We start from the raw sequence: 70,949 nt of genomic DNA, 5'->3' as shown, positions 1-70,949 counted from the left end.
AAAGCGAGGATATTCAGACTACGAAGGGAAAAAAAACCTAGGTGGCAGTAACTACATCCCTGTTAAAAAAGGAAAGCTCTTGAGGCAAGTAACTCTGCCCTTCCTTATAAATGTTGAATGATATGAAATGACAAGAGGAATTGTTTATGTTAAAAAATGATAAAGAGAATGATTATAGTGATCATGTTATCTGATCTTATTGATAAACCCTGTTATTAGCCTGATTCTTTTCAGATACGCTTACCTTGTTTCATATTGGTATCTTGTTTCTTTTAAATATCCATATTTCTTATACTCTCTGATGAATCGTTTTCCCAATTAATACATTTGTTGACCTAGATCTCCGCAGTGATAGTACTTACGCTTTATTGAAATTCCTACCTTGAAATAGTCTTGCTTAGTTTACATTGTTAATACCTATGCTTATCCTTGATCGTCTTCTAACTTGCGTTCCTTATGATATACCTTTGTTTACCCCACTTGAATTCTCGAAATGAAACTAAGAATGAGTTTCGACTTGAAAAGTCCAAATAATTTCAAAGGTTGGTAAATATTTTAAAAATGGAGTTATGTTTTAAAAGTACAACGGTTTTTCCAATGTAAAGGTTTTCAATGGAATCCTAAAGATTGGATAATGACGTAAGAGGCTAGCGGGGCTAGTCCAGTCGCGTAAGAGGCTAGTGGGGCTAGTCCATCATTATAGGCTAAAATAATGCCTTAGGTACCTTATGACCGGAATGGAGGTCAGTACGGGATGATCACCCGTATTATGTTTAAAGGATGGATATTCTAATAGAAATGATTGATTTCTTTTAAAATAAAAGTAAAGGTTCTATTCGTGCTTTATCCACAGTTTCTAGAAAGTATTATGAGTTGCATATCTTTTTATGAAAACAAAGTGATTTTAAAGTTTTCTATAGTTTTGATAGAAACCTACTCGTGAAAGATTTATTCTGCTAAGTTTTGATTCATTCATAACCATAACCTTGAACCCCTGAAATCCTAATACAGAGATCTATTTAGAATTGTCCTTTTAGTTACTTGTTGAGCCTATTTGCTCATATTATTTGTTTTGATCTAACCATGACAGTTAAACAAGAAGATAGTTGGACTTAGGCGCACCGCTCGTAAGAGTGTCCCTAGCGGTCCCTTCCGCACGGTTAGGTTCCAGGTGTCAGATCAGGTAGAATTTTGGTGTGAGGATCGTCGAAAGACTTTTGAAAATGTAAATATTTTGTGTTCAGATACAATTGGGTTATCTGGAAATTTCAATTCGAAATTGAAATCTTTAAATTTACAAGGGTTGTAATAATATTTATATTTCTGGTTGATAGTTGTAATCTTGTCTCATACTTCATCTTGTACCGGTCCTTGAAATTATTGGGGTTTTATATATTGTTATTATTGCATAACTTATATATTTTATTGGAGTCGTGAGTTCTCAAACCTAATCCCGAGTTTGAGAGCGTCACACAAACCCACCTCCTGTGTTGTTTTGCAGGCACCCAACGACATCTACACCACAACCGCAAGAAGGATCCAGGCGCGGCGTCGGAAGGACCAGCCCGCGGACATGAGTTGTCGGAAGGGGAAGTGGGTTATTGGTGAAATAAAAAATGATAAAGGAAAGGGAATTATAATACCTAGGGGGTAGGATAGAATGAAAGGGATTTTGGATAAATCAAAAACTAAAAAGAGGGAAAAAAATAGAAATTTTACAAAATAAATAGTAACAAAGGGAATCAAGCTATTTATTTCTCATTCACTTTCCTTAATACCCCCAACCAGACACCCCCTAAATAGTTTTATGCGTTTTTTTTAATAACTTACCATTATTTTTATTGTTGTTGGGAGTTAGGTAAAGTAACATGTAATTGTCTATAAAATCAAAAATGGTAGAGCAACACAACAAGATTTTATACTACTTTAAAACAATTACGTTTAAAAAAATATGAAGTTTTTTGGTGTCCTTTTCATTTTCATTATACTTTTTACAGTAGGTATTTTGAGATTTTAAGTTTAAGTATTTTAGGATTATGTGCTTATCTATTATTATTATTAATAGCTAACAATTGATTTTTTATTGTCATTTGTTTGTACTTTGTACTAGTTTTCAGGCTTTATTTCGGCAAGAAAAGAACAAAAAGATTATTGGAAAGAAACCTATCTATCTATCTATCTATCTATATTATTATATTAAAGAATAAATAATGAAAATTTTGTTGATAGTCGGTCTGGTCATCGTAATAATAGTAATATTTAAAATAAAATACCCTCATAGATACATATCTGTACTATTATACTAAAACGAAATAATGAAAGCTTGGTTGGTGGTCGGTCTGTTCACCGTAATAATAATAATATTTAAAATAATACACTCTCATAGATACATATACTATAATATTAAAGACGAAATAATAAAAAGTTTGATTGGTAGTCGAGCTGCTCACCGTAATAATAGTAATATTTAAAATAAAAAACACTCTCATAAATACATAAATATTCACAACATAAGTATAATATGTCTAATAATTTTGGTTTATACAAAATAATATATAGAATTCACTCGGGTCGGGCTAAACGAAATAAAATTATAACCTTGATCCAATCTTAAATAAAAAAATAAAAATAAAATAGATAAAGTTAATTGGATTTGCAAGCTCGGGCTAAAACTAGAAAAATAAAGATTGTTGATCCCGCTAGAAATATCAAATTATTGGAGTGGGCTAAAATAAAATAAAATTTGAAAGAAAATCCTTTTTGGTCGATCTTAGACAAAATTATAAATATAATTTATTAGGTCTGAAATAAAATAATATTCAACCCGGGCTAAAATAAAATTAAACAAAAAACTAAGTATAATCAGTCGAACTTTGTTGATATAACGACTTGAAGCTAAAACAAATATTTAATGTCTGAAGCTAAAAAAAATTAATACTACCGATCTGACTAAAAAATATAAAGTATTGAATCTGGTTTAAACAAAATTAAAATTTGAAAGGTAATTCGTTGATCGATATAATGTCATTATGCTAAAACAAAATAAAATATACGATTTATTCTATTTAAATAAAATAATATTCACCTAGAGTTAAAATAGAACTAAAAACAAACAGAACATAATAAGCTGGATCTGGTAACGAGATTGGGCTAAAAAAGATAATATATTTATAAATCTACGCTAAAATCAAAATTAAATTCAAACTAAAGATAATTTTATATTATTGATCCGAGTTAAATTATAAGGTGTTCTACATGTAATATATATATATATCATATTTTTAAAGTTTCGAGTCAAGTAATTTCAATTTCAATTTTTATTATATGGTGTTAAGTTCAAAAAATTATAATTTCACTAAAATTAATTTTTAATATATATTTAAATCTTAATTTTATTTGTATATTAAATTTTAGTATTAAATTCGTTGTATCACTTTTTAATGGATTTTGAGGTGGTAGTGTTGGGAGCGACCATGGAGGCGATTGACACGGTGTCGTTTGGACGTATTCTTTGAATACTTTGGTGTTGGCGTGTACAACGATGACTCCTTGCTTGCAGGCGTATCGGATCTAAACTTCAGCATTATCTTTTGTGTAATTATTATATGAAGCTAGCAAGTGCACATGATACTTTAGTAACACAAGCATATTAATCTCCTTTTGGATTTCATTGTGGCGTAGCTATCAATATACTACTCGGAGAAAACAAGCCGACAACCCAGTTTCTTGGTGTCAATTGCGTGTCTAGTAGGTAATTAGGGCACCATTTAGCGCCCGGGTGTATTTGAGTAGCAATCACGTTAAAAATGAGTAAAATTGTTTTTTACCCAATCTTGTGATTTATTTATTATTTTGCAAGACATGCGTGTACTTAATAAGACTGAGTCATATTAACAACCCTAAGGATAAGTTGTATGATAATCTAAATTTGTATGTTTTAATTATATTACTTGAGTCTGTAAAAATGTTAAATAGATTATACTGGAATATTTTTCTGTGAATAGCCTTCAAACTAAGAAATAAACTTTGGAAGAATATCAAATCTTGATCATGCCTCTGATAGAAGTGTAGCAGCTTGGATTTGAATAATACTATTCTAGGAAAAATGTTGTAAGTCAAATATCGACAAGTCACTGATCAAGAGATATCGAGAAGTCTGTCGAGAAGTTTAAAATGGATTGTAGAAAAGTCCCAAGAGATATTGACAAGTCAATATACATGTAGAGATCTCAGATATCGACAAGTCAAAATGTCTATGTAGTCGACAAGTCATTTCTGCATGTAGAGATCTAGAGTTATCGACAAGTCAAATCTTCATGTAAAGAACTAGAGATATCGATAAGTTAAAAGCCTGTGTAGAGAACTGGAAGAATCGACAAGTCATTCTACATGTAGAGAACTGGGAACCTCGACAAGTCAAAGACACATGTAGAGAACTCAAGATATCGATAAGTCATTATACTTATCGATATGTGACATCTCTACATAACAAAAAAGATCTCGACAAACTATCTCAAAATTCAGAATGCAGACAAATTCAATATTCAAGATTATCATTCAACACATAATTCTATCACTGAATTGGAAAGACTACAAATGCAGCTTGAAGAATTCAAGATGAAGGGCCAAGATTCACTGGATAAAGGAGGGTCACAGACCTACAAGATTCTACACAGATTTGTTAACACTGGAAATAGAAATAGACAAGATAGCTTTAGAAAATGTGTTAGTAAATTTTAGTACAAGTTTTGTAAATCCGTGATGTTGGCCTATAAAGCATGCACGGGTCCTTAGTTAGATGGTATCAAACAGATCTAGAAAATTATCTTGAATTATCTCTCAAGATTTGTAACTGAGTTTTTATTTCTAAGAACACGGATTTGTAGCAAAACAAATTTGATTAACACAAACAAGTGAGTTTTTATAATTTTTTATGTGCATGTAGTTAAATATTTAATCACTGCAAGTTCATATTTGTTTCGTTCAGTTATAAGCCAAACACTTTCAAAGTTAAATAAAATTAAAGAAAACACATTCAACCCCCTCTGTGTAATATTCCACTGCACTCAATATCTAATATTAACTATATTAAAGTTAGGCTTTAATAAATTTTTTAACCTAATTTTAACATATATACGACCATATCGTAAGAAAACGTATATTTTATATGATAATAATCCGCACTAATAAGAAAGTTTTTATAGTGGTTATTAGAAGTCCAAACTCTAAAATTAAGAATATTTTCAAATCTCATTTTCAGATTATCTTACAAAAGTTTAAATAATAAGTACTCCACAATAAAATACTAGTTTTTTAACAGTCGCGCAAAAAACTAGTTCATTTAATTTTTTTTCACTCGCTAACATGGATAAAAAACAGTTTCATATCTATTTTTCAAATTCTTTTCTGAATATAATGAAAATATAATTTCACTATGAAAGGTTTCTGAAAAATAAGGTGTAAACTTACTTTTTCTACTTATCTGAGAAAAAAATATAGTGACATGTATTTTGGATAGTAGAGAATAGTGATGGTTGATATAAAAAGAAACTTTTGTCTTTCCATAGAAAAGAAAAAAAATTCAAAAGGCCAAGTTTTAGGCCCTTTTTATCCGATATAGATTCACTATACACGAAATGAAAGTATACGAAATATATAAATATTTTAAAAATATGTAATATTTATAATTTATAATGTTAAACCATACAAATAAATATTTATAATGCTATTAACATATTTTATGTTTCATATTAAACAAAAAAAATATAATTATCTTGACTTAAACTTTTAAATAATACATATTTTAACACTAAGTATACCCCTTAATCCACTACCACAACACTATGTTACTAATACATATGCTTGAACATAAAAAATACATGAAACATGAAAAATATAGATATAAATCGAGGTCTCGGCTTTATATTTGACAGAAAACGCCCAAAATATGACACAACGTGATGCTTCCAATTTTCAGGCTTAATCATATATAATATTTAATTAGTATATTATAAATGCTAATAATTAAAGATATTTTAAAATTAAATAATGAATCTTGCATTTAATAGATATGTGAGACCTTAAATAGTTTCATAGGTTATTTGTCACTAACTTATTATTACTTTTATGGTTGTTGGGAACTTATTGCCTGTAAAATCAAAACTTGTAGAGTGACACAATATCAAAATATGTATTGCCTTTAAACAATTCATTATAGAGCAATGAAGTTTTTCAATTTTCTTTTCGTTTTCATTGTACTTTTTGCAGTAAGTATTTTAAGATTTAAAGTTTAAACTTACTCCCTTTCATCAAAGAATTCAAAGACTTCCATTGAAAATGAGATCCAGAAAAAATTCAATACAGACCCTCAATTTTTTAATTGTGAACCTGTAATGAAAACTTAAATTTGTATCGATGTCTTACTTTTACGATTGTGGTGTGTTCGAATTTTATATGTAATATATAAAAAATATTTATTGAAAGAAAATTTTATATGTCATTATTATGCATTGTTTTTCTACCTTAATTGTTTTGCTAGTATGGATAAAAAAAGATAGTTTCATATCTATTTTTTCAAAATCTTTTCTGAATAAAATATAAGTATAATTTCATTACGAAAGTTTTTTGAAAAATAAGATGTCACTAGGGGTGTATTTCTTCAAATTTTAAATGATTGATAATAAGTTATGAATTTTAAAAGATTCTTCATCAAAGATAAATATTTTTGAAGGCTGTAGATCGATTCTTCATCAAATAAATGATTTGAAGGTTCAACATGTTCAATAACAAGCTAATAAATTCTTCATTTATAACCCTTGTTCCCAAATGTCCCAATCCCACTACTGTGAAGGACTATCGTCCTATCAGCCTTATCAACTCTAGTATGAAGTTGTTGATGAAGATTTTGGCTGAAAGATGTTAGGAGTTGTCCCACATCGTATGTGGGAGGGGCAGTTTGCTAGAATATTAACAGCCAGACAACTCCAATTTGTATGAGGCCTTTTGGGAGGTGCCTGAAAACAAACCCGTGCGGGCTCGGCCCAAAGCGGACAATATCATACTAATATGGAGTTAGGCCTGCTCAGCAAGCCCAACAAGTGGTATCAGAGCTTCAGGTTGTAACGGTCCAAAATAATCTCATATGGGCTCCAGAAGTGACCTAGGAAGAGGCAGATGGAATATCATACTAATGTGGAGATAGGCCTGCTCAGCAAGCCCAACAAGTGGTATCAGAGCTTCAGGTTGTAACGGTCCAAAATAATCTCATATGGGCTCCAGAAGTGACCTAGGAAGAGGCAGATGGGCTTGCCCCATAATGGGCTCAAGGAAAAAGGCAGACGAGCCTTCCAGTATGGGCCTAGGGGGAGCAGATAACCAAATGGACTTTCAGTATGGGTCGAGGGGGAGCCAGATCACACAATCAGATGGCAGAATCGACAGGTGTCGGGCCCGATGTGTGAAGGGGGAGATTGTTAGGAGTTGTCCCACATCATTTGTGGGAGGGGCAATTTGCTAGAATATTAGCAGCCAGACAACTCCAATTAGTATGAGGCCTTTTGGGACGTGCCCAAAAACAAACCCGTGCGGGCTCGGCCCAAAGCGGATAATATCATACTAATGTGGAGTTAGGTTTGCTCAGCCAGCCCAACAAGTGGTATCAGAGCTATGGTTGAAACGGTCCATAACAATCTCAGATGGGCTCCAGAAGTGACCTAGGAAGAGGCAGATGGGCTTGTCCCAGAATGGGCTCAAGGAAAAGGCAGACGAGCCTTCCAGTATGGGCCTAGGGGGAGCAGATAGTCAGATGGACTTTCAGTATGGGTCGAGGGGGAGCCTGGTCACACTGAAGGAGGCAAAATCGACAGGTGTCGGGCCCGATGTGTGAAGGGGGAGATTTTTAGGAGTTGTCCCACATCATTTATGGGAGGGGCAGTTTGCTAGAATATTAGCAGCCAAACAACTCCAATTAGTATGAGGCCTTTTGGGAGGTGCCCAAAAATAAACCCATGCGGGCTCGGCCCAAAGCGGACAATATCATACTAATGTAGAGTTAGGTTTTCTCAGCAAGCCCAACAAAAGACTCAAAAGAGTGTTACCCAAGCTGGTTACGAGGAGCAAATAGGTTTTATACATGGTAGACACATTTCAGATGGAATTTTGATTGCTAGTGAAGTTGTGGGAAGGTTAAAGGCTAAACAAAGTCGAATAAGATCAATAAAAAGCTGGCAACTTGGAAGGCGAGATGCATAAATTAAGCAGGGAGAGCAATTCTTTTAAAGGCTGCCCTAGATAGTACTCCGGTCTATTGGTTCAATTCGTACCTTATGTCAAAGGTAATCGAAAATAAAATTGACAGGCTTTGACGTAAATTTTTCTGGGGTACCACAAGTGCTGGTGACACAGAGAGAATTAAGCTGCATCTGTTTAGTTGGAATTAGACCTGGAAACATTCCGTGTCGTGTGCAAATGTTTCGTGTACTTTCGTGTTTTCGTGTACCAAACCTTAAACCTGAATCCGACCCAGATTTGTATTCGTGTACCAATTTGGTGACACTAACCCGAAACTAATATATTCATGTTTACCCGCTTTAGTACACTAAAGTACACGGATTATATACAAAAAATATTAATTGTTAAAAAATGTAATAGATAATTAAATGGTGAAGTGCTCACTCACGTATTCAAGTAACAATAAAATATATTTTAGTATTTACAATTATATATATGTTATTTAGAATAGGTAAAATTCACATTTAGTATTTAGTATATATATGTATATTATATATTTTTAAAAATTTAATTATTTATTTATTCCATGTACTTTCGTTCCATGTCGTGTACCTATTTTGGAAACCCAAACTCCACATTAATTATATTCGTGTTTTTTCGTGTTCGAGTACTTTCGTGTTTTGTGTACCAAATTTTCGATAATATGGCACAATGACCACCCTGTCAACCTTATATTATTAGTATTTTCATTTGACAGGGTGGATTAGGTAGAAGTTGAAGCAACTGCTGCAGTTGCTGAGGAGATAAAACAACTGGTTGTTGTGAAGAGGCTGGTTATGAGAAGTCAACAGAGACATTGGCAGCAGATGGACCTCTATGTGGCACATAAGGCTTGGGATTAGGCCATCGAGATGAAGCAGATGCCAAAGGTTTAGATGAAGGTTTTGACATTGTTGGTTTATACTTATAGTGCCACTTGGGGTAGCCAATAATGTTCCAACATTTCTGATTAGAATGACCTTTTCCTCCGCATATTGTGCAAGAAAAAGGCCTATCAATGCTAGCCTCTTTGTGAACATAGCTAACATTTCATTCTCTTAAGGAAAGGAAGACTTTAAAACATCCCTTTGAGATTCTTCTTGTTGAATAGCTGCACAAGCCATCTCAACACTAGGTAATGGGACAGTCATTAACAATTGACTGCGTTGGGGGCCATACACATCATCTAATCCATTGAGAAATTGAAATAATTTACTTTCTTCCTTTTGAGTGTGAATAGCTTTCAACAATTTTGAGACATCATCACCAGCAGTAGTAATAGCAGGCAATAAATTCATGGAATCTAGTTCGACCCACAAGCTACTCAAGGAAGTAAAATAATCATTAACAGGACTCCCATTTTATTTCAAAGTATACACTTCTTTACTCAATTTATACTTTCTAGATCCATGAGTTAAATGAAAACGAGTCTCTAACAGTTTCCATACTTCAGATGCAGACGTAATAAATAGCACAGATTGTTTAATAGAGTCTGAAATATTGTTTTGAATCCAAGAGGTTACCATACTATTACAGGTGTCCCACTACAAGGCTTCAGTTGCATCAGTCACACTTCGGACCTCTGAACCTGTGACGAAACCAGTTTTCGCTTTGAAGACAGCTGAATCTCCATAGAGCGCTTCCATGTGCGATAATCACCAGCTCCTTGAAGTTTGGTGACACTAATCGACAATGGATTATCAGACGGGTGCAGAAACAACGGGTTCTGCATATCACTAAACGAGAACTTACTCCCAGAAGCCATTACAGTACAGCTCTTAAAGAACACTGCAACACAGCAACACAAAGATACAAAACAATGAGCTTCCAGAAAAGGGAGACACACACACACACAAAATACGAACCAAAAAGAGAAACTCTATTTATTTCACTCTTTAAATCTTCATCAGTAACTCTGATACCATAATACCTTTTCAGATTGATGCTAAATGAAGAAAATAGAGCACAAAAACATAGAGCGAATACTAGGTTCAATAATTCAAGAAAAGTAGATCTGAAAAACTGTCCTAATCCCCTCTCATCCACCAGCCTTATAACACCCCAAAATAGTACTGCTCCAATAACAGAAAATATTCCTTAGTTACAAAGACAGAAATGCCCATCTAAGAATATTACAGCTAATAAGTCTGAGAAATGAAAATACTAATAATATAAGGTTGACAGGGTGGTTATTGTGCCATATTAGCCAGCTGATTTTCATTTGACATGGATCTACTTGCTTCAGCATAAATCTGAGTACCTTAAGACTATAGAGATGTTTCATCTGTTTGTTCAAAATAGTTTGGAGGAGTCATTCGTGTTGTGAGATCGGATAATGCTCGTGAATTTGATGATGTGGCCTACAATAAGTTCTTTCATATGCAAGGAATTATACATCAAACATCGTGTGTATACAGGCCACAACAAAATGCTCGTGTGGAACGTAAGCACAAACATGTTCTAGAAGTGGCTCGAGCACTAATGTTCCAGTCAGGTCTGCAGCTATCTTATTGGGGTGAGGCAGTGCTCACAATAGCATACATCATAAACAGGTTACCCTCTACTGTTCTTCAAAATAAATGCCCTTATGAAGTATTGTATGAAAAGCCTGTTGATTATAATGCTTTAAAATGCTTTGGTTGTTTGGCTTTTGCTGTGAACCCCACACACATATCTGATAAATTTGCGCCTCGAGGTATACCCTCTGTGTTTGTTGGATATCCACCAACTCAAAAAGGATATCGTTTACTAGATCTCAGCACTATGTAGATGTTTGTATCAAGAGATGTCACTTTCAATGAATCTGTATACCCCTTGAATGTGACTACTCCTAAACCTTACATGTAACCTCTACCCACTGTGATGCCCTCTAATGAACAGAACACGTACTTTGATTGTGAATTTTGTGAAGAGTCATTATCTGAAAACACTTATACAGACTTAACCAACAACATCCCCACTATACAAAACCATGTGCCTCAAACTAAGGAGCCAACAGTTGAGTCTGAAACCTCTATTGAAAGCTCACCTGTTCAAAGACCTCAATTACAACCTAGACGCTCATCTCGAACCCATAAAAATCCTGTCTGGATGGACTCATATGTCACAAAACCTTTTCCACAAACCTCTGCCAACCTTGTGACTGTTACTGAGCAACATATTCCCACATTGTTTAACTGCTTCCTCACTTCCTTAACCACACATAAGGATCATGTTCTGTTTAAACATGTTGTCCAAGATAGTAATTGGGTGGACACTATGAATCTTGAGTTATCAGCTCTAGAAACTAATGAAATATGGGAAATTACCACCTTGCCTCCTAACAAAAAGACAATCGGTTGTAAGTGGTTATACAAGACCAATTTTACCCCTCAAGGCACTGTTGAACGCTACAAAGCAAGTTTGGTTATTCTGGGTTGTCGACAGACATATGGTGTTGATTATGAGCATAGCTTTGCTCCCGTTGCCAAAATGACGACTGTGCGAGCCTTGCTTGCTGTGGCTGCTCTTCAGGAATGGCACGTGATGCAAATGGACATAACGAATGCCTTCTTGCATGGGGAACTATATGAGACTGTCTATATGAAGCTTCCTCAAGGCTGTTCTCACATTGGGAGTCGAATTCAACTGAACCAGGGGGAGTGCTCTGCTGTTAAACAGAACTTGGTGTGCAAATTGAAGAAGTCGTTATATGGTCTTCGTCAAGCACCTCGAATTTGGTTTGAAAAACTATCTTCTACACTTAAAGATCTCAAATTTGTTCAGTCATTGTCTGATTATAGCATGTTCATCCTAAACAATTCTTCTTCCATAACCATAGTTTTGGTTTATGTCGATGATTTGCTGCTGGCTGGAAATGACATTGGAGCAATTAATCAGCTCAAATTCATGCTCTCTACCACATTCAACATGAAAGACTTAGGTAATGTACATTATTTCTTGGGTCTGGAAATCAGTAGGTCAACATCTGGGTTTTTTGTATCACATAAAAAGTATGCAATGGATCTCCTTGAAGAATTCAAGCTCACTTCAGTCACTCCTTTAAAGCTTCCCATGGATGTACACCTACGACTCACAGCTGAGACTGGTATATTTCTACGAGATCCTCACCCCTATCAACGGTTGTTTGGCAAGATGATATATTTGACAATCACACGGCCTGACATCTGTTACTCTGTCAACATACTGACACAGTTTATGCAGCATCCAACTTCTGCTCACATGGAGGCTGCTATCAAACTCTTAAGATATGTTAAAAATAATCCAGGATAAGGTATTCTTCTTGAATCTAAATCTGCAGTTGTGCTCACAGGATACTGTGATAGTGATTAGGCAACATGCCCAATGTCACGACGCTTCACAACTGGGTATTGTATACTGCTTGGATGCTCTCCTATATCGTGGAAAACGAAAAAACAACCAGTGGAAGCCCGTTCAACTGCAGAGGCGGAAAATCGTTCAATGGCGGTGGCCACATGTGAAATAACTTGGTTGTCTTCTCTACTTAAGGACATGGGTTTGCAGGAACTACCTCCAACTGCGTTACACTGTGATAATCAAGCTGCACTTGCCATGACAGCCAATCCTGTGCTACATGAACGAACAAAGCACGTGGAAGTCGACTGCCATTTCATTCGTGACAAAATCAACTCTGGTACTATCGTCCCCAGACACATTCCTTCTCATTCCCAACTTGCAGATGTCTTCACAAAAGCTTTGTCAACTAAACAGCATTACAAACTTCTAGGCAAGCTTGGGATCGCAGCAGAGCTCCCCTCCCAGCTTGAGGGGGAGTAATATGGCACAATGACCACCCTGTCAACCTTATATTATTAGTATTTTCATTTCTCAGACTTATTAGCTGTAATATTCTTAGAAGGGCATTTCTGTCTTTGTAACTAAGGAATATTTTCTGTTATTGGAGCAGTATTATTTTGGGGTGTTATAAGGCTGGTGGATGAGAGGGGATTAGGACAGTTTTTCCAATCTACTTTTCTTGAATTATTGAACCTAGTATTTGCTCAATGTTTCTGTGCTCTATTTTCTTCATTTAGCTGTTCTTCTATTCATCTTTCTCTTATTTTTTTTATGGATAATCAGTGGTTCACTCTTAATAATGAACAATGGACCAAAATGTCATTTCTGAGTGTTAAATAGTCCAAACTGTCGTTTTTGAAAATAATGGCCCAAAATGTCACTTCATAACGGTACTTCATGTTACGTTTTGTTATTTTGATGCAAAACGGTACATAGTGTGCCGTTTTGGTACTTTATTTTTTTTAAAAATAAATAAATTATAATGTGCAAAACGTTAGTTGAAGTAGCGTTTTGGCTCAAAACGGTACATTATATAGCATTTTGTACCAAAACGGTACTTTATCTACCGTTTTGTGCATAAAAAAAATCAAAATGCCAAAACTTTACACGAAGTTCCGTTTTAGGTCTTTTGTATAAACGTTACACGATGTACCATTTTGAAGTGACATTTAGGATCATTTTTAACCCCAAGTGATATTTAGGCCACAACCCGTAACAATGTTGTAAATATCAATGTGTGTCCCATCAGGGATTCTAATCTTAATAGTGTTGGTATCATTGCTAGGGACAGTAATGGTAGATTCCAATGGGGTGTGATGGGGCCGATCAAAGAAGCAGATGTCATGGAGTCACAACTATGGGCTATACACCTTGCAATGAAAATTGCTTTTGTCAAGAATACTCCCCGGGTTTATATTGAATGTGATAACATTTTTGATTTTAGAATGCTGGTTAAGCAGGATATGGATGCTTTAGAGGAGGAAGGCCTTCTACTTGTAGCAAGGTAAGTAGTACTCCCACTGTTCCACTTGATTGTTTACGTTACTTTTCGGCACATTTTTCAGTACTCGTTTAACGTATACTTTCATAATATTTTTTTTAAAAAAACAAGTCTGAAAAAAAGTTTCATGTTTAAACTTTGATTCAAAAAAGAAAATTAAAGCAAAAATATTATGAAACTATACTTTATTGAAATCTCGAAATACGTGCAAACAGTTTATGTAAACTATCCGGCAAGACGGAGGGAGTAGTATTTATTATGTTGTCCTGCAACTTCTAGTTTCAATGATATCATATGTTTGTCGTTCCTGCTTATCTAAAAAAACAAGCTAATAAGGTAGCTCATGATATAGACAAGTCTTCCTTGTAAGTCGGGAACTGTGAACTTTTTTACTTATGCTTCTCCCTGTTTGTTGGAGTCTATATTGTTGGATTATTCCTTCGATTAATGGTATTTTAGTTAAAAAAAATTATGATTTTTTTTAAAAAATCTTGATTTTAATTGTTGGCAAATTTTGATGAAATTTGAGAAAAAATCTTGCACGGAGTCTTGATGATTTTTTGAATTCTTTTAGGAACCTACAAAATTTAAGAGATTTCAAAATAATAAAAATTGTACTAGAAAATCCATCAAAATTCATCACTTTTCAAATAAAAAAATCCATAAACTTTTGAATATATTCAGATTTTGATGAACTTTTTTAAATTCTAAATAAAATACCACTAAAATTTAATTTGAATACATCCAGATTCTAAAAAACTTTTCACAATTCTTATTAAATGCCATCAGATTTTAAATAATTTTTTAGAATCCAAATATCCCGAAATTTTGAAAATCCATTTTTTAAAAAAAAATTCAATTAGATAAATCCCGCAAACTTTTTTTTTTTTAATTTACCTCATAAAAAAACTAAAGTGACAAAGCCTTTTGGACAGGGGAGAATAGAGAAATTATCCACTTGCGTTTTTTAAGAGGGCCATGTTTTGGGCCCTGTTGGGCTTTTGATCTAATGTCTTAAACCCTAGACCCGGCCTGCTTAAACCTCCAAACACAAATTTTCAAATCCCTAAAACATACATACATAATCTGTATCTATATCTCTGCTACATCTTTTTCAAATTCAACAAAGACATCGACTCTGTGCTTGTGTATCTATCTATTTATCAGTTTATGCATTTTAATTTTGTTGAAATTTTTGTGTGTGTATTTTACAGATGAGGCTAAAGAGGCAAAAACGACACCGCAGGACTGTGAGATTTTTCACAGCTTGTTTTGGATTTAGAGACCCTTTTAAGGTTCTTTGTGATGGGACTTTTATTCATCATTGTGTAGCTCATGATATTAGTCCTTTTGATACTGTTCTCGCTAATCTTCTTGGTGCTGAAGTTAAGATTTTTACTACTAGGTTTGTTTTTTTACTGTTTTGAGATGATGGGGTGGTTTAAATTTGATTCTTAGAGATACCCTTTTGGTGGTTTTTGATTTTGATTGTTTATTGTTTTTGGGTTGGTAAGATGTGTTCTTGCAGAATTGGGGAGGCTTGGTGGTGCTTATAGTGGTACTCTTAGCGTAGCTCGGAATATTATGCCTGCGAGGTTAGAGCTGTTATTTTTTTATATTGGGAAAATGTTAAGATTTTGTATAAATGTTTTTTGTTGGTTTTATGATTTGATGATGAGGTTTGTTTTAGGTGTGACCATGATAAGAGAAAGAGTGCAGTGGATTGCATTACGGAACTTATTGGCGAAAACAATGCAGAGCACTTCTTTGTTGCTACGCAGGATGCTGATTTTCGGAAGAACTTACAGGAGGTCTGTGCATTTTTATTTATCTAAATGAAATGTAAAGCGATAATGTGACATGTGAAACATGGATAGAATCTTGGAAAATTGATGATTGAAGCCTGTGATGGTTTTTTTGAAAAGGTTTTCTTGTTAATTGGTATCTCAGTTCACACTTTTTAGACTTTTATAATTTTTTCTTTAAGCGGACGACGCCATAAATCTAATTGCAGAAGTGTCTTTCTTTAGAGTAGGATTAGCTTTTGCAAGTTAAGAGTACAAGGGCAGTCAAGCCTTTTGGTTTTGGCAACTGTTTTGGTCTGCCTAATATTTTCTTTTATTTAAAAAAATATATAAAACATTTTTAATGTCCAGTAATATAGCTGCAATTTTGTTTATATAATCATGTTAAATGATCATTGGCTTCATGTTGTGTTTTCCTATTGGTTAATGGTATGACTCTTGGGTCTTTACTTGAATGCAAGGGAGTATTCAGGGTAGCAGTACCCACCCGTATTTCTTCTCTTTCCTGGTGTTCCTCTATCCCATTCAGTCATACCAATTATACTAAGCATTCATATCACCTCTTGCGGAAACAATAATCTTTACCTTCCAAGAACATGACAATGCTACAAACTTGTTATTTTGCTGTGGTTCCTTTGTAGTACAATGTACCTTACAGTTTTCTATATTATTATCTCTCTGAAGGGTAATATAGTGCTTAACTATTATCTGTTATCTTGTTCAGTCTGCATACCGTGTCAAATTAATTTGAATGTTTTCTGATTGCAGATACCTGGTGTGCCACTAATTTTTGGCCTGCGAAATGCCCTACTCCTTGATCCGTTGTCAAAATCTCAACGCGATTTTGCAAAATCTGCTGAAGAGGAACGGTTGCATTTAACTGACTTGGAGTTGAAAATGTTAAACATGAAAAAGTATAGCGGACCAGTTATTAAAGCAGCAGATTCCCCTGATATGCCGGAAGGCGTGGAACAGAAATTTCTGGGGTCCAAAACCCTTAAGTTACCTGGCGAGAAAAAGAAAACAGATTTAAAGGATAAAGTCCAGTTTAAGAGAAAAAAAGCTAAGGTTACGTCCTGCTACCAAATCTTGCCTCACTCTGATTTTACTCCTTTATTCTTTGTCCTGAAGTTCGGTTGTTGCTTACTCTGGTCATAGTCCTTTTTCATATATATGAAAAACCCACTATTATCTAAAATTTGGAATAACCTCCTAATGTGACACTTCACTTGTGTTATACCTCGAGCTGTCTGGTGTGTTGACAGACACACCAAAAGAGTGAACATACTTGGTGATCAGTATTCTTGGGGATTTACATCTGTGTAGCTAGCTTTGCGGAGTGCTAGCTAATAGCTCCACAATTTGATTTTTTTTTTCTTTTGTGTCCTTTTCTTCTCTATGATGACTTTTCTGATTATTCCTTCCTTGTACTTGCCAGGGTCCCAACCCACTATCATGTAAGAAAAAGAAGACTCAAGGGAACCAGAATAATGCTCCAAAAAAGGTGAGTGTTTATGTATTAATGAAGCACATGTATCATAAATTTCGCTGCTCGTTAGTGATTATATAGAGACTAAATGATAGTTCAACCTTTATTGTACATACTGTATTACGATTCGAAAGATTACTTGTAAATTTCTGTATCACTGCGGACATGCAGGAAAGTAAGGATGCTGAACAAACAGTGAGAAGCAGGAGTCGGAAAAGAAAAAGATCCCGTAAGAGCAAAACTGCGGAGTCAACTGTTAGTCAATAGGCATAGGTTAATGGCACAGAATCGATGAAGACTGTTATTGGCATGAGGGCCCAAGTCAAATTTTTGTAAGGCACCACAGCACAATTGTATCATTAGTGAACGGAAGGAAGTTACCTTTGAAACGGGGTCCCAACTTTTGGTAGCGGGGGGACCGGATGTTTTAATGGCTGAGCTACTTAATTCCTGTAAGATGCAAAAAAGTTTAATCTGCTTAGATAAGGAGCCACGGCCATATTTACGAGATAGTAGCCAAAAGTGTGGTTTTAATTTGTTTTCATTGCAGTTTTTGTAATGGCACGACCTATTAGTTCAGTGGTGAATACTGAACAATTTGCCAATTATCTTGATTTGAATTTATTTGCAACCTATATTTTCTTTTGACACATTATTTGCAACTTAGATCCTGTGCAGAATTGTCAATTTGACCTGTAAAGCTGCTTACTGCATGATCTCTGGGTGCTTCTATGTAATTCTGTCACTAATTCTACTTGTGTGAGCCTAGGCGATGAGGTGAGGCGCACTGAGGTACTAGGGTTCCTCGGAGCCTAAGCGATGAGGTGAGGCGCGCACCTCATCAAAGTGGAGCGCATTTATCAAAAAACTTGGTTATATATTATAGAACTATGCAAAGTCCAAAGACTACAAACAACTATATGAAACTTTTAAAAAAACATAATTTAAACTTTAGTTTTATAAGGAAAGTGGTTACTAATAATCAGATAAGACGGAAACCCGATTCAAAATCTGAAATTTTGAAATTTTGGATTTACTGAATCGGTTATTTTAAACTTGAATTTGGGTATGGACTTGGTATTAGACCCAAAATTTTTTTGGATTTGCATTTTTTAAGAGGTCATGATCTTTGTGAAAACAACTTTTATAATCTAGAAACTCAATCTCTCCATATCCTACCAGAAAAGTTTAGTTTGATTTACTTCAATATAATGTTTTTGTTACAGGGGAGTATGCCCATTTTTTATCTTTGGAAAATAATAAAAAAAAAATGAGCCTTCCTCTGTCTATAAATAGCACTTGTTATGATCATAATACTTCGATGCAACTTAGAGGCTCTTGTAAGATATTCAGAATTTTTATTCAGGTGTATTCAGATAGAAATGCACTCACAATTAGTTTCATTTGCTCTTCTTGCTATCCTCTTTGTAAGTAGAAAGAATTCCCTAGCTTCCTAATCTTAAATTTCGAATACTCCCTCCGTCCTTTTCATTTGTTATCGTTTGCGAGGGAGTGTTCGGCACACATTTTAAGATGAATATGAAGTATAGTTTTATAATTTTTTTAAAAAAAATCTTTTTCTGAATAAAAATTGAAGGTTTAAATCTTTTATACATAAAAAGAATTTTTTTAAATACACTTGAGAACTATACTTTCCATATCTTAAAATGCATGTTGAACACTCTCACAAAAACAAAAACGTTAACAAATGAAAAGGACGGAGAGAGTAGTTTTTATCAAATTGGGAGTTATTTGTTTCTTTCTCATAAACCTTCTTATTTTAATTCCTATGCAGATTGCAAGCACTGCATATGCAATGCCTGCTCCAGAACAGTATGATCATGTCACGAAAGGCGAGACGTGGAAGAATCAAAACCTTACCGACGCAAGAAATTCTGGTTCCGACAAGAAAATGAAGAGTGGTACAAAGGATGAACTTGTTGAGGATGATCTGCATCTTCCTGTAGATTTTGACGATCCTCTTTTATAGGGAAAGAAGACAGTAACTAGTGAGGAATTCGAGACATTCCCGGATTTTCCCATCTATGATGAGCCTCTTCTGAAGGGTAAGAAGACAGTTGGTGATGAACCTAAACCATAAACAGATATTACTAATCATCGGTAAGAAGATAGTAGCTCTTGAGATGCTATAGAATGTTCATAATTAGCTGTTAATCACTTAATAACGACATTGCGCAGGAGTAACATATAGCAGGTGATATGATGAGTTGATCTCAAGAACTTGATAAGTAAACAACAGAACACAAGTTTACTCGTGCAACAACATGAAGGATATTGTGACTTGAACAGAAACTCCACAAAGATGACTAGCTGAAACACACCACAAAAACATTACAGATTTAAAGAAATTGCGATTACTGGATTTCGCAGTTCAAGGAATCTCACTGTATCATTATGGACTAGTCGGTGTATTCTGGATTATAGTAGTTTCAGCGGTTTAGATTGTGCAAGTTGATGGAAGAGTGCCACACACTATTAAATTCAATTTTTTTGACACGATCATTCCCCAAATACGGGGACGATGATGGGAAAATATATTCAGCATGAGATACATGTTACCTTTTGCAATCAAAGATAACATCTCAGCTTTTGGTGCATTGTACAAATTATACAATTAAGTCTACGGGTTTCCCCACTAAATGATCTCCATATGATTTCAAAGACATACACATACAGATGAAGCAGTATAAACCCGCCAAAATACTCCTGGCCAAACTGATACAGATTACACAAACTGATAAAGAATCATAAGCAAACTTGTCTGTAGTTCTTTGACAGATTTTCGATTGCCAAAAAGTGTATCAGCACTCGCATCCAGTAGATCTCTGCTGACTGCTGCTTCCAACATCGATGGTATCTGGCAAGTATCTAAAAGTCGAAAGGAAATAAAAAATGTCACGCCATGTCCGTAACCCTATGTTAACAATACAGAATAGCAAGTCTAATGTAACAACTATGTCAGGGAATCAAATCAAAGTGAGTAAGGAGAGGATATTTTCAAAAATAACTACGTGCACAAGCACTTTAAAAAATTCATTCTTCAGTGAACTTGTCAATGGAACTCCCTCCATACTTTCATACTTGACATTTAACTATTCGCCATACCTTTATAGATAACATAATATTTAACTACTGTTTAACACAAGGTACAACAAGATATCATCAAGATGATACATGGAATACGGAAGATGGGCGTTAACACAACTTACATTTCCTCTTCTTCTCCGCTCTTCAGTGCATTCTTTGCTATACACTGGAATGCTTCTTCCACGTTGATGCCCTCCTTAGCAGAGGTCTCGAAGTATGGAATATTACCCTTCAAGGCACACCACGCCCTCGCTTTTTTCTCAGAAACCTGGAACAGACCAGGACAAGTGAAAACAGAAGAAAATACATTCAATAATCAATCAATTTATTTTGTGGAAAAAAATAGAATTCAAGACACCCATACCACTCTGCTATTTCCGCCATCTACATCTGTCTTGTTGCCCAGAACAACAAATGGAAAATTTTCTGGATCAGAAGGACTTGCCTGCAAGAAAAAAAAACTGGACCATCATGTCATATCCTATATACTTCATTTGACATATAGTTAATGGGTGTTTATTAATTTAATGATAACGTTATTCCAATTTCCAAAGAAATGGATTAAGGTTTTTTAGGAAATACAAAGGGTAAGAGAAATGTGCCTGAATAAGAAATTCTTCCCTCCAATTATTTAAATTGTCAAATGACTTCATCACGTTAACATCATATACAAGAACGCAACAATCAGCACCACGATAGAAAGCAACACCAAGACTCTGAAAGCGTTCCTGTCCAGCAGTATCCCAAATCTGCCAAATAAGAAAATAGCTCAAGCATTCAATCTTACTTCACAATAAAAACGCCCCGTAAGGCCATAACAGAACACAAACTAAGATCAGATTGCCTACATAGATAGTTTAACGCAACCTTCAGGAAAATGGCAAACTAAAAAAAATCACTCCGTTTTATTGCACGAAACTATCGCGATTTTAGAATATAGCTTCTAGGCAAATATTCTTTTTCCAAAAAAAATTTATGTTTATTTGTTTGGGTATGATTATAAAAAATGAGTGGGACAACAATTTGGCAACACAAATGGAGCCAACTGTTTGCAAACTTTATTCCTCCAATGCTACCATTTCCCGCTCCAAGATACGACTTGAATTAGCAGAAAGACAGAGCAGAGAAAATGAGTGAATCTGTTTTGTATGTGAGAGTAAGAGAGACGGAGAAAGTGACAGACGATGCAGGTTTCCGGCAAGGGGCTGTGGTATCGGCAAGGGATTGTGAATTGTCTTAGGAACGAAAAGTAGGAAAACCGGTGGGCAGCATTGATGGCTTCCGGCAAGGAAGCAATGCCAGTGGAATTGAGTACTGAGACAGCTTACTGAATGATGAACAGGGATTGTTAAAATGAAAGAAGAGGATTGGGAGTCTAAAAGTTTTGTATCGTTTTGACGATTTGAAAGAAAATTTATTGTCCCTTGTATCATAACATTCTCAAAATATTTTTTCTTAAACCAAACAAACATCAGAAAATTGAGAAAATATTCAGCAAGAAAATGAAGCCAGTGTAGAAAATTAAGTAATAGAAGAAATGTTGAACAAGATAATCTGTCCTCCCAGTCATATGCATTAATGTAAAAAAGCAGCATCCAATTCCAATACCTATCACAAATATTTTTTGAAATAGCCAAAACTTACAGTAATCAATTGTGAAAGGATAACAGATGAACAAAATATTGATCTAGCAGTGGTTTCTATTTAAACTGTTAATGTTCAAACAAACTCTCAATCAACTGAAACTGTCTAGGGGCATACCTATGATTAAACTACATGGTTGACAAATTCATAGTCAGAGCTACATTCTCTGTCAGAGTATGTGCTCTTCTCTCACAACGCCACACTCGGACTGCTAAAAAAACTTAATCTCAAAGACTAGTAAAAGAAAAACAATTCAAGGTCTTGTCAACAAAACTAGACTCTTAATAATCAGTTCTCTCACCAATATTTAAACAATTCGATATCTAAAATAATAGTACAATTAAGAGTTCTTTCCGGAGAACTTTGGCTGTAAACGAACCGAGTCGACTCAATAAGCTTAACGAACATATTTTTTGTTCGAACTCGAGCTCGATTTTTTAACGAGTCGAGTCAAGTCGAGTTAAACAAGTTGAGTCAAGTCGAGTCTGACGACCAACTCGGTTCGTTTACATCCCTACGGAGAAGTAACAAACTCAAGAATTAATACAATAACCCAAATGACAAACCTGAAGAGTGAAGAGCCTATCCTCAAACTGAATCTCCTTGGTCAAGAAATCAGCTCCAATAGTAGCCTTATACTGAGTACTAAACTTCTTATTTACATATCTAAAATAAAAATTGTTCAAGGCAAGCTTCATAACTATAAGACAGTATTGCATATTAATTTCATCCTAAATATCACACACTCCCCGTAATAATTAAACAAGCTCAAGATGAGATAACTTCAATATATTAACGATAAAATTAAAGGCAGACTAAAAAATGACAGCACCTAATTCATGTCATCATAAATACATCACAATCACATATTCAAACCTAACCACCAAACAAATCCCAATTTCGTATTACTAACATATTTAAATGAATAAATGATAAGATTGAGACAAAAATATAAAGTTGAAGTTGCAGGTAAGGATACTGATTCATCAACGAGGTCTTCCCAACCCTGCAATTACATTGAAAAATCACACAAATTCAATTGAATTAAAGAGATGATCATCAGTTGCTCTAAATAGATCAATTTAAACTATTAAGTAAACAACCAGCTACTGTATTCAGTGTGCGTGAGAGAGGGGGGGTAGAGAGAGATGGGAGGGGGAGAGAGAGATAGAGAAAGAGAGATGGAAGGTGGAGAGAGAGAGTGACGGATGGGAGAGGGATAGAAAGGGGAGGAGAGAGAGAGAGATGGGAGAGGGAGGGAGAGAGAGAGAGAGGGAGAGAGAGAGAGATGAGAGAGAGAGAGATGGGAGAGAGGAGAGAGAGATGGGCGAGAGAGAGAGAGATGGGAGGGAGGGAGGGAGGAAGAGAGAGAGAGAGAGAGAGAGAGAGAGAGAGAGGATCGTTACCCGCTATCGCCGAGAATGATGACCTTCAGAAGCGTACGTCTACGGGAAGGCATGATGATGATGATTGTGTAAATTAACACAGAGTATCTGGATGGATCTACAAGCTTTTTCACCTCAATTCAATTGCCCACAGTTCTTTATTTTGGGTCTATGTATGTATGTAATGGTTATATCAACAGCGTTAACTGGACCGGATGTATATGATTTTAAGACGGAATAAAGACGGACATTTTTTTTTATTTTTTTTATTTTTGGTTTTGGAATTTGTGTTTGTCTACATTTATTTTCGCTTTTCAGTGCAAGGATCTCTCTGGAACACTGGTTTGTACAAGTCAATTAACGATTGACTTTCGATTTCCTTTTGCACACATTCCGCGTAATAAAAATTATTATTTTTACTTTTTTAAAAATGAAAGTTTAAGTTATATATTTTTATTCAGAAAAAAAATTAAAAATTACTCCCTCCGTCCTTTCCAATTATTATTGTTTCTAAGAAAGTGTTCAACACGTATTTTAAGATGAATAAATATTATAGTTCAATAAACTTTTTTTATAAAAATTCTTTTTATGAGTCAAAGTTTAAACATTCTAGTTTTATACAGAATTTTTTAAAAAAAAGTTATAGTACCGTACTTTTTATTTACCTTAACATGTGTGTCGCACAAAACTTTTTTGAAAACGATAACAAATTGGAGGGACTGATATAGAATTATTTTAACTATGCGGTCAAAATATTTCGAAATGTGTGCAGAAAAGTCCATTTGATAATAACTTGCCACTTTTTAAAAAATTGCGTATATTAAGAATTTTAATATTAGTGATAAAATTATATCAGTCTTCATATTTATTGTCGTGACTACAATAAATACACATTATTTATGATACAATAAAGTTAGTTTTGAAAATATAAACTATTAATACAATAATTGTATTTGGTCTTGGAAATATAAACTGAATTTTATAATTTGAATATAAACATTGGAATTATAAGTGGACAATTATCTTGAAACATTTTTTTTTCAAAAGTGGACAGTTATTTTAAATCGGAGAGAGTATTTTTGTGAAAATTAATTAAAAATAATATATTAATAAAATTTAGTTAAATTTTTTAGAGTCTTACTCTTATTTATTATTTATTGTATTACTTTTATTTATACGTGCAGTAAAACAACATTAAAAATAGGGATCGTAACATGTCGAGTTTAGAGTATTATAAAATCTAAATTCAAATGTTTTTCACGTTATCCAAATTCAAATCCGTCAATTTTCGAATCATTTTTTTCGGATATCCAAGTTTATAACAAATGTAATTAAGTTTAATATCAATAGTATATGCAAACATAATTAATTACATTTTTACGATAACTAAAATTAGAAATTTTAAATAAATAAGTATTTAAACGTAAATATTGCATGAAATGAGGTGGTGATAAAAATCTAAGATACGCTAATAAAATAATATTTAGTAATCATCCACAAATAAAATTTGTTGGTAAATATAAAAGAATTTATATTTTAAATAATAAAATTTGAGATCGAGAAAGAGAAAGAGAGTTATAATTCAGTAGATAAGTATTGATTATTAATCTAGTACTACTCAAATAATAAAATTAAATATGTAAATTATATGTCTATCTAAATAATTATATATATTGAAATATGTAAACATTTATCAAATTTTTGTCTGGATTGAATTTCGAGTTTCTAATCATTATCGGTTTGTTACCATTGAAATCCAAATTTTGGGTTCGGTAAATTCAAAAATATGAATTTTTGATCCGTGGAACTGGATTAGTTTGCCATTAATTTACCATCTCTGGTTGAGAATGATAAAATTAAAAGAAAGTATACCTGAAAATTTGTTCATTAAATTGCATTGTTCCTGAAGAGTGAAGAAGGACAACTTTTATACCATGCTAATGCATTATGATTTTTACTTCTGGCTGTTCAAAGAAGAGCACCATGTGATCTGACTGCCTACTAGACTACTACCATTTGACTCGAGATTGTTTGTAGCAAACTTTATACTCAATTCAAATACTGATGCTCCCTACATCTACTACCATTTGACTAGAGATTGTTTGTAGCAAACTTTAAACTCGAATTCAAATGCAGATGATCCCTACATGTACTACCATTTGACTCGAGATTGTTTGTAGCAAACTTTAAACTCGAATTCAAATGCAGATGCTCCCTAGATGAACCATCTAAAATAATGTTGCCTATGTATAGCAGAAAGACCATAAAGGTCTTGTGAATTCAGCATCCAAAAAACAGACTTCTTGGATTTCCATTACATGCTCAGCCCTTTGGTAAATTTCCAGGACCCAATATTTCTGTTTGTAATGAAGAATAGTTCCCTAGTAAAAACTAGATAATTTAGGTCTATGCAGTTGGTGTTCTCCTGATATTTAGGTCTGCACTTCTGTATTTCTGGCATTTTTACATGCAAAATGACTCTAATGCAGATTTAAGGAAATACGACAGCTTACTGACTCTAATGCAGACCATTTAATCGATTGGATTACTCGAAGGCAAATATTCTTAAGATTGTTCTCTGCATTTCATTCTATTAGTGATGATTAGTAATTGTTATCGACAAGAGATGAAATTAGTCACACTCTGTCTGGCGATTTAGGAACTAAATCTGTTATTCTGTTATATCCGACCATTAATCAGCAAGGCCAGTTCTGCAAACAGCACAAGTCTGGGGGAAAAGAGAGAGTGGGGTGAGTATTGTTGAAGAGTATAAGATCATGTTGGAGCCTTTCTCTACTACCTTAAGGTTTTCGATGAGTTGGTTACTTACGATTGAGGGGAAGTGTTGAAGAGTATAAGATCGTGTTGGGGTCTTCCTCTACTACCTTAAGGTTTTAGTGTGACCGGTTACTTAACAAGTATAAATTAAAATGCATTCACAATAATGTCAAGAGACTCTTAAGAAATCCGATTTGCTAAAAATATGAATAGAAGGTTGAGACATGCATTGGTTTACTAAAATTGGAATTTACAAAAATTGAGTCGCTTAATTGTAGCTTTCGGTTTCTGTGTGAGAAATTATTACAATGCATCATTTTTTTTCTCTCCTTTCTTTGAGAGTATTCCCTGCCCTTCTCCTACAGGTACCCCCTCAACATTTCTCATTGTCTCTCTCTGTCCTATTTTATTCTCTCTTCCTACCTGACATAGACATCACGTTGCTTCGATGTTAGTTAAATTTGACCATCGGAAAATATGAGGGAAGATGATGATTGAAGCTAACATATTTAATACATGCTGAAGGACATGGCTAGATTGATAAAATGTGATGTGTGCCTGTTTTGTTTGAAAATAATTTGTTTTTTGATCAGTTGATTTTGTGTTATGAATTAGCAGCAGCAGGGGTCATTATTTGGAGGAGTGGCAGGGTCTGCTGAAACGTTTCACATAGATCATAGTCTCGTTTTACTTGGATCATAGTCAGGAAATTTGCCAACAAAAATGGCCTCAGATTCTGACTCGTCGTCTTCCAACAAAAATAATAACAATGGAGGCAATGATAATAGCAACAACAACGGAAGCAGCAGCAGCAACAACAACAATAGCAACAACAACAATAATAACAATAATGGCGGGAACAATAACAGTGGAAATAACAACAATGGGGGCAATAATAAGTCACCTCCTCCACCGCCACCTCCACCCCCACCACCTTCTCCGTCTGGCAGAAAAACATACAATCCACCGCCACCACATTCAAAAGAGAACCATTCAAAAGAGTCCCATTCAAAAGCTCTTTCACCCCCACATCATCATAAGTCAAAAGCATCAGGTGGAATGGACAATAATACTACTAGGAAAGCAATCATGGGAGGAGTTGTTGGAGGGGCAGCATTGTTGCTTCTATTTACCATAGCATGCATCTGTTGTTGTTGCAGAAAGAAGAAGAGACGGGCTCATGATATTGATTACTTCCCAGAACCTCGAAGAAACAAAAGTAATACTTATGAGATCCTGATGCATTTCAATTCTCTTCATCTCATTGACAGACAGAATAGTTAATTTAAAATTTTAGTAATTATCTTGATAGTAACTCTACATATCCAGAGTATACCATGATGCTCCTTCAATATGGTTCTTCAATCTTTTTACTTAATCAAATGTTACGACATCATTCTAGTGCTTTTCTTCTTCTGATGTTGTCATATGTTCGATGTCTATTGGTTCATCTTTATATGATAGTCTTTGAAATGTTTACTGCAACATGTTGCCGAACACATGATCTTATACTCTTTAACAAGTTGATCCCCACTTTTTGATTTCTGGGGTCTTGTTTACTCTGTGCAACTTATAGTTTATTTGTTGAATTGCCTGTTAGGGTTTTTCTTATCGTTAAGAAACGTTTATCACTGAATCCAAGCCACTTTCTAAGACAGGCTTTTTCGAGTAGTGGTTGTGCATTATGCTTGTTGCCTTTCATTTTATCCATCTAATTACATTTTCACTAATATATGCATAGGTAATGCCTACTACAACAGTGGACCAACTTCATATGGGATAAATCCTCAATCTTCTGAACATCATCTTAAGATGCCTCAGAGTAGTGTAGTTAGTTCTGAATACGGATGGGCAGTTCCACCACCGCCACCACCTATGGGACACAGTAGTGACATGAGCTCCTCTGCTTTCTCTGGTCCACAGCATCCTCCCATGCCACCTCCCCACCCAGCATTAGCCCTTGGATTCAACAAGAGCACGTTCACGTACGATGAATTAGCTGCTGCTACCGGAGGATTTGCACAGTCTAAGATGTTGGGACAGGGTGGTTTTGGATTTGTTCATAAAGGAGTATTACCAAATGGCAAGGAGATTGCTGTGAAAAGTCTCAAACTAAATAGTGGCCAAGGGGAACGTGAATTCCAAGCTGAGGTGGAGATTATTAGTCGTGTCCATCATCGACACCTTGTATCTTTGGTTGGTTATTGTATTGCAGGCTCTCAGAGGTTGCTGGTTTATGAATTTGTTCCCAATCAAACCCTTGAGCACCACCTGCATGGTACACTTTTTCTGTCAAACTTAAATCATAATCTGATACATAGATCTAGATACTAGTATTCCATTTTGTTGTAATGTATTGATTATATAAAAATTTAATCATGAGAACTTTGTCAAATATGCAGGTAAAGATGTTCCAGTCATGGCCTGGTCTACAAGAATGCGAATTGCTATGGGATCAGCCAAAGGCTTCGCATACCTTCACGAAGATTGTTAGTGATAAATATTCCACTATACATTTAGAGAAGATGGTGCTAATCTTTTCGTTATTAATGGTTAATTGTTTGTCATTTACAGGCCATCCTCGCATTATTCATAGAGACATTAAAACTGCAAATATTCTACTTGATGAACATTACGAAGCCAAGGTATTCTGTTGTACAAAAATCCTAATTTGATCATCATACTCTTTAAGTAGTTGATGAGGCTAAAATGCACCTTTTACAGGTAGCAGATTTTGGCCTGGCTAAGCTTTCCAATGAAAACTATACTCATGTGTCTACGCGTATCATGGGAACATTTGGGTAAGTATGTGCCACAATTGTGATCTTTTTACATGATCTGCAAGTACAAGCTTGCGCTTTCTACCTAGATAGAAGTATCGATAAAAAAAATTATGTAATGATGCAGATACCTGGCGCCTGAGTATGCATCAAGTGGCAAGCTAACTGAGAAATCTGATGTTTATTCATATGGTGTTATGCTCTTGGAACTGATAAGTGGAAAGCGCCCTGTGGATATGGACGATGATGAGAATGATACCTTGATTGACTGGGTAAGAATCACCTTAGTGACCAGTAATTGTTTCAGATGATGAAGGAGATACCGCTAGACCAAGAGATCACTGATAATTATTGAATAGTTGACATTTAAGTATAAAGATGTGTTTTGTCTCAAACATGTTCAAACAAACTACAAAATAAGAAGCCTTAAATTGGAATATGAATGACTGTGCCATCTAAACTTGTCGTGTCTGTACATGTATTGGTAATTGTTTGATGAATGCTGTTATGGATGTACAGGCTAGGCCTATTCTAATGCGTGCAGTGGAAGGTGGAGATTATAATGACCTCGTGGATCCTCGCCTTCTGGACAACTATGATGCTGATGAGATGCTACGCATGGTGGCGTGTGCTGCTGCATGCATCAGACATTCTGCCAGAAGACGTCCAAAGATGAGCCAGGTATGAAATTTCAAGGACAGTTCTGTTTGATTCTTGAAAGCGATTCTTTAAGGTGGTAGAGGAAGGCCCGAACAGGATCTTATACTCTTTAACAATTAGTTTCAGATTTTTTTCTATTGTCTAATAGTTTGAATAAATGAAACAGATTGTTCGTGCATTAGAAGGCGACGTGTCGTTGGAGGACCTGCATGAAGGAGTGAGAATTGGCGGTCCACTGACAGGTTCAAACGCCAGCTCTGATTACGAGGGCTCATACAGCGTTGACATGAAGAAATTCAGAAAGGCAGGAGGAAGCCATGAATACTCTAGCAGTGACTATGGACCTTCTAGTGGCGAGTCACAAGAGATGCGTCCAAACCGGACCAGGATGGGCCTCTGAGTCACTTCAGAAATCCTAAAATAGTGCAGCTGGCGAAAGATTGGCCTTTTGAAGAAGTGTTCTTCACCTGATATACACATGAGGAGTACTAGTGCAGCAAAGATCATACGATCGTCCCAACGAGCACACTCTCATCCGTACACTTAGTATAGATGTGCTCGAGCTAAACAGACGAAGGTGAAGGCATCTATGATCTATCTGCGCTGGTGAATTTGGAACATTGATCACAAGTGGACTCAAAATTCGTTGGAATTTATGCTAATCTATGTGAATTTGTATAATGATTCTTTAATATTAACTATTTTATGTGTTCTTTTAAGTAGCTAATATGTTTTGGAGTAATGTTTTGCAATCTGAACCTGCAGAAAGATAGAGAGAATTAGGATGACTTTATGTTATTATGATATAGTTTCTTCTTCTAGTCAGTGATCTAAGTTCATGTTGCATTTCACAACCCAGAATTACTTTTAATGCTCTTATGTATTCAATCAAACTTGCGATGAAGTGTTCAACGCGACACATACTACAAAAAATTGGAGTCTAGTGATCGGACTCCCCTGATTAGTAGTCTCTGTTAACAACTAGAAAAACGTCTAGTTAACATCGGTTTCAGTATAACCTATCGGGTTTTTTTGGAACTGCTGTAAAAGGGGTGATGTCTATTCCTGTTTTTCTCGTTGTGGTTCTCGAGTGTATGCTTCAACTGTCAGATCATTAAACTTTGCAGGGAAGACTACAGAGTACTGCAGAGTACGTCTTTCTTTAGACAAAAATCACGTTACTCATAATCATCAAAGCGCATGTCAGAGCCATACACTAACTCTAACCTACCTGCAATTTTCTCCTTCACATCCAGCAAGACCTCGTCTTCCATATTCCCATTGTGATAGAAGGGAAAACACCTGTTGTCACCAAATTGAGGGAATGCTGTCACTCTGACAACCGACCCGTCAGCATCAAATGCAAGAAGTCCACTTTCATTACCAAAAACAGAACACATAAATTTGTCTGCAAACGTGTTCTTGTCAAAAGGAGGATGCATCAACCATGGCACGGGTGCTTTGATGTGCGTAGAAAACTTCTCATCACAGAGGATGTGGATCACTTCAAACTCGTCATCAGTACCCTTCATCTCTAAATACCTTGCTTTCAGCTCCCTCAATGTATTAGTGGTTACCCATTTGTCAGTCTCATAAGTCTCATATAAGACTATGATTTTCCTTCCAACAAAGTGGGAAAATCGAATCTGGGACCCAATACTTCGTGTGAATACTGCGTCTAGTTCCCATAACATCTCCGGCTTCACTTTCTTTGCCCTTTCAAGCTCTAAATTGACAGCACTGAGTAAGGTGAATGGGTACGCTGGAGAACCATACGTCGACAATATGTGAGTGCCCAGCGGTTCAAAAAATTCTCCATGAGGACCGATGATCACCAGCCTTGCATCTGGCCTCGGCCAGTCCAGACCTTGGGGATATTGAAAGAGTCTCTGCAACTTCTTAATACAATTTGTGTCTTCAAATGGAAGCGCCAGCCAAGGCATTGTCTTAAGTTCATGCAAGAAGGAATCTTCATCTATAAGGGAACAAGTTTCCTCATGCTCACACCATCCATGTGCATAAATGAGAACAATCTCAAACTTTTCCATTTTTTGGGACAACTCGTAATAAACCATCTCCAGCTTCCTAGTGGTTCTTAGTCCATCTAGACATGGACAAAAATATAAACCTACCACCTTATCATCAAGATTATGAAGAGGTACCTGCGGAATGAAGTACAACAATAACGGAAAGCATATATAAGAAAGTGCAAACAAAAAGGAAGATTATGTTGGGTTTTGCTAAGCAGACCTAACTCCACATTAGTACGATATTATCCGCTTTGGGCCGATCCCGCACGGATTTGGTTTTGGGCACATCCCAAAAGACCTCATACTCATAGAGTTATCTGACTGGTTATATTCTAGCAAACTGCCCCTCTCACAAACGATGTGGGACAACTCCTAATAAGATTAATTAATGCAAAATGTTGTTGAAATTTACAACATGGTGTCATAGAATTGTATACCTGATTTCCTTTGTTGTTGATGAGATAATCACGGTCAGGAGAGGACAAGAGTTTTTCAACAGAACGAGGCTGAGTTCGTAATAGACTATCTTCAGACTCGAGGAATTTTATTCTTTCATTGGTAAAAGGATAGGCAGCAGCTCCGTAGCTAATAAGCAAAGGGGTGGCATGAGACTGCAAAACCACACCTGAGGGGTCAATGATAAATGAGAGAGGGCCGATATGCCTGGCATCGCGGATACCAAACATTCTTTCAAGGCGTCGAATGGACTTTTGATCTGACAAGGGGATGGCAGGGCATGGCGGCATCAAAGAAAATATATGTCCAAGAATTTGACGAGTTTCAGAAGGAATGGCAAGATTATTTCTAAGTGCAACAAAGACTATCTGAAAATCGCCTTTGGGGTGTAGCTTAATGTACATATCCTTGAGGGTTGCTACTGGTGCCTTCCAACTCCAAGTAAAATCATAATTGTCTAAATGCATAAAATGTAGAAGAATAAACTTACCTGCAAGATCCTTGGCCTTGACCTTGACCTAAAAAAGAGAGAAAAATATAGGTAAGGCATAGACCAAAATTTAATAAATAGTTATAGAACTATGAATTGCAAAAGATGACTCGATAATATTACATAGGCATAACCCGACATGATATATGTAGATTAAGAATAGTACATATTTAGTTTGGGACGATATATGCTTATTCTGCAATGAGTTTCAGGAAGAACAAATTTCTGCAGAATTTGCCAATTTTTTTGACTAGAATTCAAAATTTACAAGTTGAAAAAAGCATAGATCAAGTTAATTAGTTTATATGCATATGGTATTTTTTTAGTTTGGTAAGGACTGCACATCAGTAGATGTAGTAAAAAAACGCAGACAGGTTTTATGATAAGAGATACAGACATACCAGTTTGTTAGTATTTTGGCTGTTGCAAGTGATGAGATAATCCCTGTATTCGGTGAAAAGAAGGTGTAATAAATTAACCGTATCACCGATTCCAATAACAGTTTCCTTTCCCTCAATTTCCTCTCGGAAACACTTACCCGCCTTGTTTGTTAATGATTTAACCTCCTGATCATCAAAAAGAAGGTGTGATAAATTATCGGTATAACCAATTTGAATATTGGTTTTCTTTGCATCCGTACACTCAGACAGGTTTTATGATAAGAGATACAGACATACCAGTTTGTTAGTATTTTGGCTGTTGCAAGTGATGAGATAATCCCTGTATTCGGTGAAAAGAAGGTGTAATAAATTAACCGTATCACCGATTCCAATAACAGTTTCCTTTCCCTCAATTTCCTCTCGGAAACACTTACCCGCCTTGTTTGTTAATGATTTAACCTCCTGATCATCAAAAAGAAGGTGTGATAAATTATCGGTATAACCAATTTGAATATTGGTTTTCTTTGCATCCGTACACTCACCCTCGTCGTTCTTTAATAATTTATCCTCGTCGTCGTCAAAAAGGTGCGATAAATTAGTTTTCTTTGCATCCGTACACTCACCCACATCGTTCTTTAATAATTTATCCTTGTCGTCGTCAAAAAGAAGGTGCGATAAATTAACCGTATCACTAGTTTGGATAATGCTCTCCTTTGCCTCTTCATGGTTTCTCTTCCTCTTGTTTGATAATTTATCCTCCTCCTCCAAATCGTTCTTCCTCTTCCTTTTCAATGATAATTTATTTTCCTCAACATAAACATAATTTATATTCTTCCTGTTCTTCTTCTTATTCGATAGGATCCTGTCCGCGAAATCGTTCCTCTTCCTCTTTAATGATTTATTAGGTGTCCAGTTAATCTTCCTCTTGTTAAACAATGATTGGATCACCCGACCCAATTCGTTCTTCCTCTTTGATAACTCTCGTTTACGCATCCAAGTTCTTGCTAGCATCTCCCTCTTGCCCATCGTCTCGTGATTTTGAATTAAATAGTTAGATAATAGGGTTGGGCTTGAATTACTTAAGTTGGGCCAGTAAAGTTATTTTTATATTTGTTAACGAGCAGCTCGGTTACGCCTCAATCTCGGCTCGGCCTCGTATTAATTCGCAAATAAATTCGAGTTTGGCTCGTGGTTAACGAGCTTGAGTTCGAACATAGGTTTCTGTTCAATAAAGAAGCTCGGCTAAACTCGGTTTGTTAGAGAAAAAATAAAACTCGGCTCGGTTCGATCAAAAATCAGCTCGACTCGGTTCGTGAACAGCCCTAGCTGTGTGAATAAGTGAAACAACTCTGCAGATGGAGATGAAGAAGCAGATTGTTTTGATAGTGATTGAGAAACTTAGGCTAACATCAATTGACAATTATGACATGTAGGTAATTAATATTTGACCGAGTCACTTGGTAGTGAGAGCGAGTGAGCAGACCAGTACACCTGATTATAACAATCAACAATACCACAAGTAGCGTGTTATTTAAACTGTTCTGATACACAATACTGAGTCTAAATTACGAAATTTGAATCAAATAAAGTTTTAAAACTCAAAATTTTGATTCACATAATCCATACCGCAACCGAATATCTGATTTTACAACCCTAAATTAAATATTCTCTGTAGCTTCTCCTCAAATAATGTACACAGGGGAGATGGAGAGATCAAAGTCTTTGTCAAGATGCAGTAGGATTTTACCCAGTAAATTCAGGGTCGATTATTATCAACCCTGAATTTTTGGAAGCTCAGCACCTCCGGTCCCATAAAAACGTACCCTCTGTACTTATGATCACTTCAAGAACAGACGAGGAAGAACGAGAAGGAGAAGAAGGAAGATTTTACGGACATCGGGCTGCCACTATTGTGTACCCTAATTATCCTGAGTATTTAGTGAATCTCCCTATCATGCAACCTTTTGATAATGTGGATTTCGTAAGCTCATGTTATGGCATTGTGTGTGCTTCTGAGAGTTTTCACTGTCGTAGTTATTTACTTTTGATTTTGTGTACTGTGGTGCTGTATGACTACAAGAAGAAAGAGACTGAACATATCAGACTTCCATCCCAAAGCTTCCCTGTAAAAGTTCTCAAGCACACAGAGAGCTTAATTTGCGTAGAAGATTGAAGATTTGAGAGCTGAATTCGATACCAATTGCTATCAGTAACACTTGTTTATTTATGCTTGCTTGACTGCTTCCAAGTATTTGTTTTAGTTCCTTTTCGAATTGTAACATGGTCTCCTTTTATTTATCTAGTACTGCTTTTGTTTGTTTATAAATGTGATTATACTTGTTTTAATGTGATTCATTCATTTGTTCTCTTGCAGGTAACTATTACCTCTCTCTCTCTCTCTCTCTCTCTCTCTCTCTCTCTCCCTCTCCCTCGCTCCCTCCCTCTCTCGCTCCGTCTCTCGCTCTCTCCCTCCCTCTCTCTCTCTCGCTCTCTCCCCCTCTCTCCCTCTCTCTCGCCCTCTCTCCCTCTCTCCCTCTCTCTCTCGCCCTCTCTCCCTCTCTCCCTCCCTCTCTCTCTCTCTCTCTCTCTCTCTCTCTCTCAATCAATCAATCAATCAACACTTGTTACATTTGAATTGTGTCTGTAATTTGTTAACTACATCTGGATAGCAGATATTTTTCATAAAATGCAAGACTGTTTGACTTTGACATGCTACATTCGAGTTACCACTTGTAATTTTACAATACAACTCTCTCTCGCTCTCGCTCTCTCAAGTTACCACTTATTCGAGTTACCACTTGTAATTTTACAATACAAAGTTTACTTATAAGTTCAACTAATCTTCTTTTACAGATCGAGAAATATGCATTTCACATTCAAAAGACTTTGTGATCGATGAGGATGACATAATTTATAGAGATTATACTGATATCCGGATAGCTGTTGGTACACCAATGGTCAGTTACTGATGGAAGTAAATCTAGTTGTTATGTAGATGGTGATGGATCAAGGAAAGCGTAAATGATGGTGCCTTCCTTCGGTATATACTAACTGCAATATGCCGGATAATGTAGCAGTTTAAAAGTCATGTTTTGTTTTTCTTGTTGTATACTACTTCCCATGTTTTCTTTTATGCGTCGTTTGACTTTCTTTTATACGTCATTTGACTTTCTTGCACACAATTCTAAGTCCTTTAAACGCATAGATAAAATAATATTTTTTAAAATTTTCTTTTTCTAAATTAAAGTTTTAGTTATATATTTTTATTCATAAAAAGAAAAAATTAAAAAATATTATTCTAACTATGCGGTCAAAGTATTTAGAAGTGTGTGCACAAAAGTCAAACGTCATATAATAAAAAACAGAGGGTGTAAAATCTTTTGGATTGATTTGGTAATGATAATTAATGTTTTTATATTGGTTTTGTTATAATAATTAATGTTTTAGTTATTTAAGTATGATAGACTTGTTAATTTTTGTTTTTAGCATTTTTTGGTATATATATTCTTAGATCAGGTAAATATATAATGACATTAGTTTGTATAACCGTATATAATGTCTAAAATGCCTATTTACATCAAAAACCTTTTATAAAATCGATGTAAAAAGCCTATTCTCTACACCCACAAATACATCAGTTTTAAAAGTAACCAAACATCAGTTTATAGCTGATGTTTATAAAAGAGACATCGTTTAAAACCGATGTCTATGTACATATTAGACATTGGTGTTTTTAAGCAACTGATGTCTGAATTGACTTTTGACGGCAGTATTGGATGGACGTGAATACCAAAGAACTGATGTCTGGGGTGACATTTCACATCGGTTTTAGACCGATATCAAAAAAAATATGTTTTTCTCTAATATTGGACGGCAGTATTGACACCTGTGTTGCCAATCAGCTTGTTATGAGTACTGGGTACTGGCCAATTTCTAAACTTTCAAAGAAAGTTGTTACTTCAGGTTAAACATACGTTTGATTCTTCAATATCAACCTCAACTTAACTTTTAACTCAGTTTGGGAAAAAAACATACCAATTATTTACAATTTTTTGAATTAAAATTTAATATTAAAAAAATCTGATTGAGAAACGGATTCGAATATCAAGATTTTATCCGTTGAACTCGGATTCCAATTTAAACTAAGATATTTTTGTTTAAATATATTTGAATTTGAAAGCGGATTATGATAAAGATTAATATTTCTGGATTGTGATTAGAAAAATATCAGCTTGAAAACCCTATATAAGGATATAATTTTTATCATAATTTGTATCCTGCAAACTTCTATATCATAATTTTTATACAAGTACATTCAATAGCTAATATGTATAATGATTCTTTAATATTAACTATTGTATGTGTTCTTTTTAAGTAGCTAATATGTTTTGGAGTAATGTTCTGCAATCTGAACCAACAGAAAGATATAGAGAATTAGGATGACTTTATGTTATTATGATATAGTTTCTAAGTGCATGTTTCATTTCATAACCCAGAATTACTTTTAATGCTCATATATATTAAATCAAACTTGCAATGAAGTTCTGGAAAAAACACTTTCTGTTTGGACATTATAACGTCAAGGAACATAATACAAATATGATAATAACGTCAAGAAATAATAAAAGAAAGAATATAATATAAGTATGATAATAACGTCAACGAATAGTATGATATGATTAAAGAACTATGACAATAAAGTTTTGTTAATTATCATACTATTCATTGACGTTATTATCATACTTGTATTGTATTCTTTCTCTTATTAAGCTAAAAAATACTTTAGTTTTTGGACATATCTTATAAGTTACAGTAATATCTGAAGTAAACGAAAATCGAATTTAATACATGGAACAACATAATATAAAGCCTTAAACACTCAGTTTTATAATTTTATGCTTTCAGAATCTACAGTTATATGTTGCTTACTCCTTAGATAAACAACGACGGGCCAATGATCTTGTACTCGATAAATTAAATAAAATTGAAGAGCACCTGTGAGTTGTAAACTTCTGCTACCGCACTAGCTTCATTTTCATTCAATCATATGTATAAGCCGGGGTTCAATGGTAAGCTTGCAAGCTTATGCTAGGGAGCTTATTTCTGATCAAAATAAATATTTTTTATATTTCCATAAATAAATTGTTGGCATTGCAAACAGTGTCTACTATAGCTTTCTCAACCAAAATTACAAATTACATTTACCGGGAATACAAGGAATGCACAATGAAGCCCTTTCTACACTGGCTTAGAGTGAGGGACTCGAATATAGCTGATGCTCATGTCACTTTTCTATGCCCTCCAAATGCCCAAATCTGTGATTGCAAAGGAGTTGTAGGATGTCATATTAGGATCGATTTCTTCATATAATCACATATTAAATAAAACAACAATGTAGCATATGCAATCATTACTGAGTACAATTTATATGTGGTAGAACTGAAACTAATTATCTCGATGTAAGATTTCTGCATGTTTCAAAGGGGAAACCAAGCTAAATTGAATCCATCCTCTATACATGATATTTAAATTTGTTGAAACTATTTTTCCGTCTTAATCAACCATTATTTGCTTCAAGGAAATTTTGATTTTTGACTGATAGTTTCGTTCTATAGTAGAAATTTAGAATTCAAGTGCAGACGCTACTCATATTATAATATTTGATTCATGAATTTATCATAGAATTTTTAAAAAATGTTGCATGAGCCTAAATAATCGAGTCTGCTCACAAATTGTTCACGAGCCTATAAACAAGCTTGCTTGCAGGCTTTTGAGTGGAGCTTTGACGTCCTCAAGCTCAGCACGTTAGTAAATTGTGTTGCTTGGATAGTTTTTGAAGAACCGAAGCGGGCCAAACTTTTATCGAGCTCATGCCGAACCACATGAGTGACAGGCGTCATTTACAGCCTTAGATGTGAGGTACATATTTTTTCGGACTTCTTTTAATTTGTACTCTTTATCTAACAAAACTCAGTATTATCCTCACATGCAAATTTAAGTATGTACCATTGCTTTGCTTTTGATGATTTATAAGTTACAAATTATCCGTTTTGACATGCAACTGAACTAACAAAATAGAAATAATTCATTCTAAAGAAAAAACTACTTGTAAGATATAAGCCAAGCAAGTCTTTGGAAACGCACAAAAACTTCTAATTCTAATATTTTAGCCAAGGAAGCCCTATGAGTTTTAACTAACCTTTAGGTTCGAATCCCAACTTCCGGTGCATAAAGCGCTCCCATCAGCAGACAAGCCCAAACAGCTGATCCGGCCCTCGTGCGAGTTGTGGAGAGAGCCTAAGTTCAAAACCACCTACCATACAAAAACTGAATAAGATAGCAGCCTACCACAATCATCAGACCATAAAAACTGGGCATACATAGACACACACGAATATTTACAACAAAAAAAAAAGGAAACAGCAGTGAGAAGGTGCGATTCCAAATTATCAATCCACAGCATTTTGTTTTTAATTTTACATATTTCAACTGCAATCCAGCTACCATGTTCTTAATATTAACTTTTCTGCTTAGACTTCATCTACTTATATACCTGTGCCAACAAAGTATCCCATACGTAACAATCGCCATTGGCGTAACCCGCAAAGAGAAGTCGGCCTGATACGGAGAAAGCAATTGAAGTTACTTGTGCAAAATCGGAATCTGAATTTGGCTGATTATATACTTGGAGTTGATGACCCGTTCTAATGTCAAATAATCTGCAAGTTCCATCTTCTGAACCGGTTCCAAACCTGTTGCCATCTGGAAAATACTTTACAGAACTAACATCACCCTCGTGCCCATAAAATGTACGGACTGCTCGACTTGCAACACGAGTATCCCACAGGCGCGCAGTTGCGTCACAAGAACCAGAAACGAACAATCTTGAGTTTGACCCGTTGATAGAAACGCTGAGGAACATAATACATTAGTAAGAAAGTCAAAGGATTTAAGATGTGTCATACACAGTCCCGATGCTTTTACAAAATGCATCTATACATCTAAAAGAGCTATTAATTTTGAATAGACATCTGACTGCATAGACTAAAATTAACACTTTTGTAACATGACACAAGAGGTGAAGTCCTGGTATAATGCCTATCACCATTATTACCAAAAAGAGGTTAGACCTACTGGCTATTTGAGCAAATTTCATTTCAACTAAGCCAGCACCTTCAACTAGATTGGACAGTGAGCAATGGATGAAACTGTTACAAATGTCAATATCTGACTTTATCTCACTATAAAGTTCAGTGATATATTATTATTACCTAGGATAAAATAGTATTGAACTAACACCTATGAAGATCCTTGAACTTGCCACATGCAAACCTCTTTGGTATATGCCATTTCTGGTCTAGGGAACTAAGATACGATCACCTAGTTTATTACTAAGATAATATTAAACTAACAATTTAAACGCGAGGAGTGAGAATAACATTATAGACTGTAATAGGAATGCCATCATTGGAGCCAAAATTTGGCCCGGATACGACTGAGATTTGAAAGAACCTCTTGGAAATAATAAGATTATACCTAACATGGACAAGTTCAAAATATTTCAATGAATGAATAACTAACAGAAATTGCTTTCCATACTACTCATTACATATGATACTATAAGCAAAAAAAGGGTTTTACTACTATCTCTGTCGTTATGAACAAATTGAAAAACCAGAGTTGAAAGCTTTAGCTAGCACGTTGAAATACAGGGAACGCACCTCAATACATCAGCAGTGTGCCCAGATTGAAATTCACCACCAAAAACTGAAGTTCTCAGGCCTGTGGTAATGTCCCATAAAATGCATGTATGATCCCCTGAACTTGTTATTAGGTGAGTATCTTCATCTGGAACATACTGACATGAAGATACATATCCCTTATGACCACTTAGCATTCTTGATACCGGCACATTCCCATCCTTGTCCATGGAAGAATTTAGGTTAAAGATGGAGCAAATGCTATCAAGGCCACCACATGCAACAGATTGCCCACTAGGAGAGAAGGCACACGTCATGACCCACGGACAGGGCAACTTAATGGCATGAGTTTTCTGGCTGGTGAGAGCATTCCAAACTATCAACCTCCCATCTTGAGAGGCACTGACGATACGATTCTTTTCGGGTGTCCAGTCTAATGAGTACACCTGAATAATCATTCATTTATAAAACCTTATTCCTTACACAAATTCAAACCTTGTCTTTTTTAGAGAAAAAAAGTATGAATTCCAAATTTACTTGAAAATAGTAAATAAAAAAAACAGCCTAATCAATAATGTTCTACTTTGTTGTAAAGGTATAAAATCGGGTGGAAATTGAACACTTTTTGAAATACAGTACGGAAAATATACATAATTTCCATTCCGTACACATTCCCTCATATAAACGTAAACTAGAATTCAATCATACTACCAGATTTGAGAATGAATGATCACTCTTACTCTCAAACCATTTAACTCAAAAACTCCATCCTACTATGCACTCGTGTGTGCAAAGCATTTTAATAGCAATTAACTATTAGATAGGAAAAAATTACACAACATCACGACAATTATTCAATTCAACGTCAAAAATAGAACTGCATCAGCGCGAATTAATAAAATCACACACAACACAACAATTACAAACTATAGGAGATAACCTTTACGATTCAATTATACTAGCAATCGAAACTACATGTACAAAAACATACATAAACAGCCTAAAATTAAAGAACAGATATATCGAAATCGAGGCAGGAATAAAAATAACCTTGCCAGAGTGTCCTTGCAGAGTCCTGCAACAAACTAGATCCGTCGGTGTAAATGTAACAGGGAGCTTGTTTTGTGCCCTGGAATATCCTGCAACTGAAATTGAACAAGTAGATATCTAATTAAGCACCGCAAATAACAAAAACAATTTAAATTGTTAACTAAACTGAAAGAGAGAGAGAGAGAGAGAGAGAGAGAGAGAGAGAGAGCGAGAGAGAGAGAGAGAGAGAGAGAGAGAGAGAGAGAGATGAGACCATCAGTGTCGAGGAGGAGTAAGCGCTTCTGGTTTAATTGTTGACGGAGTGAATTGACGGTTTGTGTAGCTGCTAAGTGTCGTTCTTTCAGCTCCGTTACTGACATTTCTTATACTTTTTTATTTTTATTAGGACTTGTGTGTGTGTTGAGAGTGTTTCGAAGATTATTGGAGACTTTAATTGATAATCGGAGAGACACGAGAGAGAGAGAGAGAGAGATGACTTTGGGAAAGAGTGTTCAGAGATTAGAGAGAGAGAGAGAGATGACTTTGGGAAAGAGTGTTCAGAGATTAGAGAGAGAGAGACGGTGACGTGTGTTGACATTTAAAAATGTAGGAGAAGTATTATTATAATTACTGTTGTAATATCCTAGCTATAAAAGAACAACCGGAGAGCTACTAAATTTAACAGAAGGAGGTAAGAAGCTGAGCATAGAAAGAAAGCTCGGGTGCATCTTTCTTCATTACCGAGTGTGGCTATTTATAGCCAATGTGAATTTGCAAGAAGCCGAGAACATTAAATGCATACACAAATTCTACTCCTATAAATCATAGCCCTACTATTTGATTCATTGACCACATGCATGGCAATCACTATATTATAACACTCCCCTTTGATTGTCATGATAGTGTGGATCATCAATTGTCTCGTTAAAACCTTGTCAAAGAAAAACCCAGTGGGATAAAAACTTTAACGAAGGAAAAAGAGTACAATCTCCCCTTGGAAGAAAAAAACATCAATCACTGGAGTTTTGTTGCAGCATATTCTTGAGTCGACGCATTCCAATGTTATGTCGCAGCTTTGCAAAGGTTGAATTTGGTAATGATTTTGTGAATAAATCTGCAAGGTTGTCACATGATTGAATTTGTTGTACATCAATTTCTCCATTCTTTTGAAGCTCATGAGTATAGAAGAATTTTGGTGAAATGTGCTTCGTCCTGTCTCCTTTGATGTATCCCTCTTTGAGTTGATCAATGCATGCAGTGTTATCCTCAAACATAACAGTAGGACTTCTCGTGATGTCCGGCAATCCACATGATTCTTGAATGTTCTTGATAATAGATCGCAACCAAACACATTCTCTACTGGCTTCGTGAATTGCAATTAGCTCTGAGTGATTTGTTGAGGTTGCCACTGTAGTTTGCTTCGTGGATTTCCATGAAATGGTTGTACCGCAATATGTGAATACATATCCAGTTTGTGATTTTCCAAAATGAGGATCTGACAGATATCCAGCGTCTGCATATCCAATCAACTGAGATGTCGAGTTCTCTGGAAAGAATAACCCAAAATCAACGGTTCCACGAAGATAACGAAATATATGCTTGATCCCATTCCAATGTCTGGCCATCGGAGCAGAGCTAAATCTAGCCAATAAATTGACAGCAAAAGCAATATCTGGCCTTGTATTATTCGCAAGATACATAAGTGCACCAATTGCTCCAAGATATGGGATTTCAGGACCAAGAACTTTTTCATCATCTTCTCGTGGTCGAAATGGATCTTTATCTGGTTCTAAAGATCTAACCACCATTGGAGTAGTCAACGGATGAGATTTATCCATGTAAAATCTGCTCAAAACCTTTTCTGTATATGTAGATTGGTGGAGGAAAATTCCTGATGACAAGTGCTCGACTTGTATACCAAGACAATATTTTGTCTTCCCAAGATCTTTCATTTCAAACTCTGTCTTTAGATATATGACAGCTTCATCAACCTCTGTAGCTGTTCCTACAAGGTTTAAATCATCCACATATACAGCAATAATCACAAAACCAAATTGTGATTTTTTGATAAAAACACATGGACAAATTTGATTACTAATATACTCATTCTTTTGTAAATAACGACTAAGTCTGTTATACCACATACGACCAGATTGTTTCAATCCATACAATGATCGTTGAAGTTTAATGGAGTATATATGACGAGGTTTCTTGAACTCATCCATTTTTAATCCTTCTGGGATTTTCATAAAAATATCACTATCAAGTGATCCATATAGGTATGCAGTAACAACGTCCATAAGACGTGTTTCTAATTTTTCTTTAGATGCCATACCTAATATAAAACGAAAAGTAATTCCATCCATTACTGGCGAGTATGTCTCATGATAATCAATGCCAGGCCTTTGAGAAAACCCTTGTGCTACAAGTCGGGCTTTATATCTCACAATTTCATTCTTTTCATTTCTTTTTCTTATGAATACCCATTTATTCCCAACAGGGTTCACACCGATTGGTGTTTGGACAACAGGTCCAAATACTTCTCTTTTGCGCAATGAATTTAATTCTGTTTGAATTGCGTCTTTCCATTTTAGCCAGTCTTTTCTTTGACGGCATTCATCCACACTTTGTGGTTCAGGATCAGAATTTATGTCGACATCCAATGCCGCTGAATACACAAATACATCATCGATTATGGCTTTACTTCGATCCCATAATTTCATATCATGCACATAATTTATTGAAATTTCATGATTGTTTAATCCCGAATCTTCAGGGACGGGAATCTCTTCAGGAGATAATACCACTTCGGGGGTATTTGCTTCTTCTGGAGCATGTGCCACTTCAGGGGCAATTTTCTTTGTCTTTCTTTTTCTTGGTGCAACATCTTTCGCACTGACCGGTCTACCACGCTTCAGGCGTGGCTTTGAATCTGTAACCAATTCATTTGTACTTGATTTTTGAATTGGTATATCTACTCTAGCTGGAGTATTTACTGCAGGTATATGAGATTTAATTACATTTCTAGAATCGTTAAATGCGTCAGGCATTTGGTTTGCGATATTTTGCATATGTATGATTCTTTTAACTTCAAGTTCGCATTTACCGGTACGTGGATCTAGAAAATGTAACCCCGATGCATTCCATGTTATGTCAGGATTAACCTTATTCACATGTTTATCTCCCCCTAAGGGAGGAAACAAAGATTCGTCAAAATGACAATCTGTGTATCGTGCAGTAAATAAGTCTCCAGTTAGTGGTTCAAGATATCTAATTATAGATGTTGAATCAAAACCAACATAGATACCTATTCTTCTTTGAGCTCCCATCTTCGATCTCTGTGGTGGAGCAATCGGTACATATATAGCACTTCCGAAGATTTTGAAATGAGAAATATTAGGGATTTGACCAAGTACCATCTATAGTGGAGAATGTTGATTATAGGCAGTTGGTCTAATCCTTATAAGATTAGCAGCATGAAGTATTGCATGACCCCAAATAGATGTAGGTAATTTGACTTTCAATAACAACGGTCTTGCAATAAGTTGAAGTCTTTTGATAAAGGACTCGGCTAACCCATTTTGTGTATGTACATGAGGAACTGGGTGCTCAACTGAAATTCCTACAGACATGCAATAGTCAACAAAGGTTGCAGATGTGAACTCACCGGCATTATCTAAACGAATTGACTTAATACAATGGTCTGGGAATTGAGCTCGCAACTTGATTATCTGGGCAAGTAATTTTGCAAAAGCATCATTACGAGTTGAGAGAAGACAAACATGAGACCATCTAGTTGAGGCATCTATTAGTACCATGAAGTACCTAAATGGACCAGATGATGGGTGGATCGGTCCACATATGTCACCCTGTATCCTTTCTAGAAAACTTGGACTTTCAAGCTTAACTTTAGTAGGAGATGGCCGAGTAATCAATTTTCCTAAAGAACATGCCGAACATGGAAGGTCATTTTTAGAAAGAACTTTAAGATCTCTAAGAGGATGTCCGGTAGAATTCTCTATAATACGACGCATCATAGAGACTCCAGGATGACCTAATCTTTCATGCCAAAGGGTAAATGATTTTGGATCTATGAGTTTGGAAGCAATGACATTGTGTGACTCAATGGTTCTGATTTTCATCATATATAATCCTGAGGAAAGTGACTGAAACTTTTCTAAGATTTTCTTGTTGCTAGAATTAGCAGAAGTAATAAGGAGATATTCTTTACCAGCCTCAGAAGTGGTTTCGATGTGAAAATTGTTAAATCTGATATCCTTAAAACTAAGAAGATTTCTAGTGGACTTACTAGAAAATAATGCATTTGGAATATGTATGTGTGTATAATTAGGTAAGACGAAACTAGCTTTTCCAAAACCTTCGATTATATTAGATACGCCAGAAATCGTTCCAACTTGAGCTTCAGTTTTGGTTATATGGGTAAAGTATTTTTTATTTTGTAGAATCGTATGAGTTGTACCACAATCAGCAATGCATATATCTTCAGAATCCATTCTGTATATAATTAAGAAACATGATTTATTTGATAAGAACATAACACATTACATAGATAAAATAAAGCACACAGTACGCACTAGTAACTATAGTAATTCAGACCATTAATGCTCATTCCTCCGGTTACTAATAATTTTATGAAAACTAATCCTCAGCCTCCCACATGGGAGTTTCGTTAGTCTCATTAGGACCATTAACGCTTATTCCCCCGGTTGATATTATAAGAGAATCATCTAAGTTGTTGGCGAAATTGGTTTCCACCATTTTCCCTTTTGATCTTTTAGATGACTGATATAAATCAACAAGATGTTGTGGGATATAACAATTACGTGACCAATGCCCTTCCATTCCACACTTGTGACATAAATTGTTAGTTTTCCCTCCTTGTGGTGCCTTTCTTTTGCTCTGTGTTTCAGGTTGCCACTTCTGGTGACCAAAGCTATAATAAGGACGAAAATGCCCACGACCACGGCCTCGTCCACGGTAGCGACCATGGCCTCGTCCACCTCTATGCCCTTTTCCACGTACATTCTGCTGGAATGTCGTGTTATTTACTTCTGGTAAAGGGGCAGATCCCGTTGGACGGGATTGATGATTCTTAATCACCAATTCATGATTCTGCTCGGCAACAAGGAGGGTTGAAAGGAGATCCCCAAACTTGGTAAACTTGCGCTCCCTGTACATCTCGGCTAAGTTGATATTATTGGGATGAAAAGTGGATAATGTTTTGTCGATCTTTCTTTTCTCAGTAACAATCTCACCACACATAATGAGCCTAGAACTTATTTTGAATAGTGCTGAGCTATATGCCCGAACACTCTTAAAATCTTGAACCCTTAGATTAGCCCAATCATTTTCAGCTGCAGGTAGATAAACTAGTTTCTGATGATCGAACCTATCCTTTAGATTTTCCCATAAAATAAAGGGATCCTCGACTTCTAGGTACTCAGATTTTAGATCTTCATGCATGTGGTGTCGAAGGAAAATAATAGAGGTAAAATTTTCTTCAATTGTGGATGTGTTTTCTGCCTTTATTGTGTTGCCTAATTTCTTTGAACCCAAATGCAACTTTACATCTTGTACCCACGATAGATAATTCTCCCCAGAAATGTCCAATGCAACGAACGACAAGTTTGTAAGATTTGTCATTTTAATCTGAATTTAACACCAAAATTATTAACTTAAATTTTCAATATAAATATTACATACAATCCTACTGAATCTGGTGCGTTAACAAGTAAGCAATAATAAATGTGTACATCATTATTATCATCGATATTATAAATAGATCTATATATAAAATGACAAATGGATTTTCACCCGCCATACGGACGTCTGCGTATACAGGTTATCTCCAACCAATAATATATTTAAGTGGAAAATCCTGCATAAGTTAGTTAGGCACAAAAGAATTATTATCCGATAGGCAGGCAATTTATAAATCAAGGTTCCCACTATATTTCGGTATTACCCAAAATTATATGGTACCGTAAATAGGCGGTGCTTCGGCCATATGTAGTTAAAATATTAGTAGAGGGTGTAACCACGTCTACTCATATATATGTATATTTAAATAAAATTATACCTTCTCAGTTCCGGCAGGGCTTCGTGCTGATAACGTGTTGTAATATCCTAGCTATAAAAGAACAACCGGAGAACAACTAAATTTAACAGAAGGAGGTAAGAAGCTGAGCATAGAAAGAAAGCTCGGGTGCATCTTTCTTCATTACCGAGTGTGGCTATTTATAGCCAATGTGAATTTGCAAGAAGCCAAGAACATTAAATGCATACACAAATTCTACTCCTATAAATCATAGCCCTACTATTTGATTCATTGACCACATGCATGGCAATCACTATATTATAACAATTACTAAATATTTTTTAAAAAAGTTTATATCTCTGCCATTAAAAATTACATGTAAATGTAGGAGAATTATTATTATAAGTACATAATTTATTTAAAAAAATTATATCTCTGCCATTAAAAATTATAAGTTCCCTAAATAAGTATTTAGGAGCATTTTTTCTCGAACTTTAAATATCATTTTATATTTTATCCATTTATTGCAATAACTAATACGGAAAAAATAAAATAAGTCTAATTTCAGAAATTGCTAGTAGTTTTAACTTTATCAAAAACTAAATAACTATTAAGATCAAATATTTTCCAAAAAACTTTCATTTGAAACGTAAAAACTAAGATACAAAAAACCATTATATTCATTAACTTTACGACATTGGTTTATCGAATGGTTGCAAATTTATATGTAAAAGGATAATAGAATAACAAGTACTCGAAAAGATAATCAGTTAGTTTTTTTAAATGAGATGAATATACCCTCCTCTTCTCTCCTCTCCTAGGGTTTGTTTATTTTCAAGTAAATCAAGGGGCTTCCACTGGTTTTTTCCGGTGGAAAGCCCCAACCCTTCATTCTCTTTTGTCCTTATTAATTTCCCTTCAATAAAACCCAATTTTTTGGGTGTTTGTGTGTCTCTCCTTTTGGAGTGTGTGTTTTGTCTCTCCTTTTGGAGTGTTTTGTTATGTTTTTGTTTAATTATAATTGGGTTTATTTCGTATTGAATCGGTTGAGAACGAGTTTATTGATATTCTTGGTGGTCTGCAAAGCCTGCGTCGAATCTGGAGCGGTGTTAATTATTGCAAGAGCTCACCTTTCACAACCAAAGATTGTTCATCTTTCACGTGTCTACACTTTCGGCATGTCTATAGCTGGTATCCGACATGTAGATAGCTGGGGTGTTTTCGGCATGTCTATAGCCGGTGTCCGGCAAGTAGATAGCTGTGGTGTCGTTTTTCCAATCTCAGTGATTGGTGTTTTTGAACATTGGGCTAACAATGGTTTTTATGTGATATGGTCAATTGCGATGTTGCTATTTTCAGAGATGTTGGCACAATTTGGATTGCTCGGGATGTCTTTTATTTCGTTTTTAATTTCAAGAATTTTTAAATTCTATGTGTTAAACGATCAGGAAACAAATCATCTAATTGTTTTTAGTATGATATTTGTTTTACCACCTGGTTGTATCGACAGTTGGGGGTTTGTCCCGACTGTATTATATTGAAGTTAATGAAAGTTTTCTGCATTTGTCAAAAAAAAAGAATAACAAGTACTCCATGCGTCGTTTTGATTTCTTATCAAAAGGATTGGATACGGAATTTATAAAAAATATGTATAAAGTGGTGAAAAAGAGAAAGAAAAGTGTGTGAAGTGGTGGGGCCTATTAATTTTTAATGTATAAAGGGAGATAGTGGGGTAAAAGTAGTGTGAAAAGAGAAGAAAAATAGGAAAATGGTAGGACGTATTGACTATTTTTGATAAGTTTTAAAATGTAAAGAAATGAATAGGATATCTCTAAAAGGAAAATGTAAAAAATTAAAAAGGACGGTGGGAGTAGAAATTTTGAACGACAATGTCAATGATAGAATAAATTATCAATGTTTATTACGAGCATCTACCTCTTAAGAATTTAGCAAATAAGATTTATGAATTATAAAATATTTATATTCAGAATTGGTGATAAATCGAAAAGCATTCACACTATTTTCATACATATGGCAAGAAAACTTGGTGATAATGTCTTATAATATCAAGCTATCAACAGTTCAACATTAGTAGTCAGATAATGATCGCAATAGTTTATCAAAGCCGCCGGAGACGACAGCAGGAGTCAAAAGGATATATAAAACTTCGATGATTATTCTAATGGATGCTTCCTTATTTTATATCAAACAAACATATCATAATAGTAATTCAACATAAACAGGTAGCAATAGGTGCAAATTTCAATATATGCAAGTGTTCGTCCGAAAAGGAATCAACTCCAAAATTTCTGATCACGATCATCGCAACAAACCGTAACTGATTCAACCCAAACTTCCGACCACATTCCAAAGACAATCTATGCTAACATCATGTAGATTCTTATAACAATTTTGTAAAACATGACAATCAAATCAACACAATCGTTATTCATTCAACATGACAAGGGGGGTAAATAGGCGACAGGAAAACCATATTCGACCATTTCAAGCAAATCCAAAGGGGAAAGGAAAAAATGAAAGAATAAAAATGGAAGATGGAAGATGGAAAAGGCCACCCACATTAACCGCCAGAGTGCGATACAGGAGTCGTTACAAACTGGCCATCCTTATATGCATGGACAAACTGCTGCGGTAAAGCATGCTCCCCCTGTAACAAATGCACGGTTTAAATACCAAACAAATTTCACAAGTAATTGTCGAAGAGCAACAACCAGATTTCGCCTAAAGGAAATAAGATACATGGTGAACTCAAATTTAAAGCAGGAATATTGCCATATAGGCATAGGAGGCGTCTGGAGAACTATTAACCACTATAATAAAGCTTGCAGATGTGCTTTCTCGGGGCCATTTTGCAGGAATGGAGCAATGTTGGTAGCAATTCAGCACTGTACTATTAATGAAGAAAGAAAAGAAAAGACCTGCCAAGTGGTTAGCTTTTGCCTCCCATTACTACTTACTAGTGCCCATCTCAAACAGTCAAGTTTTCTATTTTGAAATAATTTCAGTGTCCTGATGTTCTACCAACTCGAACCAGTGTTTCAAATTCCATAATTCGTTTTATCAAACTTTCTGGTTCACAAACTACCTATCAAAGTTTCCCTTAGCTAACAATATTTTTTTAGATCCTCTCTGCAAGTCGAGGTTGCTTTATTACAAAACAAAGGGTCTTGGGCGTATAATAGTACGATTAGGCATCTGATTTCAGAATTAGCGATTGTGATTTTCATAATACAAGAATGAAATAGGAAGATATGCAATCAACCCCAGAGTCCCAGACATTCTTAACCAACATCTAAATATTTTGGTTTTAGCAACTGGGACCTTTCCCTTTGTCAACAACAAAAGCATGAATGCAAAGACCCTACTGCCAGAGATCAAGACAGGCTCGACCAAAAATCTACTTTTAATAACATTTACAGTCATGAAACACTAAAAATAACACTCTTTCTTATACAGCTTACAACTAGATCATTAGTACGAAAGCATCTCACTGTTTTACACTTTTACTAGATTTCACTCGTGTTTTGTACTTCGTAATACCAAGTAATTTGAACAATTTTAAAATAATAACTGAAAAGATATAAAATATGTTAACAGGAACCTTAACTGAGAGTTGAGACCCTTGTAACCTTACACAACATATTTTATATATTCCTCATTGTGGCTCTTAAGCCCATCACTAAATGTTTGTCATAGCATTCTCTTTGTCGAGGAGATACTTGGCTAAGATGCCAATACTGTAACATGATTAATAATAGAAAGACAAAAAAGGACAAGAAAAAATACCCAGTCATCTCCAGCGTCAACACCAGGAACCAATACATTAATCTCACTTGACTTGGCTGTCGTTATAGAAGCACCCAAAGAATCTTTGCTCAGATATAATTGGCATCCTCCTGTATTGTCTACTGAAATTGTAGGTGCTGAACCCTAAATTTCGACCAACAATTGAAGAAAGGTTTTAGTACATAATGCTGCGGCTAATCCAATATACTCTGACTACTTGAACTTTTAAAGCATCATGTGACCGTATATCAATTGAAAAAGTCTGCATTACAATGCAATACAAAATTTCGGCAACCAACATTCATCATTCCACATGCAGCAAATAATAGTAACACTAGCAAGAGGAGATACCTGGCATTGCACCTCAACACCACTGCAGTTAACAATCTCACAAGCAGCCACTACATCCTGTTACAAAATTGTCACAAAAAGTGAGCCTTTATATTAACAATAAAGCTACAAATTTTCAGAGATAAACTGCACTGACCTTGAATACAACCCCCATCTTAGTGCACTTGTCTATGGTTATGTTGTTTACTTTTCCTGCATTTTGTCACCAGTAAAGGTAAGCTCATCAAGATACCTTAAAACAGCAACTAAGCGGACAATTTGAGAACAGAATTTTTTCATGTGATAAGATAACTAGACCTTGTATCTGAAGAACAGAGTCTTTACATCCAAATATATATACGGTTTGCTTTGCGTCACAGTCATCAATTACTAAATTCTTCTTACCAATCTGGTACTCAACAACCCACCTGCAAATTATGCAGCGTGAATCACCACACCATGAACCTTCATATAATTTACAAGCCAAATTCTAACATTGATACAGTACTCACTTACGACCCATTTGGAGCTCTAACTTTGGAGGTGCAGTTTTGGAGAACGACGACGACGTAGTTCCACGGCTGCTTTTTTCACTAGCAGCAACAACACCAGCTCTATCTGCACGGTTCTTTGTCTTCATATCATCTGTTACCTTCCTTAATCCTGAAAAGCAAAAAATTAGATTTTTAAAATATTAAAAAAAAAGTGTACTAGCAAATAGTAACTATTAATACAACAGAAAGAGGAGTACCAGAAGTAACAGGCGTCCCAGAACTGATTTCTTGAAAAACAGCTGACATCCCCACCTTTGGTCGAGATGAAGAAGGCTGGGGAGTTTCGGAAGTGAAGAGAGAAGCTGGGGGAGGAGGCGGAGGAGCAGGAGCTTTAGATGTAGGAGCTTTTGGTGGAGCACTAGCAACTATCTTTCCTGTGGCACTCCAAACAGGACCTAAAGGATAGTGTGCCTTCACATAATCCCTCAAACCCGGTACATAGAGCTCCTTCAAAGCTTTCGCCCATTCCACATGGTTTGGGTCTTTATTTCTGTACTCAACAAGAACCTTAAACAATGCAATACAGAAATACTGGCATTAACCACCTGATTAACTTGTAAAATGAGCATTGTTAAGTATTAACTATATATGACCATACAGTTGGGAGATATACTATAGTAAAAATCACTTGCTTGTTAATTCCACAAAAAGATGAAGTGCGGAAGGTAAAAAATAAGGTCGCTGATTGCTTGTTGTTTCCAAAACAACAAGCTGTATTTAATTGAGATTCTAATTTGGAGTAGACTTAAAAAGAATCTCTCCTAATCTATGATTACATGAGTATGCGAATTCATCATTTGTTAATCATGTACGAACAGCATTTTTTCTCAAGAAGCAGACATTTTTAATTGTTACTAAAACCATTTTCACAAATATATAAAGAGTTAATCGGCAGGAACAAATAATAGGTGGAAAATCATGAGCCTCGGCATAAATTCTGCACCTTGTTGTTATAAAATTCGGCCATTTGCCAACTTTCTTCCACATGCGCAATAGGCATGCTCATGCCTACAAAAAGGAGAGAAGCATAATGCAAAAGGAAGAGAAAATTACAAATTAGTTACAGCCTGAACATAATTGTCCTTTTCTCACCGCAATCTTTCCCTGTGTATGCTATCCATGCAAGTGCCGATATAGTGTCAGCAACACTCTTCAAGTGATTAAAGGAATCTGATCGCCTCCCTTCTGTCATTGCATTTGCTTTTATTATCACTTCATTTAATGGTTTGAGGAATTCAACCAATCCCGCCATGTCAGGTTTCTGCACCAGGCAATATGATCATATAAAAACGTGAACATCATCCAAAAATGTGCCATGCAGCCAAAAAAATTTAAACACATTTATCACAAGGGTTTCTAATACAGCCAAAATCGAATAAGCATCCTAAATAAAAACCGTTAAGAATTTTGCTTTTCACCACATTAGGTGGCAACTCTCCCTACTACAATTGAGTGGATGGATTATCATTAATTTTAATTTTATCTTTTTTAAAAATATCATAAACCTTCAAAACATTCCAAGTATTTTTTTTGTAGACTTCACAAAAACAATCTCTTTGGTCGCAGACGTAAACATACTCATTAATTTTAACCTTGATAAAGATGGTAACAGATTAACATAAATAAACGACAAACTCCCATATATTTTAACTCTAGTAATATAATACTACAAAAACAGATTGATTATCCATACCATCTTTTGCATATTAACGCCTTTTGGTTGTTTGAATAAACGTTAGCTTTAAAAACATTCATAAATATTCGAAAAGATATAGAAGTTTTATTATACTTCACGGAAATGATATTTCCGGTGGCAAATGTAAAGGAGATTAAATGTTTCTATGCATTTCACCCTTCAGAACCCTTCACAAAGGGAGACCCTTTTTCCGAGTGGGATAGGTCGGTTTGATTTCAATTTTATAGAAAAAATATTCATCTTCCTTTAAAATGATTAAAATAAATATTAAACTTCCCTAAAAATGTGGACTATGATCCAATAAAATTTCCTACAACAAAGATTATATACAAATAATCATAACATATTATATACAATCTCTCTATCTATCTATCTATCTATCTATCCACATGAGTCATTTCACTTGCAAACATTACAAATAACCATATCATATCAGCAATCTCTCTCTCTCTCTCTCTCTCTCTCTTCACAGGTCATTTCACTTGCAAACATTAGAAATAACTATATCATATCAACAATCTCTCCCCCCTTCTCTCTCTCTCTCTTAAAAAGTCATTTCACTTGCAAACATTAGAAATAACCATATTATATCAACAATCTCTCTATCCCCCCTCTCTCTAAGTGAAATTTGCAAACATTAGGAATAACTATATCATTTAATAATCTCTCCCTCAACATTAGTCATTTCATTTTCAAACATTACAAATTACAATATCATATCAACAACCTCTCTCTATCTCTACAAACATTACAAATAACCATAGCATATCAACAATCTCTCAATCTCTCTCTCCGCAAGTCATTTAACTTACAAACACTATAACTAACCCAGCCGTACTCTACAAACTCCTTATAAATTAAAATTCCAACACAAATACTTCTATTCATAACTTAATTCAACTCGAATCAAACAAACAAACAAACAAACACATACAAAAACAAAAACAAAATAACCTGAGATTGCTTAATTTTCACCAAAAGCTCCTTCTGAACACAAAAAGCTTGTTCTAGAACCTTCGTAACATCCTCAACTTGTCCTCCAATCTTCTTAGCACCACTCATAACCCTACCTACATACTGCTCCATAAACTCCTCAAACGCAATCACCGACGGATCAACCGCCTCCGCCGCCGCATCTCCGCCTCCTCCGCCAGAACCACCGGCGAGCAACTCCAGCCGCGCCACCGCCGACTCCAATCTCTGTACCAGCTTCTCGTCCATCATATCGAACACAGTGCTTCTCTCTCTAAAATCTCTCTCTCTCTAGAAAAACAGTAGATCTGGTGTGTAAATGTATAGATATAAGCTTTGTAACATGAAATGGAGAGATGCGCTGGTGCTTGGTTTGTATACACCGAAAGGTATCACCCGCATAACATAAAAACCGCTTTTTGAGCGTTTTGTCGGATAAATTATTATTATTTCCAGTCTATTCTATATATCAGTCCAACGACAATTTTTGACACTTTTTTTTTCCTTTTTATGTACGTTTTCGTTTTCGTTTTCGTTTTCGTTTATGAACAGTATCGAAATATAATTTCGGAGTAAATAGGTTATAGGAGGGGATAAAGTTTTTTATTTAAGATATATGAAATATTAGGACAATATTAATTTCTCAAATTATTAGATTTATGAAATATTACTTTTTGATTTCTTTTACTATGTCAATAATGTGAAATATTATGACTTTTTAACATTTAAAAAAGATTGAAAATTTATCTGCAGCATGATATTTGGATTTTGTTATTATTATTTTAGTCAATAATTTTATATGGGATAATTTCGATGCCGAAAACTAAAGAAAGAATGCTCAAAATACATCAATTTCCAGCTTCAAGTGCCCAAAATACCCACTGGCGGGAAAATTGCTCAAAATACCCCTAATACGCATGTTACAAATGCGTATTCTATTTTTTAAAAAAACTAAAAAAAATGACATGCGTGCGTATTCTCTGAGTGAATACGCAATGCCACGTGCGTATTCTTTGTAGTTTTTTTAAAAAATAGAATGCGCCGGTAATGCGTATTTAGCGTCTATTTTGGGAGGTTTTCCCGGTGACTATTTTGGGCAAATCTCCCCTGGTGGCTATTTTGGTTTTTCACCCCGACAGGCAAAAATATCATACATAGATGAAATTGAGCTCTAAATTGTTTTGAATAAAATTATGTTAACCAGAATTATTCAAAATTCATCATGTCCATCTATACTTGGCTGAATCAGAGAGCTCAATTTTGTGTGGATAATACAATTAAACACAAATGTTCATTTGCATTTTGCAACTGTGCGGACTGAAAATTAGTTTTACATATAAATTTTAATTTAATTTAGAAAGAGTAAAGACTACCTCTTTCTCACTGAATATCATAAATTGGGGAACGGGGACTCGACACTTATTTTAACAAGAAAATCGTCGATTAAACTTTGCAGTCTGCACCAGTGCGATGTTAGAAAATTTCTTTGAATATTTTTGGCAGTGTGGCATTGCCATTCAACTGTCTTAGGCCAGGCCCATCATATAGAATAGAATACACTTTACTGTTGGTAGCTGCAGGCCCAGCATATAGTCACCAACTCACTGTACTAAACAGGCCCATCATACAAAATACTCTTTAATTTTGCCGGTGACTTGTGAGGTCCAGCATGGAGGTCACCAACTTCCTGTACTAATTGATAATCCCAAATCACCCGGGCCTTCTCCTTGTCGGGCCCGGACTCAAACTCCTTTTGGACGGAAACGGCGGCGACATGCGGTGTAACTGTAGGGTGGGAACCTACAAAACAGAACCGGAGGGGGTGGCGTCCTCGCGGCACCTCCGGCGTGAGGATGAGAAAGAGTTTTAAGGAAAAGAGGGGTAAAACGGAAATTATGCGAGTATATTTATGTTGTCTACGTGTGTGTATGCAAGTATAGGTGAGAGTAACCTTCCTTCTGTTCTACCTTTTATAGGCCTCCTACTAGGGTTTCGGGGTTTGTATCTTTTAATCTGGACCGTAGGTTTGCCGGCATCTGGACGTCTAGGATGCGTCAGAGTACTATCAGATCCGGCCAGATCCGGACCGTAAAAACGTTCTGGATCCCGGGTGCCTGGACGATGGTGATGTTGCCACGTGTACCGGGCCATTCAAGGTTAAAGTTAAATACTCTCTCAGCTCTTGTAATTGGACCCTGAACTTTGTTGTTGGGCCTATATTATTATAGGCTATCACTAATATTCTTTTAGTTTTTTATCTAAGCATTAAGTTTTACTACGAACAAAGCGATGGTAATCTGCTTGAGCTCTTGTACTCCTTGCGGTAGGTCAGGAGTTTGTCTAGCAATTTGTCTAGCAAGTGTGTAACCAATTAGCAAAAAAAAAAAGTTCTACTTTTATTATGTATGAAATAAATTTAAAAGTCAAGCGCAGCCATGCTAGAGGTGACAGATTGAATGCACTGGCAATCTGACATCAAGCCATCAACATACATGGGTCATACTGATACAGAAGAGGTGCACAAGCACAATCCTGCTATAATTATGAACAGATCGCGCAAAGAAAAGAATTGTACACTATGAATGAAGGGGGAGGGTCCTTGGCAACGGTTTGTCAGGGAGCCCTTATACAACAAAGTGATTGTTGCTGCAGGCTGCAGAAGTGGAATAAGTTGCAAGTTGCTGCAACAGAGCATGCCTAGTACCTAGACTCTCTAACGGAATCATTTCGATCCTTTTTTCCTTGTTTTATCAGTATCTTCGTCCTCAAGGTGAACTCGAATACATGTTTTAATTATCAACCGAAAGAAAGAAGACCATACCACTTGAGCACAAATAATACTCGATGTAAGCACCAGTAACTAGTTAAGGTCTAAATTTCATTACATTCACAGTGATCCAGATAACATCAAAGACGGAGTATAGTTGTAACAAGTATTTACAAGGCGCCATTAGATGAACGCGTTCATCAAACTATGTATGTTGAGCGGGAATGTTTTATATTCTACTGTTTAATTGGATTGAAATATGGATGAGCCGAATTATGTACACTACAAAAACTTGTTTACCTTGCTTACACTAGTATCTTCATCGCCATTCTGACATCTGTTCATAACCTTATAATTATTACTTGGAGTTTGATGAATCTTATACTGCATCAGTGGTGAATCTTATACTGCATCAGTGGTGCGTGAATTGAGTGGAGCTGACTCTCTAGTTGAACGATGTTCCTGTGGATACAAAAGAAAATCTGTCAGAGGAGTTTATAATAAATAAGACATGCTTATGATCGCGGCAATTTATCAATGTTCATAAGAAAAGTATATTCACCAGAAACCGAAACTGAAGTTTTCCATATAACAAATAATCTTTCGTCATCAAACTAAGCAATTTGGTTGCATTTTTACTGGGATTGCCTCAGATACAATTATCTATGGCCTTGGGAGATTCTTATGTACAACATGCGTTTAGAAACTATATTAATCAAAGCAATGAGAAGTGGGGCTTACACTACGGAAAGGATATTCATCTGCCTCTAGCATATGAACGATCTGCCCCATCTTTGGACGTTTATGAGGATCCAAATCTATACAGCGGAGACAAACCAGCAATGCGCGCTTTAAAGATCTGGGAGGAGGCTGTACTTCAATAAGACTATCCACTAACTCCTCTCCACGACGACTTGCTACCATTCCTTTAAACCAGTCAACCAAGTTCATCTGAAATTAAGCAAAAAATAGATGAATTGAAGAGATAGATTGGGCAATCAAAACTTAAAAGGGGGAGAGAACGAAGTAGAAAAGATTTTTTTTACCTCTCCAGGTGCTCTAGAATAATCAACAGGGCTCCTTCCTGTAATTATTTCCATTAGCAGAACTCCAAAACTATACACATCACTCGCTTCATTAAGCATACCCGTACTTGCATAATCAGGGGAGACATATCTGCAACACAATGCAATAATTGAAACTCAAATAAAAAAAGACTTCTTCCTTGAACAACCTCAATGAAAATATATAACAAGATGTCAAATTTGGAACAAACCCAAATGTGCCCATCACTCGTGTAGTCACGTAGCTTTTCTCAGAACCTAACAATTTGGCAAGTCCAAAGTCTGATACTTTCGCATTCCAATTTCTATCCAGAAGAATGTTGCTGGACTTTACATCACGATGCACAACTTTAGGTTCTAGTCCTTCGTGCAAATAGGCCAGACTGCAATCAAATTAAGGAATAATTCATTAAGGAAGAATTAGTTTTATAGTCTAAAACTCCCACAACTCATGTCCAAAATCCAATGTTTACACGTTAGCCACAAAGATATGCCAATGGATTACCCAAAAGATAGCACAAAAGGCCGTTTTGAAATCAAAATACTACATCTTCGAGGTTTTAAAATAGTGCAGCAATACAGAAATATATTTTTAAGAAAGTAACCATAAAATCCGCACCCTTTAGCAGTTCCGATAGCTATTTTAATTCTGATCTCCCAGCTTAAAGGACTGATAGGGCCTATATCACCGTGTAGCCACTGCTCCAGATTGCCATTATTGACGAACTCATAAACAAGCAGTCTGGAAGGAGAATCCGTGTTTAGTTGATTTAGAAACTACAAATGCAGTTGATTAAACAATAAAATGATTCCGATATTGAAGGGAAAAGTACCTCTGAGCACCTTCAGCACAATATCCGATAAGACCCACAAGGTTCTTGTGTCTAACTTTTCCAATTGCTTCAACTTCCACCTTGAACTCCCTCTCTGCCTGGCCCCTACCAACAAAAATCTAAATGAAGCCACTAACCGTAACACTTCAAGCATTAACACTCCGATGTAAAACATAGATAAGAAAAAGAACATGATTTTAATGCAACTTTGCTAAATTAATACTCATACAGTGCAAAGGTACAACGAGTCTGTTTAACATTCAAAGCGTGGTCTCTACGCATTTTAACATCAGTTTATCAAATTCAATTTTGTATTTAGATCGACATGATTGTCTCAAGAAATAAATTAATCACTCTCGAGATTTTTGTCTTTCTTGGTTCTTATGCCAATTCACCATATAGAATAAAGGTCCAGAGTTTTAACATGCCAAAGATTTAACATGCCAAAGATGAGAGAGATATAACAATGCAAGTCAAGAAAGTAAAAGTGCATGACCTGAGGAAAAGCTAATATGAGATCATGTTGAGCATAAGAGGAAGCACAAAAGCATGTAGAAGATAATGTGAATTAACATAAAGTAAAGAACAACCTGCATTTCGAAAAATTGAACAAACACATGGATAAAGAAGAAAGTAATAGGCTGCTCATTTTATCTCCCCTTCTCTGATGGAAAGTTAAAGAAGATAAAATCACCGGCACAAACAACATAATCGAGATCTAATTAGCTTTCATAGAACCAACAAAAACAGTATTGCAGACCTGTTCAAACGCAAAATTACGAATCATACTAACATGGAAAATGCCAGGGGTATCAAATTGGTTCTCATAATACGATAAATATAAGGAAATGTTCCAACGATTAATGCAAACCCTTTTAGCCTCCAAAATGACTACAAATCAGCAATCATTTTAGTGCTATTCATCAGTTAAAGTACTACAAATCACACATTCAATAGCCCAATTAATAGTAATTAGTGACATAAGAAAATAAAGAACAGTTTGCATTTTTAAATTTTAAACTCACATACACAAAAGAAGACAGTAACAATCAAAGTAGTGCCCAAATTCAACACACAAATGATATAGAAATATGTTCTACATGCCCAAAAAATCAAACATTGTTCATTCTTTTTTCAATCTCATCTCAAATGTTAAAGAAAACAAACCAAACCACGCGCACAAATAACATAAATCCAGATCTAAGAAGCTTCACAAGAGCATAGAAAGCACAGTTGCAGACACATTCAAACAGCATTTATAAAACGTAGTACTGAGACACTTGTTAAGATTTTAGGAAAATCGGTAACTTAACAATGCAGATATTCTCAATTTCGATTTCTCGTTACTCTGAAATCTCAATATTCTCGTAATTTATCATGAACACGAATCTAAATTAACAAAATAAAAAGAATGAAAAGAACTCACTTGTTACTGTAAACATAGCAAAAGTCTCAATTTCGACTCTCTGCTACCCTCAATATTCTCGTAACTTATCGTAAACACGAATCTTAAGTAAAACCGTAAAAAAATGAAAAACTCACTTGTTATTGAGGAGATTTTTAACAGCAACAACAGAGCCATCAAGCAAAACACCTCGATAAACAATCCCATAGCCACCTTCTCCGATCACATTCCCCGATGCAAATCCATTAGTAGCCATTTCAAGCTCTTTCAAACTATACCACCTTCCCCACCCTACATCAATCCCTTCAAAATTACCCCCCTGATCACTTTTATTACTGCTGTAACTTTCTTTTTTACCCTCAACACAAACCACTTTCTCAACTTCCTCATTATGGTTTTGCTTGATTTCAATGACTTGTTGTTTTACAGGTGAGGAGGTTGAGATGTTGGTTATGCGAATACGGCGGCGTTTTGATTTCATGCAGAGGAAGAAAATGATGAAGATGGTGAGGAGAAGAGCGAGTGTGAGGAGAATTATGGCGTAGAGTTTGAGGTTTAAGATTGGTGTTGTTGAGTTGAGTGAGAATCTTGATGAGGTCTTGTCGCCGGAGGTGTTTCCGGTGACCGCCATTTTTTCCGGTGTGAGTGGGAGAGCTTGTGAGTTGTGAGAGTGCATGCAAGTGAGATATGTCTCAACTGAAACAAGAGTCAAACGTATGTGTAGTGTTATGTACCCATTTTAATTGTCACATTTGAACCGGGCAAATTCACTAAAATAAATTTGACCGAAATTTAATAATATTTTATAAATAAATAAAAAAAAATTATATTACCGGAAAGTAGATTTAATCTATTTTAATATATAATTTTTAGTTTTCCAAAATAATATATGAGTAATGTTTAATCTTGGTCAAAAAATAATTAATTTGATTTCTATAAAAGAAAATATGATAAGTAAAATGGAATAGAGGGAATATTACTGTTGTACCCGTCATTAATAGTATTTACAAAAGATTGAAAAGTATTATTATTTGATAAAGGAATTTATGTTGTGACATGATAGGTTAATGGTTTACATGAGTTGTGATGTACTTAAGTGATTTATTAAGTTAAAAAAAATTATTTGTTTGTAAAAAATATATTTATACATATGTATATTGGTTTTGTTATTATAAAGAAATACACAAAGAATTTGAACAAAAATTCTAATTTGAATAAATAATTAATTGGCTAAAAATTATTAGGTTGTTTCTAAGAATGGGTGAAAATTAGAATTGATATAAAAATGGGAAAATAGACATAAATGTGTAGATAATTAATGATTACTTAATAAAAGCCAAATAATTTAAATTTTTAATTATAATACATGAATAATAATTAATTAATAAGAAAGTTGTTAACACCTTTATCTATTAAATCTTTACTTTAAATAGCCAAACATACAATTAAAATTTGGATAAGGATTGAAATTCTGAAACAGATCGCCTAACGGTACAAACAAGCTAAGAACACAACTGACCAAAATGATACGAGAGCATTTTTTTGTCAAAAGGTCTTATCCATTTTGCCTTGTGAAGTTGTAACGTAATGGAATACCATAAAACAATTAGATGATTTAGCTTGCTGTTGAAAACTGTTGTGTTTTGAGAAAAAGTGCTTGTGGAAAAAGTGCTGTCAGGAAAATTAGATAACTGTTTGGTAAATTTTTTTAATTTATGCATATTTTGAGATATAATATATAAATATTATGTTTTTGAGAAGGTTTGATGGTGAAACTGATAGCTAATTTCTGCAAAAACTGAAAACAGCTTTTTTCAAAAGCATGGGGAGACATGTTTTTACTAACAGCAGCTTTTAGACCAAAAACGCTTTTACAAACAGCAACTTTTAGAATTTACCAAACACTTGTATGAAATCTTTTCAGAAAAAAAACTGTCGTAACTGTCTGCAACAACAATACCAAACGAGGCCTTAGCCAAAATATTTGTAGAATTTAGATCCAAAGTTGGCTTTTATTTGAATGCTTGTATTATTGTCTTTGGAAAGAAAAGAAAATCAATGCAAAACTCAAACATTTTAGAATTGTTTAACTTGAATTTTTAGTTTACAAAGTTCTGTTCCAATGCCACATATATAGCATGTTTAATTCTTCGTTGATACATCAATCCCTAACAATCGTGTGCTAATATATATATATATATATATATATATATGGTATTAATCTCTTACAATCGTGTGTTATATAAATTATATGCAACTCCGGAACCCTTAGATCATTATTTCAAGGGCCAAATGTAAGGATATTTTTACCTTTCTGTGGAAAAGCTTTTCTCCCTTCCGCGAAAAGGAGAAAAATTCTTTCACGGAAAATATCCGCGGAATATTAGAAAAAATATTTAAATCTGGGCCCTTGAAATATAGATCTGACGCTCCTGAAATATTATATTAGATAAATCTTTACTGGCACACAATTGGCGGGAAACAGAACCCATATATCTTCGTCTTAATAAATTTGACTTGATAATCATATTAAAACTTGAGTTATTTTCGCTAATATATTAACTTCCCACATTTTCGCGTGTTTGAACTAGTTGATGTGGAATAATGAACTCTTTTTTTCGTCTCTCTAAATAGAGTTGTTCAGTACGCTACTGCACTCAATACTCAATTTAACTGTCAAGAAATAAATAAATATTTTGTGTTTTTGCATTTCACCATTTGTAATGTCATAGTACACAAAAGCTTTATTAGTTGAGTATATATCCAAAGATGTAATATTTGATCACATGAATATAATATTTGGGGTAAACTTCTTTGGATGGGTATACCCATTTTTCTGTGCACTTTTTTTTTTTACTAATATGACTTATATGTCTTACAATTGAATATATGTTCTAACAAATTTCGGGGTTGAGCGAGAATCGAACCCAAAAACTGGGACGACAAGAGATAAGCCTCGAACTCAGAAACTGGGACGACAACAGATAAGTCCTTAAACACTTGAGATATCTCATCGCGCTCTTTCTCTTTCTGTGCAGTTTCTATTTTCAAAATTTAGCAAGAAAAAAGTTGGTATAACATCATAATCAAAAATGGGGCACAAAAGGCCATTAAGAGGAGACCATGGTATCGTGCTGGGAATTGAGATGGCATTAACTGAAAAAAACAAAGTGCGTGGTCATGTAGGCATTATTCATTTTTATGGTAGAATCTTCATACTACTGATTGGCATATTTAGGTAGAAATCTCAACAACTAAAATCTCGCTAATAGTTGAGAAAATATTAATATATATACACAGCATAAAGTTCTGTGAAGACCCTTATTTTATTGTAGACTATTGCGTGAACCTCTGTGATTTACACAGTGCGCACCCGAAAATATTAATATATATACACAACATAAAGTTCTGGGAGGACCCTTATTTTATTGGATATATTGAAAATCATTTATGTTCTGCAATTAAAATATTATAAAATATATAATTTTGTAAATTATGTTTTACGAATATCACTAATTCATGAAAATTGTTGAAGATCATTTAAATTTAATAAATACATAGTGTATGTTCTGCAAACTGAACAAATGTTTTGCAAACTAAACATGTTTCGTAAAATAATTTTTTTTTAGTGTTATGCATGCAGTACATATATGATATTTAAGGTTTTGAATAAAATGATGATCTTTGCGGAACATGATTCTCAAAATAATACGTTTAATAATATTTTTATGTAAAATTTTAGTTTCAAAATATAAGTGATTTTCAACAAAAAAATGGTTTTCATATAATTTCTTTCTATATAGATACTCCCTCCATCTCATATTATTTGTCACATTTCCTTTTATAGAAGTCAAATTGACCAAGTTTGACCAACGATTAAACATTGCTCGTATATTATTTTAAAAAACTAAAAATTATATATTAAAGTAGATTAAATCTCCTTTTCGGTGATGTAACTTTTTATTTTGTTCAATTATAAATTATTAATAAATTTCGGTCAAATTAAGTCAATTTGACCAGTACAAATTTAAAAAAGACACATAATATGAGATGAAGACAGTATCTTATATTGGTATGTCGTTTATAAACTAGGGCTGAGTATTTGGTTATTCGGTAACCGAACCGAAATTTAATTTGGTTACCGAATAAGGGTAAAAATCAGAACCGAATAGTGAACCGAAATAATTTCGGTTATTTACCGAACCGAAATAATTATTTCGGTTAAAACCGAAAACCGAATTAAAAAACCGAATTAGGATTTTTTTAAAAAATATTTAATAATAAAATATTTAATAAATTACAACAAAGATTAATGATCGTACAACAGTTAACTTATATTCGTAGCTCCACTTTTATGCACCTGAATATTATGGTATGGTGTCCTGATTACAATAAAAGTATTTCTAATTAGTTAGTTTATTTTTTTATTTTAGCAACTAAATTGAAGATCATGAAAACTAAATACATTAAAATCTAAATTAGGCAAATAGCAATTAAATATAACAAATAAAAAGAGAGGAAAAGTGAAGTTGGGAACGGAGAATTGATAATTCAAGTGAAAAAAAAAAAGAAAGGAGTTAGGTAAAAATAAGTAATATATAAATAAATATATTTATATATATATTAATATATATTTTTTATTATATTTCGGTAATTTCGGTAATTCGGGTATTTCGGTAAAAAAACCGAAAAAACTGAAATACCGAATAACATAAAAAATCAGAACCAAATTAAAAACCGAATTATTTCGGTTCGATATTCGGTTAACCGAACCGAATGCTCACCCCTATTATAAACCGATTTCGACCAAGATCTCGTAAATTGGAGGACATGAACTTGAGGTTTATAAGAACAAAACAGGCTCTACATGAGAGAATGTAACCGGTCACGTCTAACTCAAGTTACCTAAACAAACACACACTAACCTGATTCTAACAACTCAAAATACAATATGTTTGCTGAATTAAAGGAGTTTCACATGCGATTTTATTTAAACCAATTTACTCGTTTTTAGCTCTGCCTTTGCATTTGTTAAATTCTCCCTCGTAGACCTTGGTCCAAACACACCCAATAATTGACTTTTCTTCAACTTTTTTTTATCGATGGAATGTTTATCAGAGCCACTTATGACCAATGTTTTAAAAATTACCAATTTTGATTAATCATTTCAACACACTCTGTCAATTCGTTTTTATTTTTTTTGACAAATGTAGAATTTTTTTATTAAATTGAATATAGTACAACCGGGACAAACTCCCAACTGTCGATACAACCAGGTGATAAAACAAATAATATATTAAAAACAATTAGATGATTTGTTTACTGATCGTTTAACACATAGAATTTAAAAATTCTTGAAATTAAAAACGAAATCAAAGACATCTCAAGCGATCCAAATTGCAACAGTATCTCTGAAAATAGCAAAATTGCAATTGACCATATCACATAAAAATTAAGGTTAGCCCAATGTTCAGAAACAGCAATCGTATAAAATCAGATTGGAGAAGCGGCACCTCAGCTATCTACATGTCAAACACCAGCTATAGACATGCCGAAGGCACCCCAGCTATCTACATGCCGGATATTAGCTATAGACATGCCGAAAGTGTAAACCCATGAAAGATAAACAACCTTTAGTTGTGAAAGGTGAGCTCTTGCAATAATAACCACCGTCCGAGATCCGATGCAGGCTTTGTAGATCATCAAAAATATCAATAAATTCGTCCTCAACAGATTCATCACTATGTAAACCCAAGCATGACTAAATAAAAACATAACAAACACTCCAAAAGAACAGACAAAACACACACTTGAAGAGTAGAGACAAAAAACACCCAAAAAATTGGATTTTATTGAAAGGAAATTAACGAGAATAACAGAGAATTAAGGGGTTGGGGCTTTCCACGGGACAAAACCAGTGGAAGCCCCTCGATTTATATGAAAATGAACAAACCTAGCAGAGAGGATGAAAGAAGGGAGAAAAAGGTTTGCCAATTCGTTTTTATAGTCTAATTAATCATTGCATTTTTTTAAATTAAAATATTTAGTTTAATAAATTATTTATTTCTCTATTTTATTAAAAATATCCCATTAGTGCTCCAATTAATCAATTTAATTAATTACATATTATTTAATTAATCACTAAAAAATTATTCTAACGACTAATACGGATTTCTGTTTTTTAGAACAATTTTTACAACAAGTATAGCGAGAATCTCTACAAGGTCAAGGTTGCAAACTATCTCCATCACATTTTGTATCACAGATTAAAGATTGCGGTATATATAAATGTATACCCTTTTCTTCTCGTTTTAGTTGTCATATTTGTTGACTAAATTCTAACCGAAATTTGTTAATATTTTATAATTGAACAAAATAAAAAAAGTTATATCACCGAAAAATAGATTTAATCCATTTAATATATACTCCCTTCGTCTTTTTCAAATATTTACATTTTTTTGAGAGTGTCCGACACGCATTTTAAGGTACATATAAAGTATAGTTCTGTAGTTTTTTTTACAATTTTGTTTTTCTGAATAAAAATTAAAACATTCAACTTTTATTCAGAAAAAGAAAATTGTAAAAATAAGTTACATAACTATACTTTTTATGCACCTTAAAATGCGTATCAGACACTTTCTCAGAAATATAAACAATTGAAAAGTACTGAGGGATAAATTTTTTAATTTTTAAAATAATATATGATTAATGTTTAATTTTTTATCAAAAATTGAATAATTTAACTTCTATAAAAAGAATGTGACAACTAAAATGAAACGAAGGGAGTGAATCATTTTTATTTAAATCAAAAAATTTGCGTTACACGTATCACAAAATTAGATGACGTGGCATATGTTTATTGTAGATAAACTCTTTAATGTCAGGTTACACCTCATTCATTTAGACGACAACTCTAATAGGAGTATTTAAATACTAGACCCGCTTGCTTATATAACAATTTATGCGTTCAGTTTGACTTTTGCACGTAATTTAAGGTATATTGACTGCATAGTTTCGTTGATAATTTTTTAAATTTTCTTTTTGTGAATAAAAATTTAAGATCTGAATATTTATTCACAAAAAAAAAGTTAAAAAATAATCAGTAAAACTATGCGGTCAAAGCACCTTAAACTACGTGCAAAAGTCAAACTGAACACATAAATTGTTACGGGGAAGTATAAACAAAAGTTTGTTATATCAAAATGAGCTAAAATTATACTCCCTCTGTTTTTTTATATATGACGTTTGACTTTTTGGCACACATATTTCGGAAGGTTGACCGTATAGCTAAAATTATTATTTTTAAGAATTTTTTTTTTGAATAAAAATATGAGATCAAAACTTTTATTCCCAAAAAGAATTTTTTGAAAAAAATTATTTTAACTATATTGTCAAACTTCCTAAATATGTGTCAGAAAGTCAAACGTCGTATATTAAAAAACAGAGGGAGTAGTTTCGTAATGAAATTTACGAGCAGTGAAGTAATAGTCCAGGCTCAAGTACATGGAATGGACAGTATAATTGAATTGAATTTGAATGAGCGAGACCCGTGCCTATTTAACTCTTCTTATTTATGACACTGCGCTCCGTTTGAGGCATACATTGAGCACCGCGACAAGTCAACTAGAACTCGTCTATATTTGTTTTCTTAAAATAAATAAATATAAATCCATAAAAAGTTACTATAGCCAAGCGTTATTATGATCTCATTAATGAAAGTTTCAGAGAAGTAAGCACCGACATTCATTGGGATCTGAGAGTTTGAATTTTACATTTCGGTCGACAAATTTTATTATTAAAAAAAAATCGATTTTTTTTATTGTATGTTTATGTGTATATTATAAACGTCAAAATTTACAATTTTGGGTTAATTTAAATGGTGGAGTAAGTTGGATAGCTAAAGTGGTTAAGTGTTTATCATCTATCAATCTAGCTATTGTCTTCGATCCTCGCTTACCTGAAAAGTACGAGAACGGATACTCACGTGTAAGGTTATAATTTTGTAACCTAACCCTACCCGTCGTACATCGGTTTGGGTTGGGTCGGTCGGTTTGAATGGGTTGAATGATTCAATAAAAAAAAATTCAATATTATTTTTTATCTCTCATTTTAAAAATTTAAATAAAAAAATGTGTATAACTTATAATTATAGTACTCACATTTAAATTTGATTAACATCATAATTTCACTAATGTATATCATATCGTAAATTATATGCATAGCCAAATAAATTAACCATACATCTGTAAATGAAAATAAATATGCAAACATAAATTGAACAAATAAAATTTTATCATATTACTTAGAAATCTTAATATGATACTGGAGATGAAAAAGAAACACAAGTAATTTAAGATATTGCAGTAGTTACGTGAAAACATGTGGAAAAAGGTGTAAATACATGTCAAACTTAAAAAATTAAGATATTGCAGTAGTTACGTGAAAATATACAAGAAGAAATGTAAATAAATGTTTAACTTAAAAAAATTATATAAAATTATGGATAATATATTAATGAATCGGGTTGGTCTGAGTTAGGGTAAAAATATTTGTAACCCGTACCCAACCCATTTATGTCGGGTTGATCAAGAAACAACCCATCTATAATTCGGTTTAGGCTGGGTCGGGTTTTTCAGGTTGAAAAATGGTTGGATTGGGTCGGGTTGATCGGTTTGCTCAACTCATGTTCAGCCACACATAGAACTTTTACTCTATATATGTAAGACTTTATTTAATTTTTGTCTTGATAACTTTGGGTTGGGTAAGAACTTACTGGGCCCAAAAGATATGTAAAGCCATTTTCTCGGCCCATTTTAACAATTACTGTATGTTGATTTGGTAACGAGTACCCTTGGGCTTGCATATAATTTCGTGTCATCAGTCCACACTCCACGTGATATAGCCAATCCATTGTTCCCCATTTATTTTGTGGAGTCTGAGTTCCAATTAATATATGAAATAAAATTTTATCAAAAATACAATTACCTATATATAAATGAAATACATAAAAAATTTCAACTTGCGAGGATAAAATAAAATAATATTAGATAACATTTAAAAAATAAACACGCCCTTATATATATGAATTGGTTTATTAAACCACGCTTCGCAACGACCTTTTAAAATAATATTCTGTTTTTCGTTTTTTATTTTTTATATGATCTTGGTCATTCTGAAATTTTGAACCCTAAACAAATATAAAAAATGAAAAAATCAAGAAGTTTAAAAATTCGTTCTCTCGTTAAACATGTTTACTCCAATGAGTCGCTACCTCGTTATTCACAAATCTAGTATCATAAAATTATATTATTTATTAGTCAATAATCAATGTAATATTTTTTTCCAATTTAATAATATAAATTTGAAAAATAACACAAAAATAGATTGAAACGATATGAGAGGTGCTACCTTACTGCCCTCGTCTTCTCCTTTACATATGTATAATATAATGATACAGTGATTTTAAAAAATATTGAGAAAACATATTTATAATACTAATCTTTGTAATATTTCACTGGCTAAAATTTTTAGGAAAATATAAATAATAAGTTGATTTTAGAAGAAAGATGAAAAATAATACTAATAAAATAAATTTAGGAGAATATTAAGATTGCAAGTCGATTTAAAAGGAAAGTAAAAGTTT

General features: G+C 34.6%; 8 protein-coding genes across 10 annotated transcripts; 2 read left to right on the top strand and 6 right to left on the bottom strand.

Moving 5' to 3' along the window:
• The first annotated feature begins 15,143 nt into the window (after positions 1–15,143).
• On the top strand, positions 15,144–18,030 carry LOC141687350 (uncharacterized). Of its 2 annotated transcripts, none has more exons than XM_074492591.1 (6): positions 15,144–15,491; positions 15,601–15,681; positions 15,777–15,897; positions 16,660–16,959; positions 17,330–17,395; positions 17,552–18,030. In XM_074492591.1, the coding sequence occupies exons 1-6, from the start codon at positions 15,301–15,303 to the stop codon at positions 17,645–17,647; spliced, it is 855 nt and encodes a 284-aa protein (XP_074348692.1). In that variant the 5' UTR covers positions 15,144–15,300; the 3' UTR covers positions 17,648–18,030. The 2 variants fall into 2 exon arrangements, with proteins under 2 accessions (XP_074348692.1, XP_074348693.1); XM_074492592.1 differs by having other exon boundaries at positions 15,151–15,491; positions 15,615–15,681.
• A 2,024-nt stretch (positions 18,031–20,054) lies between these two features.
• LOC141684158 (ras-related protein Rab7) lies at positions 20,055–23,720 on the bottom strand. The gene is made up of 7 exons (XM_074488994.1): positions 23,539–23,720; positions 23,112–23,138; positions 22,699–22,798; positions 21,091–21,237; positions 20,853–20,933; positions 20,611–20,756; positions 20,055–20,269 (listed from the first exon to the last, which is right to left on the bottom strand). The coding sequence occupies exons 1-7, from the start codon at positions 23,589–23,591 to the stop codon at positions 20,203–20,205; spliced, it is 621 nt and encodes a 206-aa protein (XP_074345095.1). The 5' UTR covers positions 23,592–23,720; the 3' UTR covers positions 20,055–20,202.
• Positions 23,721–26,632: 2,912 nt separating this feature from the next.
• On the top strand, positions 26,633–30,463 carry LOC141684610 (putative proline-rich receptor-like protein kinase PERK6). The gene is made up of 9 exons (XM_074489665.1): positions 26,633–26,660; positions 26,914–27,514; positions 28,037–28,573; positions 28,698–28,784; positions 28,870–28,940; positions 29,020–29,096; positions 29,203–29,347; positions 29,595–29,756; positions 29,902–30,463. Exons 2-9 carry the CDS (start codon positions 27,019–27,021, stop codon positions 30,133–30,135), a joined length of 1,809 nt encoding a protein of 602 aa, XP_074345766.1. The 5' UTR covers positions 26,633–26,660; positions 26,914–27,018; the 3' UTR covers positions 30,136–30,463.
• A 151-nt stretch (positions 30,464–30,614) lies between these two features.
• LOC141684871 (putative nucleoredoxin 1-2) lies at positions 30,615–34,117 on the bottom strand. Its single transcript, XM_074490009.1, has 4 exons — positions 33,389–34,117; positions 33,113–33,277; positions 32,203–32,739; positions 30,615–31,897 (listed from the first exon to the last, which is right to left on the bottom strand). The coding sequence occupies exons 1-4, from the start codon at positions 34,115–34,117 to the stop codon at positions 30,914–30,916; spliced, it is 2,415 nt and encodes an 804-aa protein (XP_074346110.1). The 3' UTR covers positions 30,615–30,913.
• A 3,914-nt stretch (positions 34,118–38,031) lies between these two features.
• LOC141686645 (guanine nucleotide-binding protein subunit beta-1) lies at positions 38,032–42,391 on the bottom strand. Of its 2 annotated transcripts, XR_012560760.1 has the most exons (7): positions 42,095–42,391; positions 41,842–41,936; positions 40,813–41,237; positions 39,645–40,002; positions 39,291–39,404; positions 38,297–38,406; positions 38,032–38,194 (listed from the first exon to the last, which is right to left on the bottom strand). XR_012560760.1 is itself a non-coding variant. In XM_074491686.1 (6 exons), the coding sequence occupies exons 1-6, from the start codon at positions 42,198–42,200 to the stop codon at positions 38,371–38,373; spliced, it is 1,134 nt and encodes a 377-aa protein (XP_074347787.1). In that variant the 5' UTR covers positions 42,201–42,391; the 3' UTR covers positions 38,201–38,370. The 2 variants fall into 2 exon arrangements, 1 of the variants encoding a protein (XP_074347787.1); XM_074491686.1 differs by lacking the exon at positions 38,032–38,194 and having other exon boundaries at positions 38,201–38,406.
• Positions 42,392–46,479: 4,088 nt separating this feature from the next.
• Positions 46,480–47,484, bottom strand: LOC141683775 (uncharacterized). The gene has a single exon (XM_074488535.1). The coding sequence runs from the start codon at positions 47,482–47,484 to the stop codon at positions 46,480–46,482; it is 1,005 nt and encodes a 334-aa protein (XP_074344636.1).
• A 2,632-nt stretch (positions 47,485–50,116) lies between these two features.
• LOC141684115 (cyclase-associated protein 1-like) lies at positions 50,117–55,679 on the bottom strand. The gene is made up of 10 exons (XM_074488954.1): positions 55,220–55,679; positions 53,662–53,830; positions 53,513–53,577; positions 52,767–53,076; positions 52,528–52,678; positions 52,334–52,443; positions 52,173–52,228; positions 52,037–52,093; positions 51,686–51,829; positions 50,117–50,546 (listed from the first exon to the last, which is right to left on the bottom strand). Exons 1-10 carry the CDS (start codon positions 55,487–55,489, stop codon positions 50,460–50,462), a joined length of 1,419 nt encoding a protein of 472 aa, XP_074345055.1. The 5' UTR covers positions 55,490–55,679; the 3' UTR covers positions 50,117–50,459.
• A 2,050-nt stretch (positions 55,680–57,729) lies between these two features.
• On the bottom strand, positions 57,730–62,002 carry LOC141687319 (putative receptor-like serine/threonine-protein kinase At4g34500). Its single transcript, XM_074492554.1, has 7 exons — positions 61,444–62,002; positions 59,902–60,006; positions 59,688–59,810; positions 59,281–59,451; positions 59,051–59,180; positions 58,746–58,955; positions 57,730–58,466 (listed from the first exon to the last, which is right to left on the bottom strand). The coding sequence occupies exons 1-7, from the start codon at positions 61,980–61,982 to the stop codon at positions 58,407–58,409; spliced, it is 1,338 nt and encodes a 445-aa protein (XP_074348655.1). The 5' UTR covers positions 61,983–62,002; the 3' UTR covers positions 57,730–58,406.
• Positions 62,003–70,949: the final 8,947 nt, after the last annotated feature.

Source organism: Apium graveolens, chromosome 9 (genome assembly GCF_009905375.1).
Source record: "Apium graveolens cultivar Ventura chromosome 9, ASM990537v1, whole genome shotgun sequence".
NCBI classification, from domain to species: Eukaryota; Viridiplantae; Streptophyta; class Magnoliopsida; order Apiales; family Apiaceae; genus Apium; species Apium graveolens.
Note: the sequence above shows the minus strand (reverse complement) of the source record. Positions and strands in the feature narration are given on the sequence as shown.

Bases quoted from the DNA above. Each gene is read 5' to 3' on its own strand.
- LOC141687350 (XM_074492591.1), top strand. From the start codon at position 15,301: ATGAGGCTAAAGAGGCAAAAACGACACCGCAGGACTGTGAGATTTTTC. The intron at 15,898-16,659 runs GTCTGTGCATTT...TTCTGATTGCAG, and splicing joins TTCGGAAGAACTTACAGGAG to ATACCTGGTGTGCCACTAAT. The intron at 17,396-17,551 runs GTGAGTGTTTAT...GCGGACATGCAG, and splicing joins AGAATAATGCTCCAAAAAAG to GAAAGTAAGGATGCTGAACA.
- LOC141684158 (XM_074488994.1), bottom strand. From the start codon at position 23,591: ATGCCTTCCCGTAGACGTACGCTTCTGAAGGTCATCATTCTCGGCGAT. The intron at 23,139-23,538 runs GTAACGATCCTC...ATGTAATTGCAG, and splicing joins ATCATTCTCGGCGATAGCGG to GGTTGGGAAGACCTCGTTGA. The intron at 21,238-22,698 runs GTTTGTCATTTG...CTTATTTGGCAG, and splicing joins ATAGGCTCTTCACTCTTCAG to ATTTGGGATACTGCTGGACA.
- LOC141684610 (XM_074489665.1), top strand. From the start codon at position 27,019: ATGGCCTCAGATTCTGACTCGTCGTCTTCCAACAAAAATAATAACAAT. The intron at 28,574-28,697 runs GTACACTTTTTC...TCAAATATGCAG, and splicing joins CCTTGAGCACCACCTGCATG to GTAAAGATGTTCCAGTCATG. The intron at 29,097-29,202 runs GTAAGTATGTGC...GTAATGATGCAG, and splicing joins CGTATCATGGGAACATTTGG to ATACCTGGCGCCTGAGTATG.
- LOC141684871 (XM_074490009.1), bottom strand. From the start codon at position 34,117: ATGGGCAAGAGGGAGATGCTAGCAAGAACTTGGATGCGTAAACGAGAG. The intron at 33,278-33,388 runs GTATGTCTGTAT...TTTGATGATCAG, and splicing joins GCCAAAATACTAACAAACTG to GAGGTTAAATCATTAACAAA. The intron at 31,898-32,202 runs GTATACAATTCT...TTCATTCCGCAG, and splicing joins TCAACAACAAAGGAAATCAG to GTACCTCTTCATAATCTTGA.
- LOC141686645 (XM_074491686.1), bottom strand. From the start codon at position 42,200: ATGTCAGTAACGGAGCTGAAAGAACGACACTTAGCAGCTACACAAACC. The intron at 41,937-42,094 runs GTCTCATCTCTC...GTTCAATTTCAG, and splicing joins ACTCCTCCTCGACACTGATG to TTGCAGGATATTCCAGGGCA. The intron at 40,003-40,812 runs GTGCGTTCCCTG...TATGTTCCTCAG, and splicing joins CACACTGCTGATGTATTGAG to CGTTTCTATCAACGGGTCAA.
- LOC141683775 (XM_074488535.1), bottom strand. From the start codon at position 47,484: ATGACAAATCTTACAAACTTGTCGTTCGTTGCATTGGACATTTCTGGG.
- LOC141684115 (XM_074488954.1), bottom strand. From the start codon at position 55,489: ATGATGGACGAGAAGCTGGTACAGAGATTGGAGTCGGCGGTGGCGCGG. The intron at 52,444-52,527 runs GTGAGTACTGTA...CATAATTTGCAG, and splicing joins GAGCTCCAAATGGGTCGTAA to GTGGGTTGTTGAGTACCAGA. The intron at 51,830-52,036 runs GTATCTCCTCTT...GTCGAAATTTAG, and splicing joins GTGTTGAGGTGCAATGCCAG to GGTTCAGCACCTACAATTTC.
- LOC141687319 (XM_074492554.1), bottom strand. From the start codon at position 61,982: ATGCACTCTCACAACTCACAAGCTCTCCCACTCACACCGGAAAAAATG. The intron at 59,811-59,901 runs GTACTTTTCCCT...TTCTCCTTCCAG, and splicing joins TGTGCTGAAGGTGCTCAGAG to ACTGCTTGTTTATGAGTTCG. The intron at 59,181-59,280 runs GTTTGTTCCAAA...ATTGTGTTGCAG, and splicing joins CGAGTGATGGGCACATTTGG to ATATGTCTCCCCTGATTATG.